This window comes from Notechis scutatus, chromosome 12 (assembly GCF_049901735.1).
Source record: "Notechis scutatus isolate UNSWTSFEM ecotype Mainland chromosome 12, rNotScu1.2, whole genome shotgun sequence".
Taxonomy (NCBI): domain Eukaryota; kingdom Metazoa; phylum Chordata; class Lepidosauria; order Squamata; family Elapidae; genus Notechis; species Notechis scutatus.
Window position 1 is genome coordinate 1,320,966 of NC_142020.1, and position 69,186 is coordinate 1,390,151.

General features: G+C 50.6%; 1 protein-coding gene across 1 annotated transcript; it reads right to left on the minus strand.

Moving 5' to 3' along the window:
- Positions 1–23,394: 23,394 nt before the first annotated feature.
- USP31 (ubiquitin specific peptidase 31) lies at positions 23,395–58,177 on the minus strand. The gene is given in 21 exon segments (XM_087973087.1): positions 23,395–23,620; positions 23,623–25,011; positions 25,182–25,205; positions 25,208–25,333; positions 25,515–25,673; positions 25,971–26,196; positions 26,321–26,440; positions 27,248–27,377; positions 28,307–28,384; positions 28,790–28,884; positions 29,851–29,962; positions 32,740–32,923; positions 34,394–34,538; positions 36,636–36,771; positions 37,314–37,406; positions 38,228–38,316; positions 38,624–38,764; positions 57,477–57,593; positions 57,595–57,762; positions 57,765–57,955; positions 57,958–58,177. Coding segments are annotated over 21 exon segments (3,969 nt in total). The 5' UTR covers positions 58,100–58,177; the 3' UTR covers positions 23,395–23,516.
- Between the last annotated feature and the right edge of the window lie 11,009 nt (positions 58,178–69,186).

Below are 69,186 nucleotides of genomic sequence, written 5' to 3' on the forward strand. Positions count from 1 at the left end.
GCAACTCCAGCACTGCTGCTACCTTCTGTTCCGACCAAGGCTTCCTGAGACCAAAATTAAGCTCATGCTTAGTCCAAACAACTCTTGTTTTATTTCAACACTGGGAATCATGTTCATTCCCAGCCTGTAATGAGTCCCAACAGTCCCTTGAGATAAGCACCCACCTTTCTCTCATTTGAATGGCTGCCAACAACTAAAGTGCCAAATGAACTATAAAAAACTGACCAAAGTATAAAGTCCACATAGAGCTTCAAGGTTTAATCCAAACAGAGAGAATGACTTTGCTTCCTGCAAAGGTTTCTCTACCTTTGCACTTCCTTCATACCTTATGGGAAGGGCAATCACCTCCAAACCTTAACTCCAGAGTCGCCCCTTTTGTTTCAGCTGCTTTCATCTTCTGGCAGTTCTGCACATACATGCACACTGGGAACAGGCTCCCCTTGTTCCTCTGCCTCACTGCTGCCAGATTCCGGAGTCAGCACCCCACTCCCAGACGGTCCTGGCCCCATCTCTGCATCGGACGCAAGACCCTCATCCGAGTCCTCTCCAGACTCCCGGACTGGTCGCTGTTCTTCCCCACTGTCCGATTCCGCTGCCGTCTGCACAGGCTGCTGGCGAACCACAACACTTTCAGCCCCCAGCCCCCACCCCATCCCCTGCCTGGCCCTGCACCATTTCCAGGCGGAAGGAGAAGCCCCCTTCCTGACTTTATGTCTACTTCCTGGGGACAGTTGGCTCAAGGGCCGCCCCTCCCCACCCCCCACCCCCACCCCACCGAAGAGTCCCATTTTCTCTAGGGCAGGCCTGGCAGAAGAAGCCCCAGGTGTCTGCAGAGGTGGCAGAGGAGTCCTGCCCCATAGATGGACTTTGAGACCGGCTTCATTCTGGAGCTAGGAAAGGCAACGGGAGGGTGGGGGGAGTTTCACCCTGCCAGCATTTGGGGGAGCAGTTTATTACGCCACAAATACATAGAAGTGAAAGTTTATGGCAATGTAAGCAAAAATATGTAAAAAAACCAGAATAGATTCCCTCCCAATGTCATTGACCTTTGCTTCTCGACATAATGCTGCCTCCCCCCACCCTCGTCAGCCCTCTGTTCTTTGGCAGAGAAGAAGCTGCTGCCTGGCGTGAGTCACCCTGTCCCAAGGCAAAAAAGCACAGCCTGTAATTGCTTTTTAACTTCCTGGAATGTCAGAGCCAGCATTGAAATTTTACATATGACTCCTCCCCCACTCATCCACCCCCGTTGGCACCACCATCGTCACATAAATCCAGCAGCGGCTTCAATAATAACATTGCCGGAAAAGAGGTAGATTTACAGCTCCGGAAAAATGTAATCAAATTTCGAGCTTGGAAAGCAATAAGTCCAAGCGCTGGTTTTCATTTGGAAGCCAGTTAGATCAATGTGGCTTCACCTGCACCGCCTCCATCTCCTGCTCAGGAGGGGCCCAAAAGGTGTCATTGCCAGGATTGTGGGGGGGGCAGTGGGGGGGGGCAAAGGAAGGGAGCATCATCTGAGCGAGCCTCTGCAGCCCCAGGGCACCTGTGTGGCTTCTCCAGAGGGGTCTGTTTATTGATCCAAAGGATTTGGCCATTCGCCTCAATGAGCGGCTCTGGACAATGAGCAGAATGAAAAGGCCTCCCCTTTAGACAGAACTTGGGAGGTCTGTTCTTCATGTGGGGCAGCCCACCCCAAAATAAGACTAGAACCAGAAACTGGGTCCCCCTGCCCCCCACCACACACACACACACACACACACACACACACAGTACCTTCAGAATAGAAATGGTGCGGCTATGAGTCATTTCAAGGGTTGGCAGCGGAGAGGGCTTGTGGGTGGCACCAGACTTGAAGCAACCCCTGGGTCTACTGGGCCTACAAGTCATTGGACCCCAAAATAAGAAGTCTTCCATACATCCCCATGGAATTCACCTGCTCTGCTTGGTCAAACTATGGTTTATTCTTGATAGATGAGCAGGCCATGAAAACCAGGACCTGCAGCTGCTCTGGGGTGGTTACAAGACAGGAATCCCCTTTTGCTGTTTGTTCAGTTCTTCCTCCTTTTCTTCTGGTGGCAATTTGGGTCATCCAATCCAGATGCTTGTTCCATTTTCTGATTTGTTTCCATGACTCATCAACATCCACCTCACTAACCTGCTTTCCAGCTCCGTTCTCCTGGGCAGGGCAACCAAAGAAGACCCAGCCAATCAGTGGGACTCGATGGGAGGCAGAGCATAGATGGGGTGGGGCCAAGTCAGAGGTGGGATTGGCTGGTTCTCCAAACTACTCACAATTTCCGCTAATCAGTTCTCCAGGACTGGTCAGAACTGGCTGAATACCACCTCTGGTGCAGAAGCAGTCCACCTGCTGCTCAACCCTTCCTTTTGTGCTGCTCTCAAGCCCCTCAAAGCAGGCACCTATGGACTCCCCCCAAAAACCCGTGCCCGAGAATGTGCAGAGAATGTGGAAACTTTCTGGCAGGCTCTCATCTCTTGGGCTGATCTTTAGCTGAACTAGCCCCCAACCTCCATTGCTGACAGAAGCCCCCTTCAGCTGCTGGCTATGCCAGCATTTTGGAGGCACTAACTTCTCCCATTAAGCATAATTAAATCTGTTTCTTGCAATAAGTCCTTTGTGAATGCTTCTCCCAGGACTGCCATTAACAGATAATCCATATGCTTCAAGAAGAGTTTATCATCAGCTCATTACCAAAGAGAAATCTCGGGAGGAAATATTCCAAGGCTTTTTTACTGGCTTCAGCGAGCAGGCGCTTTGCCAAAAGCCTTTAACCCCTCTCGGTTTTATGATGTGTGGCTTTAACATTACAGAGGCTCTTAATGTTCCTGGGGGGGGGGAAATGACACCAACCAGCACAATACGTAAATAAATAAATATTAGAACGCTAGAAAATGCTCCTGAGCTCTGACAAATGGATTTCAGGCAGGGGTGGGATTCTACCGGTTCGGACCGGTTCTATAGAACCGGTTGCTATGATTCTGCGCAATTCGGAGAACCGGCAAATCATGCCCCTGGCTGGCCCTACCCCTCTCCACCTGCCCTGCCCCTCCCTGCCCAGTCAGTCCTTATTGCGCATGTGCAACATCGCATACTGGCCCTTAGGGAAGCTTCCTGCGAGCAAAAATGCCCCCCGGAGGCTTCTCTGTGGCCCAGGAGGCCAAAAAATGGAGTGCACGGGAGGGGGGGGGGCGTGCAAGAAAAAAAGCCATGCTTACCTAGTCACATGGCTGCACCCACCTAGCCATGCCCACCTAGCCACACTCACAGAACCAGTTGTTAAAAAATTTGAATCCCACTCCTGATTTCAGGTGGCCTTTGGGTTTCTCCGTGGGAGAAGCTGAGCAAAAGGGCCTCTTTGCATACACACACACACACAAACCCCAGGAAGTGGGGAGGGAGGGAGGGAGGGGGCATTTAAGGTCCACAGGGGTTAATCTGGCCCCAGAGGTCCCTGTTCTTTCCAGAGCTGGTTTCTATCCTGGTCTAGTTCCTGCTTCTCTGAGGCCTTCCATTCTCCGGGCCGAGAAGCTCGAGAAAAGAACCGAAAGGCCAGCCTCGTGGGCTCTAACCATCCCGTCTGCTGCAGGCCCTTCTGCAGGATGGGGTCACCTTATGGCAAGGGTGGGATTCAAAAAAATTTACTACTAGTTCTGTGGGCGTGGCTTGATGGGCATGGCGGGAGAAGGATACTGCAAAATCTCCACTCCCTCCCTGCTCCTGAGGGAAGGTTACCACTGGTTCTCCAAACTACTCAAAATTTCTGCTACCGATTCTCCAGAACTGGTCAGAACCTGCTGAATACCACCTCTGCCTTATGGGACCCAGGAGATAAATGTGTATTTATTTATTCAATGTCTGCAGCTGTCCATTTTAACCAGTGACTTTGGGTGGCTTACAGTTTTAAAAATATAAAAACATTAAAAATAAAAATAAAAACACCCAAACTAAATATGTGCAACAAGACAATTAGCAAATTTTTCTGTGGCAGCTCCTCCGTCCTGAGGTCCAGCTGGTCATGGCTCCACTGGCCGCACAGAAGGCACGAAAGACTTGGTCCTGGCCTCAGGTCCTAGGGCCAGGGTGCGAGTGAGAAGTTGTGCACTTTGCTGGCCATGAATTGAAAGTTGATTGGTTTCATCTGGCATCTTTATTCTTTCAAAATCTTGTTAGCCACCCAGAGTTCTCTGATTAAGACAGCAGCCATCTAAATTTGCTATATAAATAAACTAGCTTGATACCCGTTCTTCACTACGAAACTATGTGGTTGGGCTTAGTTTTGGGGGAGGAAAATAAGGGGGGGGATTCTGCCTCTGCCTACTAGCATCCATTGGTATTCATCTGGGTAGCATCCTGTCAGTGTGTGAGAGAGTTGAGGGCTTGTTATATGAGCAAGAAGGAGACAGCAAGGAGCCTGGGCATGGCTTAGCCCAACTGTTCTGTACTAAAGCTGCTTGGTGTTGTGAAACTGAGACTAAAACTGAAACTCTTCTCTTCTGCTTGTGTTTTGCCTTTGGAAGAAATATCTTTTCAGGTGGGGAGGGGGAGTAGGACTCCTTAGCATCAGAACATGTTAATAATAATAATAATAATAATAATATAGGAAATACTAATGCTCTGATGTCCATTTTGAAAAATCCTTTCTTAGTGAACACCTAGAAGTCAAGAGGAACATGTGCCAAATTTCAAGTTTGTAGGCTTTACAGTTCTGGAGATTCTGTGATGATGTGTAAGTGGTCTTTCGGTTTTATATATATAATTAAAAAGGAACCATCTGGATACCCATGTTTTTGAGGTCATTTTTTTTAAAGAACCAAATTCCTCCTGAGAAGGAACAGCCTGTTTGGCCTTTGGAAAGAAGCCAGCGGCAGCATGGAGATTTTGATATCCAAGGCATCACCTACCACCTTGGAACTTAAAAGCCCTGGTGGACACATTGGTTAGAATGCAGCGATGCAGACTGACTCTGCCCACAGCCTGGCATTCGATCCCAACCGGCTCAAGGTTGACTCAGCGTTTCATCCCTCCAAGGTCGGTAAAATGAGGACCCAGATTGTTGGAGGCAATATGCTGACAGTGTAAAGCAGGGGTCCCCAAACATGGCAACTTTAAGACTTATGGACCCACTCCCAGAGTTGAAGTCCACAAGTTTTAAAGTTGCCAAGTTTGAAGACCTCTGGTATAAAGCACTGTGGAGCCAGGGGAGGAATTCAGCAGGTTCTGACTAGTTCTGGAAAACCATTAGTGGCAAGTTTGAGTAGATCAGAGAACCGGTAAATACTACCTCTGACTGGCCCTGCCCCATCTATTCTCTGCCTACCATTGAGTCCCAGCTGATCGGCTGGCTCTTCTTTGGTTGACCTGCACAGGAGAAGGGAGCTGGAAAGCAGGTTAGTGGGGTGGGGAGGGAATTGGATGTTGCAGTATCCTTCCCCTGCCACGCCCTCCAAGCCACGCCCATAGAACCATTAGTAAAAAACCCTTAATCCCACCACTGTGTGGAGCGGTATATAAATCTAAGCGTTATTGCTATCGTCGTTACTGCCAGGCCCAGAGGGAGAACAAAGGCCCCTTTCCCTGGGCTGCCCAAGGTCAGTTCCAGCTGTGGGTCCTTCTGGTGAAAAAAGCTCTCCGCTTGCATGGAGCACGACTGGACTTCCTTGGCTCTGGCAGCAGCTGACCGGTCACCCTACCGGTCTTGCCTGCAGAGCACCCAACATGCAGCACTAGCATGCCCAGGGGGAAAGCGAGGATGGGGCCAGGCTGCCCCCAGAGAAGGCCTCAGCCAGCTGCCTCCTGCCCAGGCGCTTGCCGTGTTTGATCCAGAAGAGAGCGGCATCAATATTCCACAAGACTGCAACGCATTAAAAAATGATGAGGCCGGCTTTGAAGCCGCAGCACCTGGGCCTCCCTCCTTCAGCCGCTCACAGGAGGAATTAGGTTTTTAAAATGGAGCCCTTGACAGCTGCATTTGTTGTGCAGCCGATAAACAGGCTGAAGAATATTCCGGCGCTCCAATCTTCCCATCAGCCACCGAAGCTGCTCTGGGCAGCCTAAAAAACAGGACGGGGAGCTCCATCTTTTTCCTACAAGCCAGCGGAGATGTTCACACAAGTAGAGGAGCTCCAAAGCAGGCCCAGGCTCACCAGAATCCCCATCACACACACACACACACACACACACACACACACACACACACACACACACACACACGTCTGAATGCCAAGTCCATATAGCTCATCCACTGGGTTTGTTTTTTTTATTTATGTTTTTATTTTTACAACAACATCCACTGTTGTTGCTCTCTGCAGGGGCTCATATTTCAGGCCCCTCAGGCTGGTGCCCCAGGGCAGTACAGACCAGGGGTCTCCAACCTTAGCAAGTCTTAAAGTTGCCAAGGTTGGAGACCCCCGGTCCAGACAGTAGTCCAGCAGCCATGGGGGAGGGGTTTGGGCTTTATCAAGGTGGTTTAAGATTCAGAGTATGGGAGGGGAGGGCAGTAAAGAGAAGAGGAGCTGACCCTTGCTTCCACTTCTGCAGATCCGTCACCTCTTTCATCCGGTCGCCATCCTGGCCCTTTCCCTCCAAACTGAACCTGGCCGCCTGCCGCATCTGCCACTGGCTCCGCTGTCCAGAAGGAGTTCTGCTCCCTGGGCCGAAATGCACCCATCCGGGCTCAAGCTGGCTTTCCTCCACCTTCGGATTTCAGGCCGGGCTTAAGCCAGGCGCTCTGCGGTGGCAGGCTTGAAGCAGCCAGGAGGGCGCCGGGTGGGAGCTGCTCCACCCAGCCTCCGCAACTGAGGCCCATAGGGTTGCATCTTCCCCACCCAACCGCCAGCAACCTATTGGGAAGATGGGAAACTTTTCCAAAGTAGCAGCAGCGCAAAAGCCTCTCTCTCTCCCTCCCTCCCACACACACACACACACACACAGTCTCAGCCCCTTCTGCTGCCTGCGAGCAGCATCCCTGCATGGAAGTGTGAGAAAAGGGGGCGGCAGAAAAGGGGGAAAGGAAGAGCAGCAGAGGAGGGTGACATAAGGCAGAAAGCCAGAGACGGAAGAGCCGACGCCACTCCGGGGCCGAGAAGCGCAGCCTTTGCGGGGCTGCCGCCGCTGCCGCCTGATTCACACCCCACACCCCCACCTCCAAGGGGCATCGGGCTCAGGTTGGGGGCTCCCTGCGTGTCAGTGGGGCAGCGCTGAGGGAAGCTCCAAGTCATCTCCGAATACAGAAAGCCAGGTGGAACCCAAAGACCCCCACGGCCCTCCCCCCGGGGACTCAGCCGGGGCTCTTCTGTCGGGGGTGCCACGGCGGCTTGGGAGGAACCTCACAGGCTTCCTCAGTTGGCCCTGCCAGGCATCCCCCGGTCTCGAGTCCCCCCAGGAACAGCGGAGCCGAAGGAAGGGGGCCGTCCCGGGATCCTCTGGGAAAGGGCCACAGGAAGGCGAGGGTGATCCCTCGGGGACCCCACCACTTCTCTCTCTTGCCCTCCATTGCAGGAGCCGGGCAGGGTGGCGAGCACCAGCATAACTTCGCCCTTTGTTGCCTGAAGGCCACGGGGGCAGGACCGGGAGCTCATGGGGGGGGGCCGACAGCTCCACCACCCTGACTCTCGTGCCCTGAGGCCACCCCACAGGGCCTCCGCCACCCCATCAGAGGGGAGGGGGTGCGGTGGCCGCTGGCCAACCTGGCCAACAGTGCAGCTGAAGCTCCCGCCCCGAGGCGGGAGGAGGCGCGGGGGTGGCCCAAAGGTTCGGCATACAGAATCGGTGGGGTGGGGGGCAGCAGCCAAGTCCCGCCGGTCTTAGCTGGACTGAGCACCGGCTGCTCCTCTGCCCGAAGCTTCAGTGCAGACGGCTGCCTCCCGGCGCAACCCCGGCCCGCCATAGAAAGGCAATGGCCGGGAGAGGTCGGGATGGTCAGTTGTGCCAGTTGCACAGCCATGAGGCGGGGAAGGAGATTGGAAGATGCAGAGCTACAGGTTCTCTCCCCCTTCCACCCTACCTTGCCTCCTTGGGTAGGACCAGGGCGTGCGTGGGATGAGTGGAGTTTGCTGACCAACTTCAAACCGACTTGGGTCTGTTTGTGGCTAAATTGTGGCTAAAAATAAAACAGATGCAAGGGAACTTAGAGGTAATCTAGTCCAACCCCTTCCCAAGGCAAGGAGTCCTTACACCCATGATGACGAACCTATGGCCCGCGTGCCACAGGCACGCAAGCTGCAGGCAAACTTACCTTACTGCGCATGTGCGCGCCTCACTGCTGATTTTCGGCAGGTTTGAGGCCTTTTTCGGCCTCCCAAAGGCTTGAGGAAGGCTTCTGCAGGCTTCTGCAGGCCGAAAACTAGCCCTGTTTCGTCACTTCCTGTTTTTTCAAAAATACCGAAAGTGACGAAACAGGACTAGTTTTTGGCCTGCAGAAGCCTGCAGAAGCCTTCCTCAAGCCTTTGGGAGTCCGAAAAGGGCCTCCAACCCACCAAAAATCAGCTGTGAGGTGCAGTGCAGGTAAGGGGGCTAGGGATGGGGGGTGGGGTTGCACACGCATGCATAGGGGGCGTGGGGGGCACGCATTGCCGTCTGGGTGCTGGCACGTGAGCGCGAGCATGCAAGCGTGCACACAATTTTTGGCACAGGAGCCCAAAAAAGTTAGCCACCACTGCCTTACACCATTGCAGACAAATGGCTGTCCAAACTTTTCATGAAATCCTCCAGCTATGGAGCACCCAGAACTTTGGGAACTTTTTCTGATTAATAGTTCTCACTGTCAGGAAATTCCTCCTTATTTCCAGGTTGAACCTCCCTCTGACAAGCTCCAGGTTGTTGCATCTTGTCCTGCTCTCAGGGGCTTTGGAGAATCAGTTGACCCCCCTCTTCTCTGTGACAGCCCCTCAAATATTGGAAGATGCGATCAGGTCACCCCCCCCCCCCAGACCAGGGGTCTCCAACTTTAGCAACTTTAAGCCTGGAGGACTTCAACTCCCAGAAATCCCTAGCAAGTAACTGAACCAAGTCAGACAAGTTACTTGCAGTTGCATTATTGGTCCATGGCTGGACAGCTTTTCCCATTAGAACTGCTCTTCTGAGCTTCATTTAGCGACATCTAGATTGTTATGAGTGCGAAGGAAAGTGGGAATCAAAGGTTGGTAGAGCAGCACAGTATGTTCTAGTGACTGTTGGAAGATCAATTTTGAGGTGGAAGAAATTTGCAGTGTTCTAACACAATCCAGGGGAAAATTATTCTTCTAGGGGACATGAATCAGTGGGTGAGGACAAAATGACAGAGTAGAGAAGTTACTAGCCCCAGAAACCCAACTTTGGATGAGAATGGGAACTGGCAAGTGGCTTGAAAGCATCAGTCCATTCATGTATTTGTGTATGTACACAAAGACACACACGGCAAAGGAGTGAAGAGTAGCGCAAAAGCACAATTGAAAGATACAAGGCCATAAAATTACAGGAAGAAAATGTATGTGAACACAGATTAATCTCCCAGAGGTCGACCATAAGTAGAAACTGGACACTATTTGGAACAGTAACAGGCTGAGGTCTGTTAATGGGAGGTATAAGATGGATGGGAAAAGAAGTAAGGCAACTGTTTTTGGCGCTGAGTGCAAAAGCCACCAAGCAGCCTCCTGCAGAGTAAGTGGGAATAAAAATGAAAGCAGTGAAATTATTTGGGATAAAACCGGAAGGAGGGAATGCAAGCATTCCCAAAAGATGACAGAGACGAAATCTTAAGCTCTCTACACAAACCCTGCTCACAACCAGACATCAACAATGGGAGGGAGGAGGGAAGGCATTGGAATGGCGGGGGGGGGGGGTATAGGTTTGCTGGCTTGAAGCCTGAGACAAATCCTGCACCCCAAGATCATTGGCTGGGAAAGTCCAAGGTGGAGAGACTGTTCCTAAAACAACGCGAATGTGCCTGATTGGCTAGAAGACAAAAAGACAAGGGGAGGACTGGGGTGGGGGGAGGGCTGTTTCTTATGCTGTTGGTGTGCCAATTTTTTAGAATTGGCTTTTCCACTTCTGTACCCACATGGAATTTTCAGTAAAGTTGTACTCTAACTCAATTTCATTGAGGGCCGCATCAGGGTTGTGCTTGACCTTGGGGGCCTGGGGTGGGCATGGCCAGCTTGACATCACTCGTGTCGGGGGCACCTGTGGTGGCATGAGCTCTCTGCCAGCAAAAATGGGCTCCATTTTCAGCTGCCACGGCCTCCTGAAACTCTCCGCCAGTGAAAATGGAGCTCTGTTTTCACTGGCAGCGGGTTGCAGGAAGCCATGGCAGCAGAAAACGGAGTTTGGGAGCCCGTTTTCACTGGCAGAGGCACCGCAGGCCGGTCCTTCACTTCTTTCCAGGGCAGCCCCATGGGCCAAATCTAAGTACCCTGTGGGCTGGATCCAGCCCGCAGCTTGACACCCCTGCTCTAGATAAAAAAAGATATCCCAGTAGTCTCTTTTGTTGTCTTAACCAATGGAATGGTTAACATTACTGGAATTTTGTTGCAAACAGTTTGTGCCTGCAGCCAGGAATTAACACGGTGTTCAGCTTTGTGCTTGTCAAGAAAAGGGCAGACTGGATAATTTTTTCCTCTTCTGCAATTCATTGATGAATGTAGGAAAGTTTGACCAATCAACATTTTGAAGTAGTTGGGTGGAGTTGAAACTTGATTGCCGAATGCAATAAAAATCCTGTACAGTGTGATGGAGTTATATCGTGTTTGTGTCAGAAGCCTCCAGGCCTTTCCAGGTTAAAAAGATTAGCCAGTGATATCATTGTTGCCCAGGGGATGGACACTCAGTTGGGGTCTCCTTTCATGGCCCTGCCAAGAGCTCATCCTGCACCACTGCAGTACTCAGGTCTCAAACACGGGCTGGCCAATCTCCAACTCAGCATCCTAACCACATGGGCCACCATGCTCCTATGAAGTTACATGGATGAAAATGAATGCTTAGCAAATGCAACGTTGAGCAGGGAATAGGACAAGGGTGTGTATTTGTAGCTAAGCACAAAACAAACACTTTATACAGTAAAAGTGCATGTTTTTATATGCTGACAATGCCGTGTGGCTTCCCAGCTGCAGCAGAAGACACAGCACAACACAAGAAACAGCAAAACATGAATGTCTTAAGGACTAAGGCATTTGTGTTGAATAGGAGAAAAAAGACAGTTGCAAATTCTATGTAAGGGACAAAAAACCCTCAGCAGACTGATGGAACATGCAGACCTTGATAAAATCTTTACTAAAGATGGAAAAAAAAGGGGTTGATAAATTTCAAGATCTGCAAATTGAGTGGCTTGGGTCCAGGTTATCTGAGGAAACATCTCTTGCCAGTGACATCTACCTGACCCATTAGAGCGAGGAGGCCGGGAATGTTGCGGGTCCCACCACTGAGGGAGATACACCTGGTGGGACCTAGAAGAAGGGCCTTCTCTGTGGTGGCTCCATCTCTCTGGAACATCATTCCCCCAGAGATTAGAGATTAGCTGGTTGGAAGAAGGCGGAGCCTCCTCGCTGATGGACTGTAGATCGCGACTCTCTGTGGCTATGGTCCGTGCTCTTTCGTTGGAGTGCCCCGATCATTACGATCAGGGGCTGAAGCTACCTTGGAGGGGCGGTGGAGTAAGGGGAAGCCGCAAGCCAGGTTGAGGGGAGCCGCATCTCCCCCCCTGGGCTTGGTCTTTTTCCCCCCAAAGATGACTGCAGCGGTGGTTTAAAATGGCCACCCCGAACAGGAGGACTCAGCTGGATTAAGATTTGTGCAGGAGGGAAGAAAGAGGTGGATAACATCTGAACCGGGACAACTGGGCAATACAACTAAACAAAAGTACCCCAGGATAAAGGTAACATGGAATTTTTAAGAAAAGAAAAGTGAGCGGCAAAATTACAAAGGGACAGGGGAAAAAATAAGAAAATATTTTTGACAGCTGTGGGGCTTCGAACTGGGAAAGGAAGAAGCTGGAACTAAAGATTTAACTAAATTGGACAAAAATATTTTGGGAATAAACAGGCATAAAATAAAGCTGGACTTAAGATTGTCAAAAAATAATAATAATAAAGTTTACAAATTGGAGACTGGACTGTGCTGGAATATTGAGGTTCGAAAAACCCTAAATAAAAAAATAGGGGGAAAAGGTGAAGACTTTGTATAATGGAGAGTGCCACCTTTTGACAAAAACTTGATCTCAAACAAAAGGGAAAGCATCCTGTTTCTGAATGAACTTGTGTGGATATAACATTAAAGAAATATTGAAACAAAGTAAGAAACTTAGAAAGTGAAAGCAGAACCAGAATAAAGAAAAAAGCAAGGAAAGACTGACTGTGGGATTGAGTGATGTTTTTGGTATAGAGCCTGGGCTGGAATAATTGAGAACTTTAGAAAATTGAAAGAAGAAAGAAGGAAAGCAAAAGTGGGTTTTTTGTAGACTTTAATGATCATAAAATACAAGAGTGTGTAATGATGATATCTCTTCGGGAATTAAAAATGGAACTTAAAAATATGAGAGAATTACTACAGGAAAGAGGCAAATCACTTTGCTCTGTGTTAGAAAAAATGGAAATGGCGATTGAAGAACAAGAAGAAAGAGCTTCAGAGGAGGAGGAGTCGACTCAAGGAGAAGACATTTTAAATAGACAATTAACACAAAGAACACTACAAAGAAGTGGGGAAAGAAGGAAGGTTAAAAAGTTGAGATTTAAGAAGGCAATCAAAAGGGGGAATACCTGTGAAGTTGGGAAAGGCAGAAAGAACCAGCAGAAAAGGGGAAAGGAAGATATTAAGAAAGAGAGGGATATAAATTGGAATGAGAAAAGATATGGGAAAAAGTGCGGGAGGAGAAGCAGTAAGAAACAGGTGCATGAAATAAAGAAATATGGAAATAGTAAAATGTTGAAAAGAAATTGTTTTTTCAGAGATAATTGTTGATGAATTAAAAAGGGGATTCTGCAGGGTGACAAGGGGTAATAAGAATATTTCTGCAATTAAAAATATTTAGAAAATAGGATAATATAGATACTGATAACTCTTATTAAAAATCAAGGGGGGAAAATATGCTGCAGAATCCAAATGAAAAGATGTAATAATTATTATTGTAACTTCTTAAAAATAATGGTTTATTGGGAATCAAGATGAGGGAATAAAGGTATATTTTAATCATTGAGGTGTCACACTCAAAACAGTAAAAGGGGGGAAACCTATACTTAGTTTTTTTTTTTTTAGTGTTAAAATTTGTATTAATCTAGAATTTATAAAAAGAATGTGTAATGGAAAGGGAATATGACAGACTAAAGAACCAACTAAATTAATAAGTTAATATAGACTATTAAAAGCAAGGAGAGACATTGGTAACTTATTATTATTATTATTATTATTATTATTATTATTATTATTATTATTATTATTATTATTATTATTATTATTATTATGCAAACACATATTATCTTTATTTTTAAAATAAATATTAAAGGATTATATTTGAAATAATTGAAATGAAACAAAAAGATGTTTCGACTGAGATTAATGAAAGAAGCTACCGTGTTTCTCATATAATAAGGCTGGGTGTTATTTTTTTTTTGAGCCCCGAAAAAACGACTAGGCCATCTTTTCGGGGGTGACTTAATTCCCCCCCCCTTGCATCTTAGGGCAGGCGGCGACAGCTTGGATGTTGACCTCGGCGTTTGTATCAGGCCTTTGTATCAGGGTCAACGCAGGCAGCACCATATCCGGGTGTGCAACAAAAGTACTTCCTAACAGCAAGCCCCTCCGCCATTTCCCCCCATTTCGCATGTTTTAATATAGGCCTTAATTTGGGGGTTGGGGCTTAATTTCATTTCATGCCTATAAAACATGCTGGGACTTCCTATTGGGGGAGGCCATATTGTTGGAGAAACAGGGTAGAATTAATGTGGTTGTTTCTCTCCTTACTGAAAATTTGGAATGGAAAAGGTAATAATAGAATTAAGTATGCATATATGAATGTATAATTGCTGTCATATTTGTATGTAAAGGTGATGACCTGGAAATATGTTGTCCACTAAAAAGAGATTTTTGTTTTTAATGTGAAAAACTGAATAAAATTTGTTTTTAAAAAAATGGCCCCCTCGTTAATCCTATTCTGAAAGGCACTGAAGACCCGGTTTTGCCAGCAGGCCTGGGGAACCCAGAGAGGGATGGAACCCATCAAATGGCTAGTGTGGTCCACTGTCATCGGGGTGGGGGATGGGAGTTGGTTTTTTGTTTTTTTGTTTTTGTTTTTTGTTTTCCCAAATTTTGTTCTATTGTACTTTACTAATTTATTTGATTCTTTTTGTTAGTTCTTTTTGTTTTTGTTTTTATTTTTTGTTTTAAATATGATTTTACATTGTATAAGCCGCCTCGAGTCGCCATGGGCGAATAGGCGGCAATATAAATCAAATGAATGAATGAATGAATGAATGAATGAATGAATGAATGTGGATATAAAGATCTATGGAAGCAAAGGCTGGATGAGTCAAGAGAAAGCCAGAAGGTGGAACAGGTAGTTTCAGTGTGCAGTGGAAAAAGAAGAGGGTAAAGGAACATGGGGGCTGGATGAAAGGGGGCTGAACAGGCCCACATATAAAAGAGGGGGCCTGGGGCAAACCCAGAATAGCTGCTTCCAGAGGAGAGAAGGCAATCCTGATCCCCAGCAGGGAACTGACAGCCACCTGCTAAAAGCAGTGCTGGAATCAAGTCCTATTTTAGGAGTTCCCAACCTTGGCAACTTTAAGACTTGTGGACTTCAGCTCCCAGAATTCCCCAGCCAGCCATGTCCACATGTCTTAAAGTTACCAAGGTTGGGACACTCTGTCCTATTTGCAAGAAGCTTCACTGTTGCAGCTGCACAGCTGTTCCATTGCAATCAATGCTCAGCCTTCCGCGTGACCTATTTGTTCTTGTCAACCCCAACGCCCCCTTCATGAAACGACATCTGTCAGATCCGGATTGCAACTCAAAGGCCCGCAGGGCCTCTTTGGGGTCCTCTCATTCCACCCGCGGTTTTCAATCCAATAAGCGGGCAGGAAAGTGTTCCAAAATGGGGAAAATATTGACCTCTGCGACAAATAACAATGCACGTCATCTAATCTGGCATAGCCTAAGGCAAGATTAAGAGAGTGGTAATCCAATTGCCCATGAATGAGTGATGACCCTGCAATTTAACAGCACAGCTGTGGTGACTATTTCCATGCAGAAATAATAATAAGGGCGGTCAAACCAGGGGTCTCCAACCTTGGCAACTTTAAGACTTGTGGACTTCAATTCCCAGAATTCCTCAGCCAGCAAATTCTGGGAGTTGAAGTCCACAAGTCTTAAAGTTGGAGACCCCTGTCCTACCTCATCCTGTCCTTGAAGCAGAGATAGCAATAGCAATAGCACTTAGACTTATATATCGCTTTATAGTGCTTTACAGCCCTCTCTAAGCGGTTTGGGTCCTCATTTTACCCACCTTGGAAGGCTGAGTCAACCTTGAGCCTAGTGTGATTTGAACTGCCAAATTGTAGGCAGCTGGCTGCAGAAGTAGCTTGCAATACTGCACTCTCACCACTGTGCCACAGAGGCTCCTGGAATGAGATTCTGGAAAGAAGTGAACAATAACTCAGCAAGGCGCTTTCCCAGGTGACTTAACTGCCATGGGTGCCTCGGCTGCTGTCTAGATCAAACTTTAAACTGTCAGAATGAAGCCACCCACTTGGCTTGGTCGTTGGCCAAAAATAAGTCCTTATCAGTACATGTTTCTGGTAATAGTCGACATACCAGTGGATGGGCTGGGCTCTGCGCCTCGCCACATTCACCCAGCGTGTTGTTATCCGCTAAGAGCTTCCACTTCAGAATTAGGGAATCAGAATAGAGCTGGAAGGGACCTTGGAGGTCTTCTAGTCCAGCCCTCTGCTTAAGCAGGAGATCCTACATCATTTCAGACAAGTGACTGTCCAGTCTCTGGTTTCACATTTAGGGACTCCTGCTCTCAAGCTATTCAGGATCCACCAAGTAGTGTATCAGGGAGGTCAAATCGTTCAGCCATATCCTTTCATATTATTCCTTGCTTGATGGTCTCCTTCCTCCATCTTTTAATTCGATTTTGTCCTTATGTACCCTCAAGAATGTTTGTTCTTACCACAAAGCTATTCCTAGGGCTGAGCCAGTGGGCTCATTGGATGTTGAGGATCATTCTCTTGCTTAGTTCTCTTGGCATCTGCTGCTTACTTCTCTCCCAAGGGTAGGTGGGGCAATGCCAGTGAGAGGATGTATTTCTACCCTATGCAGAGTTAATAACACAGGTCTAAAGGAAAAAAGCAGGCAGTCAGCAGAATAAGCCTGCAATGCTGCATTATAACCACTGTGCCACCACGGCTCTTTATCGTTTTAGGATGATTGGTGTTGGCTTCTGAAAGTTTTACGTGGATTAAGGGCTTAGCTGGACTTGATTTAAGACTTTGAAGTTAATTGAAAGTATTCTTTCCATGGAAAATGTCTGTGCTTATATTTGGAAACAACTGATAAGATGACTTTGAAAGTTGGGCGCTAGAGGGCACTAGAAGGAAATAAATACCTTAAGGGTGATTGTACGATGAATCTGCTCGGGAAATTATCAAGTTATTACTACACTAAAACAATGTAGGTGTTAGCCCCACTGAATAAAACTCAAACTGGTTTGAATGTGATAGCCTGTAAGAAATAGGTGGAAATAATGGATTTACAAATGAAACTGATGATTTAGTACTTTAAAAAGACATACAAATATTAAGAGTGATGTGGTTAATTTCTCTACATTGGATTTACAGGAGAGACTTGTTAAATTGGTCATTTTTTTTGAGAAAAGACAGCAAAAATATTAAGTCACATGGGTAACTTTTTTTCTATTGGAAATTATACAAGGAACTTGATAAAGACCCCAAGGATTCTGAGAAGAGACAAAGAGTACATGACAAAGATGTTAGAAGTTTCAGAGATCTTAAGATTGCTGAAGAAGACTATAAAATCAGTTGATTTGATCAATATTAAAACGGTTACGATTTCTGGAAATGTTTAATGGTTTGTTGATTGGGACTGTATGCTTTAAAGATTTTGAAGGAACTGGGAGGCTACATTTAAATAGAAAGGGAGGTATAAATATAAAAAGGAAGAATTCAAATTGGGTTTAGTAGATATAGTTTGTACTTTATTTCTTATAACCCTTAATGGATTTGTACGGATTAATATGACAAGCTAAAGTTTTAGAGATTGGTTAAATAGAATGGAGTGATGAAAAGTTGCTTGATTTTACTTTAAGAGATAGTGATAAGTTGTTAAGATTGATTATACTTGCTGGTGAGGGAGTTTTCCCCTTTGAACAATTTTTCTTTTTAACAATTTCTCTTTTATACTCTCTAGATCAGGGGTTTCCAACCTTGGCAACTTTAAGACTTGTGGACTTCAATTCCCAGAATTCCTCAGCCAGCAAGGCTGAGAGTTGAAGTCCACAAGTCTTAAAGTTGCCAAGGTTGGAAACCCCTGATCTAGATAGCATTAGTTTTATCTGTATAATATTCAATACATTATTAAAAAGGTAAGCAAACCCTGGTACTTCCTTATAGAGGAAAGGCCTTCGACTGAGAGATGGACAATAAAATGTGGAAGAAAATTCACTCTTAGAAGCAAGAAACTGCCCTTAGAAATTCCGAGAGAAAAACTTTGTTGTATTCCATACAGACTTGTTGCAATATAAAAGAAAGGAAGATCCTGTGCGCTGCATGAGTCTATTTTAATACCAAGAGGTTTAAAAAAAAGGGTGTGTGTGTGTGTGTGGTTTTACAATCCTGGAAAATGTCACAGGAAATTAAGTGCTTTCCCAGGCCTAATCTAAGCTTGAAGACAGGATCTTCTCCAGAATTCTGGAATCTGCTTGTGCATCAGACACTTAAAAAGAGTTGACAACTGCAGAGCATTGGAGAAACTCCACCAGTCCAGAGGCAGAAACTCCTTGTGCGCACACAGCAGTTGCCTCCAGAGTCTGGCAGCAGCGAGATAGAGGAACAGGGGGAGCCTGTTCCCAGTGTGTGTGTGTGTGCACAGAGCTGCCAGAAGGCAAGAGCAACTAAGACAAAAGGGGCAACTCGGGAGTAAGGCTTGGCGGTGATTGCCCCTCCCATAAGGGATAAAAGACAGGCAAAGATGAATAAACCTTTGCAGGAAGCAAAGTCGTTCATTTGGATTAATCCTTGAAGCTGTGTGCGGACTTTGTACTTTGGCTGTTTTTTTATAGTTAATTTGGCACTTTAGTTGTTGGCAGCAATTCGAGAAAGGTGGGTGCTTATTTTGAGGGACTGTTTGGGACTCATTACAGGCTGGGAATGAACATAATTCCCAGCATTGAAATGTTACTTTGACTAAGCGTGTGCTTAATTATGGTCTCAGGAAGCCTTGGTCAGAACACAATCCTTGACCAACCTGCTTCTGAAATCCCCCCTGAATCTCCCCAGATTTTGCTTTGGCTGAAAGACACTCTGGGCTTCATTTCTTCAAGTGACTCAGCAGAGCTTGGTGATTGGACAGCCACTGTGTCTGGAATGGTACAGCAGGGGGCTGGACTAGAAGGCCTCCAAGGTCCCTTCCCGCTCTAATTATTCTGTTAACTTCCATGATGCACTGGTTGCAGGTTCTTTGTCCTGAGCAATCTTCTGGGAGCAAAGGCAGCAGGACACAGCAGAGAGAGACAGAGGGAGGGAGGGAGGGAGAGAGAGACAGAGAGAGAACTTCTCATCTGTTTAGATATGGTAGAACCACGTTTTAGGAAAGACTCTTCAATCCATTTCTCCAGGCAGATGGATAATTCTGGGAAATCTGATGTTTTGCTCGTCATTATGAGCTATCTAGCTTGGGAACAAGAGCTACGGTAGAGAAAAATCATCACCCTTTACCCTCGGGGACTTGGGCAGCCCAGGAGAAGCCAAGTTTGATCCAGGAGGACATGGAAGTCTCAGGGCTGCACTGGGTGGGGAGCTGGATTAAACTGGGCCCCAGACTCTCCCAGTCAGACGTTCTGAGTTTGGCGATTTTGAACTGGGGAGTTGAAAGAATGCATCCAAATGAAACAGCGGTAAATTGCTTTCATGTTATTGCTAAAAACACAACTCGGATGTATCTGTGCTATGACCAAATTCTACCTCCACACAAGGGAGATTTTGTCATTACCTCTCTCTGTCTGTCTGTCTGTCTGTGTGTGTGTGTAAAGTTTGAAGAAAAACGCTTTCCCTCATGCCAGGGCTTGTACACTGTAAATTTATTGAAGTATTATTACAGTTTTTCACTGTTAATCATCCAATCCCTTGTATCCAAACTCTTCTTCAGGAAAAGAAATTATTTTTCAAAACATAAAAATATAAATTCTGCATATTAAAAGTGCATACAAATAAATAAAAGGCATTGACACACTCTCATGCACTTGCTCCCAAAATAAGTTAAAACGCCTTCTGGGAAAGGAGACACAGCCTCCCCGCCCAGTGGATTGTAGAGATTTAAAAAAAAGACGGAAACTCTGATCACGTATCAAAGTCGGCAGCGGGGAAGGGGAGGAAAGCATGCGGCTCCTCACACGCAACTCGGGTGGACTCGTCGGGTTGGCCGTCTAGTTTCAGCCCAAGGTGAGCAGGAGCTTCACGGCGATGGATTCTCCGGCTGCCCCTTCCGGAGAGGGCAGAATCAGAGGTGGGGGGGCGGCTGAGCTCAGAAATGCTTCCAGCGCCGTCAGGAATTCCCACCACTTCCCCGTGTGGAAAACTCCTTCTCCTCTGTTAAGTCTCTCCAGTTCGGCTCTTAGGTCAGCGTGTCTCCCCCACACCCCCAAGTGAAGAAAAACCCTGGCGTCGACTCACCCAAGATTAAAATTAAATGTTAGTTGCTTGTGCAGTTAATGTTGGACCCATCAGCAGATTAATTGGGAAATGAGCAAAAAAAAAAAAAGATTTTCCCCACAAATGTAATTCCAGCTGGAATTTCCAAGCGCAAGCGCCTTCTGCCCCCCGGAATGGCTAAAGCAGAAGGCACTGAACAAGTCAGACCAGGCCTGTCCTGGGCACCGGGGGCATTTCTAGGGCCCCTCCTAAGCGGCTCTGCAGGCCGTAAGCCCCACAGCCAGCTCCCCTGGCCAGGACGAAGCTCTGCCTTCCTGGGCCGTGGGGAGGTGGGTGGCATTCCCAGCGCAGGACCTGCCAGGAGCTGACAACGTTCATGAAACCGCGCAACGAAAAGTGGGTCAGGGGGGCTCTGGGGAAAAGCTGCATAGGTTCTCTTGCTTAGAGAGACAAACATAGCTGACAATAAGAACAACTGCCTGCCTTCTCTGAAGTACTTCACAGCTAAGTTTTATGTCCACAGAAGTCAACCGAGGATCACAGAAAGGAAGCTTGTGGGTGGGGGGCTACCAAGCAAGGAACAAAGGCCGGGGGCTCCTCAGATGCATCCGGTTCCAGCTTGGACAAAGACCAAAGGTGCCTGAGCGGCAGCCTCCACACGGCACTCCACCATCCCGAGGGGACACGGCCCACGGCCAGGGATGCTGGGAGCGGCAACTTAGAAACCTCAGACGGGAAGTGGGGAGCCGATCCTTGTCGTAGTGTATTCTACTGTAGCTTGCAAGAGCTGTTTGCATACTTAATATGGGCATGCATAGGGGACAGCTGAGCAGCACCATGCAAATGGAACTTTGTAGTAGGGGGAAAGGAACTGGCCATGCTCAGCATCCCAGACGTGACTGCTAAGCACAAAACTGCCTGCAGGATGAAGTCCCTGCTGGAGCATGGAGGTTCCCTGTCCCAACAACTTCTCTGAGCTGGTCCGAGCCTCATCTGTGTGTAAAGACACTGACTTAAAGCGAGAGCTGCAAAGGCTTCATGTGGCGTATTGAGGACAAGTTAATGTGAAGGGTTCAAGGTGTACCTCTTCTGAACAGAACAAGGTACAACTTAACACCAACCTAATCAGACAAAAAGAAAAGAAAAAGGAGAAGGAAGAAGGAGAAGAAGAAGAGAAAAGAAAAAAGAAGAAGAAGAGAAGAAGAAGAAGAAGAAGAAGGAAGAAGAAGAAGAAGAAGAGAAGAAGAAGAGAAGAAGGAGAAGAAGAAGAAGGAGGAGGAGGAAGAAGAAGAGGAGAAGAAGAAGAAAGAAGAAGAAGAAGAAGAAGAAGAAGAAGAAGAAGAAGAAGAAGAAGAAGAAGAAGAAGAAGAAGAAGAAGAAGAAGAAGAAGAAGAAGAAGAAGAAGAAGAAAGCCTTCTGGGATGAGGAATTGGGACTCTTCTGCACTGGAAGGATGACCACACAAGGAAGAAATATGCTTGCGGAGGAGGAACGTGGTTCCTATCCTCTTTGAAGGATGCCAGAATTAGTTGCTACCAATCCCCACCCCCCACCTACCCAACCCCAAGAACTCAAGAAGCTTTCTAGATAGGATATTCCGGTGTCACACAATCAACACAACACCTTGATTCTTTGGCCAACTTGTTCAGATGCCCCGTGAGTCCTCGATGACAACGTTGGCAATGGAGGACCTCAAGAACGGGGCCTTCCTCTCAAGGAAAGGAGGTCCATGGGAGAACCAAGAGGAAGCCCCAACCATAAGAGACTCCAAACAGCAGCCACGAAGAGCTTTAGAACAAGGGTCTCCAACCTTGGCAACTCTAAGACTTGTGGACTTCAACTCCCAAAGTTGAAGGAGTTGAAGTCCACAAGTCTTAAAGCGGCCAAGGTTGGAGACCCCTGCTTTAGAAGGTTGCTCCAAGCAAGCTGGTGTTACTCCACAAAAAAGGACAGACACCTCAAGGGTCAGGTGGACTCCTACATCCACAGGCTCTCCTCCTCCTTGCTGCACCTCTATAATATGCCACTACAGCAAATACATGTGTGCACACACACACACCCCACAGACAACATAGACAAGAGACCAGCCTGCAACTCTTTGCCCCCACCCAGGAGCCAGCTGCTCTTCTCCAACCTGAAGCATTGAAGTTCATCCTCATTTCTACAGAAGCAGCCGGCATGGGACTAGGAATTCTGGGGTTTCTGGGATTTGGGAATTCAGCATGGGGGCTGGGAATTCTGGGAATTTGATCCCAATGTTCTTGGACGGAGCTAGTTGCATAAGATTGTTCCAAAGGGGCCAAGCCCTGCAGAGTAGGAGAGGCCTTCCTGGAAGCTCCTCTAACATGGGAAGGGAGCTCCCTCTTGCTTTCCACGGGGGAGCAGCAAGCGAGCGGCTCCTTAACCACTCTTGCTTAGAGATCTAGCCCGAGACGGAGGAGGGGGCACGAAGCCCAGGTCAAAAGCCTCCTGCGAGAGCTGCCCAGGCCAAGGCCGACCCCCCTGCAGAGCAGCCAAAGAGGAGCTCAGAGGGTCAGCCACGGAGGGGATGGGGGCTCCGTTCCTCTGGGGGGGGGAACCTGCAAAGCAGAGGCAGCAAGAAAGCAGCAGCTCCGGCTGCTACGTTGCACGGGGAGGGGGCTGCCATCCGGAAGAGGAGAGGATCTAAGGCATCCTTCCTTTCTGCACGTCCGTACCCAGCCAGCGGACACGGAGGGTGTTTGGGAATAGCTGAGCAAGAAGGAACAAGACGGGGGTCGGAAGTCCAGAGCGCTCAGGACTGCCGCCAGGGAAAACAAGACGAAAAATGTGGGGAGGAAGATCCGGTCCTGGTTCCAGAGAGAGAGAGAGCTGGGGCAAGAATGGGGACTTGGGAGGCTGAAGAAGAAGCAAGAACACGAACCGCCTTGGGCCCCCCCAAAGCAGAGCACCCCTCCTGCCAGAAGCCCTGGGCCCCACTTCCAGGGACAGCACGAACCCCCTGCCTTCCCGGCCCCCTCCCCTTGGACAGCCCCCCTCCTGCCCTCGGCTCCCCCTTCCCTCTCTCCTGAAGGGCAGGGAGGGACAAAGGGGGCCCTGGGCGGGACAGGCCGTAACAACAGCAACACCCCACCCCACCCCCCACCAAACAGAGACCTTTCAGGATGAAAAGAATGTGAAAAGAGAAGAGGGGGAGAGAGGGAGGGAGGAGAGAGAGAGAGAGAGAGAGAGAAGGCACCTTTCTCAGAGTCTTCGGTTCCTCCTAGTTCTGGCTGAGCATTTACCTGAGAAATAATGTAAGCGCTGAGATATTGCCCTTGGCGAAGCTTGCAACGGGGGGAGGCAGGGAAGCACAGCAGAACCAGGGAGCCGCCGTGCCCCGGGCTCCTTCGGGGCCTTCTCAGCTCACAGAGCTGGGCCACCAGCTGCCCTGGCCGGCCCCCAGAGAGCCCGCCTGGCAAGACCACCCGGCGGGTAGTCCTGCACTCCAGGAGGGCAGGCTGTGGGGGGCTAGCAGGGGGTCTGGCCAGCCCTGCCAGTGCCCACGGCCACCTGGCATGCGGACAGAACCGGGAGGGGCCTGAGCAGCGAGGTTCCCCCTCCATGGGAAACGAGGAGGCGGCTGCCCCTCTGGGGCAGCTGAGGAGCAGCAGCCGAGCAGCAGCGGATCACGGCGACACGGAAGATGTGCAGGTGGAGGAGGAGACGCCCGGGGGCAGCTTGGGCAGAGCCTTGTTGATGGCCGGCCTGCCCCCCCGGGGGACTTGAGGCTGCCGTCCGGCTGGGAAGACTGCGATTTGCAAGCGGTCAGCAGGGAGCGTTTGGCGGGCACAAAGGGGTCTTTGGCAGCCACGCTGGCATTGGGGAGGGTCGCCTTCTCCAGAAGCTTCTCCTCCGAGAGGGTCTTCCCCACAGCCTTGCAGGAGCCGCCCGCCACCTTTTTGGCCAGCAGGGTGGTCTTGCCCAGGTCGGCTGATCGGCGGGTCTCCTTCTGGCGGAGGGCGGACTTGAAGAAGGACAAGCCTTTCTCCTCCGACTTGCTGTCCCTCTTCAGGCTGGGCCGGGGCCCGGGGCCGGGAGAGCGCAGGCTGGCCAGGGAGGTGCTGCGCACGTGCTTGCTCTCGGGCGCCCTGCCCTCCCCACGCACCTGGCCCAGCCGAGGAGAGTTGGTGCGCGGGCTCGTAGCCCCGCCCATCTTCTCCAAGCCCATGCTCAGCTTGGAGGCCTCCCTGCTGAGGCCGCGCTCCGAAGTCCTGCCCTTGCCCGAGGGGGGGTGTCCCCGCCCAGAGCCCCCGGAGGAGCTCCTTCTGCCCGCCGAGGAGGAAGACGGCGAGGAAACCGGCCGGTGCTTCGGCTGCGCAGAGGGGGCCGAGGCAGCCTCGGGACCCTTCCCACCAGAGTCTTTCTTGCCCGGCCTGGCTGCAGGAGAACCGGGCCGCCCACTGGCCCTGCACGAGTCCAGCTTGCTCCGGGAATGGGGCGCCTTCGGCAAGGCTTTGGAGGAAGGGGGGGATGCGGCCGACCGGTGAGATGTCAGGGAATCCTGGCTGGACAAGGCTGCCCGGCCCAACTTCAAGCCGCTGCCCGGCCCAAGGCTCTCTTGGGAGGGAGGGGCCTGGAGGGGGCTGCCAGCATCCGGCTTGGCCGGCCAGCCAAAGTTCTGACCATCCTTGACCGGAGAGCTTTCCACAGAGTCGCTCTGGTCAACGAAGGCGATCTGGTTGTTGTTGTCAAAGGGGCCCAGAGGAGCGTTTCTGTCCACCTGCAGGGCTGTCTTGCCGGGCGCTTTCCACGCTGGGGCATCATCTCTGAGGACCCCTTCCATGACCGCCAGGGGGGCCCTGCCGAGTGTCCGAGAGTCCTGCTGACCACGGTGGCTGCTTCCCACTGCCCTGGGCTCCACCGGGCTGCCGGAGAGACTCCGCCGGCTGCCAAAGCAGGAAGTGGCCACGCGGTCATCGGCCGACTCTCCGATTCTCTCCAGGGTGGCAGAGGAGCCGTGGACGGGAGAAGCCGAGTTGGAGCGCATCTGCAGCTTGGCGGAGAGGGACCACGATGGGCGGATCCCGTTTTCGTTGGTGGCCAACGGGCTGGTCACTGAGGATCTGGAAGACAAGTTCTGGCGCTGGACGCTCCTCACGAAGGGCCGGGTTGAAAACCCCCCTGCGAGGCACAAAGACAGGATTCAACCGCGTCGCCTTGGCCTCCCCCACGCAGGGAGCCGGGCGCCCTCCTCTCTCCAGGACCCCTGTGGATCCCCTCGCAGGGACTGAGCGTCAGGGGCTGGGAAGGAAGCCAGTTCCCAAGACCCCTGTCTCCCCCCATGTACGCACCGTCATCCTCACTCCGCTCCCCATCAGCTCCACCGACTCCGAGAGGGAAGCTAAGGAGGTGCGCCTAGAGGAGGCCGCCGAGGTCACGCTGGGCGGTTTGCTGCCCGGCAACCGACTCACCCAGTGCTCACACAAGGAGGAGCTGGTGGAACCTGCCGGAGGGAAAGGCCAGCCAGTCAGGCAGGGGGCAGCTTGAGGGGCCCCAACCCGGCTTTGGGCTCAGCGCAGGAGAGCAAAGGGCCAAGGAGGCTTTGCCGACAATCAGAAGGAAGAGTTCTGACCGTCTGACCTGCGAGGAAGGCGAGGAAGAGCGGCGGCAGCTCCTGCTCTTACCTGCCACGGAACTGTTGGCTGACCAGGCGGGGATGGCCGTCCGCCTCTGGTAGAAGAGGATGTAGGCAGTGGGCTTGCACACCTCGTTCTCGGCCAGCTGCTGGACCTCACTGTCATCGAAGCAGTACCAGAGGCCATCCACCGAGTTCTTGCAGTAGGCTGCAGGAGAACGCTGCGTCAGAGATAGCCAGGCCCCAAAAGGCAACGTGGCACAGCCCCCCCCCACACACACACAAAGCAGGGGGAGGAGGAAAGGAGCCGAGGAGCACCCCGCTTTGGAACCCCCCACCCAGTGGAAGGGCCCTGGAAAGGCTCTGCTGGGAGTCAAAGGGATCCGAACACGGACCCAGCTGGTGGGGGTTGACGGGAAGGTGGGGGGAAGGGGCCCTGACCACTAAAGGCCTTCCCAGGGGAAGAGTCACCCACGATGCCAAAGGGCTGCAGCAGCTCGGTCACCTGTATAATGCCCCCCCTGCATGGTGCCATGGTGGTTGCAGACGGCATACAGGTCGTAGATGAAGTCCTCGGGGTCTCTGCCCAGGCCGTAGGGGCGCCTCCAGGGGGACCAGTGGGAGGGCAGACTCCAGCTGCTCTGGCTTCGCTTGACCACGTGAGGGGTCATGTCCAGGCCAGTCAGGGGGAACCGGACCATGTTCTGGAGCTTCATGCGCCGGTCTCCTTCCTGGTGAAGAGGGAGGAAAGGGGGGGGGGGTTGGCATCACCAGGCAGCCCCGCACGAGGCAGACCTGGGGGAGGTTCCCTGACTGGCCCCGGCTGCAGAGGAGGCCCAAGGAAGCCCCACTCACCTGTCGGAAGCGCTTCAAGTGAATGATCAGCACGTCAGGCAGCGTCCAGAGGCTCAGGCTGATGCTTCCTTGCTGCAGCTGCTTGCAGTGCGGGCAGCGCCAGGCGTCATCGGGGGCCAGCTGGAAGCGTGGGTGGAGGGCAGTCAGAGGCACAGCAGGAGCCCCTCCCTGGCCCTGCAAGGCCCTTCCCTCCAAGCAAGGCAGAGTGAGCGGAGCACAGCCATGGCCAGCTTAGCAGGCAGAGAATGGCCCAGCCCCTTCTGGCAGCCCTGCTGTGATTCCGGCAGTCACCCCAATTAAATCATGAGTCTCGAGCCAAACTTCCAAAACTTCAAAAGGATTTATTGGGAGTTAACATGTCCGGCACTGCCTGGGTGCAGCCGACCCTGAGACACATCATTCATTGTCACCCTTGACCCTGGTTTCCCCACCCCCACCCCCTGGGTGTGTCATAATTCATATTCTCCAATGGGACACCTCCATAGCCCAGAGTCATCCGTCAGGCTCTCCAGTTAGAATTTTGCGCAGCAGAAACTTCAGTCGCCTAATTACAATCTCTGAAAAACTATTTATGGGATGCAGTTTCGGTTTTGCAAGCTCCTGCACTGCTCCCCCCTCCCTTTCCGTTGGCAACTCTAAAAAGAGCACAGAAATGTTTTATGAGTCGACACGGGCGTTTCTCCCAGGAGATGGGGAGATGGGGGGCTTGGAGTAAGATCCATGTGGTCCTCCTCCTCCCCCCGCATCCCCTCTGACTTTCTCCAGGCTGCAAAGCACAGATTATTTCCCCTAGCAAATCAGAGAAAGCTGAGAAGGGGAGGCAGGACTACGCGAAAAGAAAGCTTTGGGGGGAGGGGGGGCAGTGTGCTCCCTAACTTCAAACGGAGAGAGCCGGGAGACGGGCAAAGGACCCGCGAGGCCACTGACCTGCTCCTCTTTGGTGTAGAGCTGGAAACACTGGGCTAAGGTGCAGGACTGCGGCTGCTGGTGCAGCGCCCTCTGCTGGCGGACACTCTCGGCATCCGGGATGTACTCCTCCTCCGTGTTGACGAACAGGCTGCAACGGGCAGGAGGAAAAGGGGGGGCATTTGGTCTCCGGTTTGTTTCAACGGCCGCCCAGCTGAAAGAGCGACACTCCGGGCAGCCGAGAGAAAGAAAAACAGCCCAGAAGAATTCAAGGGCAGTCAGAGGCTGCGCCGAGATAGCCAGGGCAACGTGGCACAGCCCCCACACACACACAAAGCAGGGTGGGAACATCCGATTCTTTCCAATGGGGCGGCTCCGCCCAGGAACGAGCCCGTCTTGGTTGCCTTTGTCGTGAAGAGGTCGCCGAGGAGCCTGTGCCCAGGGCGCGTGTGCGCAAGGATGCTCGAAGGAAAGAGCAGCTGCAGCAGCACGAGTGACTCGGGAGTAAGGCTGCAAGGTGATGGCCCCTCCCTTAAGAGATAAAAGCCAGCTGAGAAACCGGGGTTCTTTGCAGGAAGCAAAGAAGTTTTTGCGCTCAAGCCTTGTGGACGTTCAGAGTATCTTGGTTGGTGTTTGGAGAATCTTTGTGCTTAAACTATTTCTTGGCAGCTTTATCTAGTGTTCTTGGAAGCCTTGCACCACCTTGGCAAGGCTTGTTCTTATCAGAGATAATTAATTTGTAACAGCCTTTTAACCGGGAAGGAACGGAATTCGTCAAGAATCCTTAAAAGGTTTTGCTGTTACCTTCTTTTCGTGTTTGCTTCCTTGGAACAAGGTTTGGGTCAGAACAGGGCCACCCCCGAAAAGGCAGAGGCCTCCTGGGTTCAGGGGCTCCCCTGGGCATCCTCTGGAAGGTCGGCTGATGCCTCCCAGGCTTGCCACCCGCCTCGCTGCCCCTGCCAGCAGCCGCTTCGGGGAGCAAGGGAAGCCCCGCGGAGCAGAACTGATCCGGGCCCCTGGATTGGAGTCTGCAGCAAGCCCCCCCCTCCCCCCCCAAAAAAACCCCTGGCCCTTCCTTACTAGTCTTTCGTCTCCTTGTCCCATTCGACCACCAACTTCACATGGGGGGTTCCGCCTGTCCCACAGGACTTCAAGGTTCTGCAAAGGGAACAGAATAATCTAAGGAAAGAGCCCCCCCCAATCAGGATCAGTCCCCCCTCAATGGGTGCCCCCCTCGTGGGACCGGAGGGAAGAGGGCAGGTGCCCTTTGGGGAAGCCGTTGGGCTCTTCTATGCTGCTGTTGCCGCCCCAGAGGCTCCACAGATGGGGGAGGGGCGAAGGCCTCAGCAGCCCCCCCAATTTTGCAGCCACATCCTGCATGGCTCCCCGCGGAGAAGGAGCAGCTCCTTGGCCCGAGGCAGGAGCTCACTGGAGGCTTTCCAGAAGAGACTGGATTGCCCTTGGTCAGAAATGGGGTAGAGTCTCCTGCTTGGGTGGTGGGGTTTGGGGGGGGCTGGTCTAGATGACCTACAAGATCCCAAGTTCCAACTCCGTCCTGCTCACCGTTCCACCATCAGGTGGCAGAGAGGCCGCTCTTCCTGAGGTAGGAGGTACGTGATGCCCACAGCACTGACCACTCGCAAGCTGAACGGACACACCTGCGTGGAAGGGGAGGAGAGGACGGACAGAGCACACCGCCCAAAGTTGAATGGCCAGAAGGCTGGATCTAAAGCGCCCCTCCCCAAAAAAAGATACAGGTAGTCCTCAAGTTACCACCGGTTAAAGTTACCACAGAACCCCCAAAAGCGACTCACAACACAGTTCCAGAGTTCCAACAAATGAGGACACACACACACGAACACACACACACACACACACACACACGCATACCTCGCAGCCCCATGGCCACATTTTGGGCACTCGCAACCAGCCTGAATTTATGGCTGCCTGCAACCTTCTGCAGTCATACGACCACGCCTTCCGATGTTTTTGCTAGAAACCGGCATTTTTCTTCCAGTTTCCAGCAAAAATGGCCAGGCTCAATTGCAGGGGCAAGTCGAGGCTCACCTGCACACACCTCCCCCTGTCTTGCCCTCTCGCTGTGTCATAAAGCTTCTTTCCTTTCGGGGGTCCCTACAGGACTTGTAGCCACTGAGCAAGGAGGAGAGAACTCTTAAGCTCCCCCCCCCTCCCCGTTGTGGTTTCTAACAATGCCTTACATAATCTCCAATCCAACATTTTGTTGAGGATTTTTCATTCTTTTGCATTTTGCTTGGGACACCTTTTATTGATGGTTGCTGAAAAAATGGGAGGGAGGGAAGGAAGGAAGGAGATTGGAATAGGATGGGAGGGAGGGAGGAAAGAAGGAAGGATCAAGGGAGATTGGAATGAGAAGGAAGGAGGGAGGGAGGGAAATTGTAATGCGAAAGAAGGAAGGAAGGAGGGAGATTGAAATGAGAAGGAAGGAAGGAAGGGAGGGAGGGAGGGAGGGAGGGAAGGAAGGAGGGAGGGTGATTTAGTAACGCCAACTAAAACGGTAAACATCCCGTTGGATTTAGTGGCCACAAGACCAGCTCTCCCTCCTTGCTTGAGGCACCAGGGCCGAAGGGAGGATGGCCCCCTACCTGAATGCACGCTGAGGGGCGCAGGAAATACTGCATCTTCTCCAAGATCTCCTTCTGCAGGAGGTCCCAAGGGATGGTCTTCTCCAAATGCAGCACAAAGGGCTGGCCAAACCTGAGAAAGGAGCAGATTGGAGGGGGGGGGGGGGAGAGCTGGTTAGGGAGGCCCAACCCTGGACTCCTGGTCCCTGCCAGAAGAGCAGCGGCCGCATTGCACCCGTTGCACCTGTTCCTGGACCGGAGGCTCTGCTCACCGTCACTCATGCCCCCCTTCGGACTGGAATACTGCGACCATCATATAGATGAACCAGTTGCCAGGCATCTGGATTTGGGCCACGTGACCATGGAGATGGGGCAATGGTGGTAAGTGTGAAAAATGGTCATCAGTCGTTTTCGATGCCGTAGTAAGTTCGAATTGTCAGTAAACCGATTGTTGTGAGTTGAGGACTACTGTGTAATATCTCTTGGTTGCTGTTTTTAATTTCTTTTTTGCATTGTTTTTACTGTTTAATTGTTTTTATGAGTGTTCACAACTCAGAATCACTGGCTGAGATGGTAGGATATTCAAACTGAATGAATGAAAGTGTCAGGATTCCGGCAGTTCCCCCCAATTAAATCACGAGTCTCGAGCCAAACTTCCAAAACTGCAAAAGGATTTATTGGGAGTTAACATGCTGGCACTGCCTGGGTGTAGCTGACTCTGAAGCACATCATTCATTGTCACCCTTGACCCTGGTTTTCCCCCACCTCCTGGGTGTATCATAATTCATATTCTCCAATGGGACAGCTCCATAGCCCAGAGTCATCAATCATGCTCTCCCGTTAGATATTTGTGTGGCAGAAACTTCAGTCACCTAGTTACTATCTTTGAAAAACTATTTATGGAATGCACTTTCGATTTCCAAGCTGCTGCACTGCTCTTTCAAACCCCCTTTCCCTCCCTCCCTTTCTGTTGGCAACTCTAAGACCAGAGAAATATTTTATGAGTTGACAGAATGAATGAATGAATGAATGAATGAATACATTTTTATAAAGGGTGTTTAAGCAGTGGAAAGTGGTGGCCCCACCCCCACCGGAAGCCAATCCTAAAGCCCTGGCCATAGATCTCCAGCCTCCCCGGATGAAATGGGCCTGCCCCCTCTCACCCTGGTCCCTGCCAGAACAACTGGTTGGCACCAAAAGGCTGGTTGTAAATCATGAAAGTCATAAAATGGGACATCACATGACCACCACCACCCCGATTTTATAACCTTTTTGCAGTGGTGGTTAAGCAAATGCCACAGTTGTTAAGTAAGCCTGTTGATCTGTAAGGGGCCTTTTTTGCCGGGAACCAGAAGTCAATGGCAATTTCTGGGGAAAAGTGTTGTAAATCAGAGTCATGTGGCTTTTGAGGAGCCATCAATTTGGGCCAGTTGCCAAAATGCAGCCATATGATTGCGGAAGGGAGCCGGACATCAGAAGTCTGAAACGAGGTCGGGGTCCATCGTAACTATGAATGGTTCCAATCTATGACCTGTACTGGCAGCTCCCCCCAAACCTCTGGTGTTACAGGGCAAAACAACATTATGAAATAAAGAAAATCCTTGATTTTAGATTACACCGAGGACGATTACAATATTTAGTGCTCTGGAAAAGGCTATCTTTTGTCAGAAGCTACTTGGGTGAAAAGTTGGGATATACACGCATAGATTGATTAAACAATTTCATGACAAATTCCCCAACAAGCCAAAGGGTCCCCTTGGAGGGGGGAGAGGGGGTTAAGGGGACAATGCATTAACCTCTTGTTGTGATTTGTTTATTGTATTTTTCAGGACGTGATTTTTTTCAAGGGGGGATGCCTGTCAGCTTTGGAAGCCATAGTCCACACTGCCACATTCTTGACCCTAGGGAAATGGGAGGGGGGGAATTTCTTTCTCTAATTCAAGGTCATGTTATTTTGTGCATAAGTGAGGGGACGTCTCAAGTTGGGACGGAGGGTGATTGGGGCATGTGATGCGATGATGGGTGCAGGGGGTGGATTTCTAGTTCTTTACTTATTGCAAGGAAGCCCGGAACTTTCAGATTCGGGATTCCCCAGTTGGGCCAGTTTACTATCCAATTAAAACAGAACGTTTGAGAAGATGCCTGTCTCAGAGTTATTGTTTGGAGTGGAGGTTTCCTGGAACGCTGACAGCTAAGCAACCACGGTAAGTCAAGGGCTGCCTGGCCATCCCTGGTTCAACTTGTCTGAGAACGGGCTGGTGGGACCGTGTACTTTTTTAAAAAGAGTCACCCAGAACCCTCCAGGGCCCAACCTGTTTTGACGGCTTCTATTAACACAACACACAACCATCAACTTTCGGACAGCTTCGTCCCCTGCGGCTGAGCATCTGGGCCCCATCTGGGCTCACCGCTAAATGCACAAAGGCCCTTCTGCCCGATCTGCCCCACGTGCCAAAGGAATCCAGAATCAGGACCCTTGCCCCCTCATGATGAGGACTCGCCCCAGGGACGGGCATTTTCAGCATAGTGATAACAAGGTAATTCACTGTTAATGGAGATCTCCATCACCTCCCTAAGATTCTGGGCAGTTTATAAATCGCTAAAAACATTTTAAAAAGGAAAAAAAGCCACAAAACAAAAAAAAAAAGAATAAAGATGGTAGGAATGATAAAACCAGAAAAAATAAAAAGGGGAAAACGGGGGGGCGGTGTGTCAATTAAATCTTGGGGGTGGGACTTCCCTCCAGAGGGCAGGTGCTGCAAGAAAGAAGCCGCATTTCCGGAGTCCCCACAGGTGTTGGGATAGGAGTGGCCGGGCAGGGAAGGGACTGTCAGCAACCAGGCCCCGTGCCACCTTCGACAGGTTCAGACCCAGGTAAAGGAGAGCGCACCAGGTGAGAGCCAGGCTTACCTCTTTCCCTGCTGTCCACTGCAGGCTCTGTTACACACCAAGATGACCAGCTTATCGCTCAGGGCAGCCGCTGCCGCCATTGTCCGGGCACTGCCGCTTTCCAGCCTCGCCTGGGCATAAGTGGGCGACTTGGCATGGTCGAGGCTGTATTTCAAGTGGTTCAGATTGCTGTTGGCATGGATTCCTGGAAGAGAGCAAGGAGAGTTTCTGCAGAGATGCCCAGAGCAGAAGGCCCGGCTCTGTTTCCCAAATCTGGACCGGGCAGAAAAAGCTTAAAGGATGGGATGGAAGGCCAAGACGCAGCCTTCTCTGGGACAGTAGTGACCTTCAAATTTCTAGGCTGCATCATATCACAAGACCTAAAATGGACACCTAACATCAAAAATATCATCAAAAAAGCACAACGAAGAATGTTCTGTCTGCACCAACTCAGGCAGCTCAAACTGCCCAAGGAGCTGCTGATTCAGTTCTACAGAGGAAGGATGGAGTCTGTCATCTGCACCTCTGTAACTGTCTGCTTTGGTTCTGCAACCCAACAGAACAGACACAGACTTCAACGGATAATTAGGACTGCAGATAAAACAATTACTACTAACCTCCCTGTGATGACCCAAGGTGGGATACAAAACAAAGAAAACAGTCACAGAAAACAGGTGAAGCCCCTTTTATTCCTTCACTTTGCTTCCAAGCTCCGAATATCTTTGATGGAAGACAAAAAAAAAACCTCCCACACAGGTACACGAAGAAGGAAAAAAGCAACACAAACCAGGCAAGGACGTCCACAGATAACACACACTGGGAAGGATGCCAAACTCAGAGAGGAACCATAAACTAGAGATATTTACATGATTTGTTTCCAGCGTTTGCTAGTACGCAGGTCCAAACTCTTATTCAGTTTTCACACCTGCAGCCCATGAAGAGGATCTTCTCCTCCCGAGAAGACCACGTCTCTCCCTTATCCTCTCCTTGCATGCCCTAGGATGGATAGGGGATGGGCCTGGGTCCTCCTCTGGCTGCTCAGCCGGCCTTCCCCAGCCTCCTCCCCACACTTCCACTCCCTGTTGGCTGTTCCTCCTCTCCCTCAGAGTCAATCTCCACCAGGGGCATGATACTCCCTTCCATTGAGGACCTGTATCCTGCACAGTCAAAGACAGGGCTGTGGAAATATTTACAGACCCCTCACATCCTGGACATAAATTGTTTCAACTCTTTCCCTCAAAATGACGCTATAGAGCCCTGCACACCAGAACAACTAGACACACAAGGACAGTTTTTCCCCAAACGCCATCACTCTGCTAAACAAATAATTCCCTCAACGCTGTTCAACTATTTACACTACTATCACTGTTCATCTTCTCCTCACTGCTCATCACCCATCCCCTCCCACTTGTAACTGTATGGCTGTAACTTTGCCGCTTGTATCCGTACGATGTACATTGACTGTTTCCTAGTATGATTTGATTGCTTATTGTACCCTATGAATATCATTCAGTGCTGTACCTGATGATTCTTGATGAATGTGTCTTTTCTTTTATGTACACCGAGAGCATTTGCACCAAAGACAAACTTAGTCAATAAATAATTCTACTGTATTCTAACAAACGGAAGTCCGGAGAGCCAAGGCAGGAGGGCCCAGACCCACACGTCCACCTACCTCTCTGGCTTTGGATCCCTTCTGGCCAGAAGATCTCCGGAGTCTCAAAGGCAAAGATGCAGTCGCTCTCTTGCACCGTGTCCAGGTCGTCCACGTCAGAGAAAGAGCGGTGGAAGCCATCGTAATACATCTCCGTGAGGACAATCTGCAGGAGCCCAGAGGACAGCCGTGTCTCTCTTGCAACGTGGCCCGGCCGAGCAGCCCAGGGCAAAGGAGTGCACAGGGCAGGGCCTCAGGCACGACTTCTCCAGCACCTCCCTTCCTCTCACTCGGAAACTCCATTTCATTGAGGGACGCATCAGGGTTGTCCTTGACCTCGGGGGGGGGGGAAGGGTGTGGTGGGGGGGGTTGGCCAGCTCGACATCACTCGTGTCGGGGGCACCTGTGGTGGCCCAGGCGAGGCTGGGGAGAACCACTGTCTCCAGCAGAGGAAGGTGAGACCAGGGAGAGCGCCAAACCCTTGTCCTCCAGAGGAGCCTTGCCGTCTGCTGGTGGCCAAGCGCTAAGGCAGGGCTTTCCTCCCTCCCTCTCCCTCCCTCCCTTCTCCTTCTCTCTTCATTCTTTCTTTCTTCCTCCCCCTTTCCTTCTTTTTCCTTCCTTCCTTTTTCTCTTCCCATCTTTCCTTGTTTTTCTTTCTCTTTCCTCTCTCCCTTTCTCCTTTCCTGTCCCTTCTTGCATGCTCAAATGCAAAAGGGGAAACATTCCTCCTTTTGTTTTGTTTTGCTTTCAGTTTGTTTTGCTAGCCTTCTGAAAGGGAAAACGGAACCAGGGACGGGGTGGGGGAGTGGGGGGAGGGCATGCAGCTTCTGGAGTGCCTGGGCAGAGGCACTGGGGCCAGACCTTCGACGCTTCTACGGCTGCCTCACGGGCCGGAATTAAGCACCCTGCGGGTCAGATCTGGCCTGCGGGCCTTGAGTTTGACACCCCTGCTCTGACTAGAGGCACCAAGACGCAGCGCTTGGGTTAGAACGGCCTGACCAAATGCCGAGTTAGTCCCGCCTCTCAGGAAAGACCAAAAGCTGCACGGCCTTGGCCCACTATTGCACCCGTTCTGGAGATGGCTGTGGTGCCTCTTCTAGGAATGTCTGGGGGTACCGTGGTTGAAATGCAGCATTTGCAGGCTGACTCTGCCCACAGTCAGGAGTTTGATCCTGACCGGCTCAAGGTTGACTCAGCCTTCCCTTCCCAGTCGGTAAAACCCAGACTGTGGAGGGCAATATGTAAATAATGCTTCTTCATTGTAAACTGCCCAGGGTGATAAAGAAGTGCCATTGTCTCGTTATTGCCATTGTCTCGTACCCTAATTAAGCCAACATCGTGGGTGGTCATGGACTATCCTGGATGGCTCCAGACATAAAGGCTGTAAAGGCACCATGAAGAGGGACACCTAATGTCCATGCCTGTCATGCCCCTGTCTGAATCCGAGGAGGAAGACGAACAGCTGACAGGAAGTGAGAGTGTGGCACCATTGGCTGTGGAGGAAACTGGGGAAGGGCACAGTCTGGCTGGGCAGAGCAGGGAAGAGGGAGAACAAGGGAGAGGGAGTTCAGAGGAAAGACCAGACCCACCCCCTCTTCATCCTAGGCACTCAGGGAGGAACGGAGAAAGGAGCAACGTGGCTTACAGGGAAGGAAAGGGGCCTGATTCCCTTCATTAGCCACAGCTGGGAAGAGAGTTTAAAAGAGATGAATGATGAGTGCGGCAGCTGCTGTGAGCAAACTTGAGTTTATCTTGTGTTGACTTTAGTTATATGCATTCTTGACATCCTCCCAACCTTGTTGAGTTATTGCCATGCCTTCACATCTGGAATTCCTTCTCCTGCCCTGCCGGACTAATTATCTCTTTTTTTTGCCTTGTTTGGACTTATAGTTACACTTTTTGTTTTACCACGTTTTGGACTCGATTCTCTGAAGCCAAAGGCTGTTCCTGGGAGAGTTTTTCTCCAGCCCAGAAGGTAACCAGGACATTGGGGACAAAGTTGGAGCTAATAAAGGGACTCCTACTGACTACCTGACTGTGTTGCCTTTGTGCCAGGCCCCTTTGGGCCATCACAATTCCTCTCCTAGGGAGACTTAGCATCACCTCCTGGAAAGCACTCAGAGCTGCCTTCCTCCTCCTGAGCAGGCGGAAAGGGAAGAGAGGCAGCCCTGAGCATCTGCTTGCCCACGGGAGGCTCGACAGACAGGGGAGAGCAGTCCAGTTGGGAGAGAAAGCCACCCAGACACCCTCCCCCCTCGCTTACCTGTTTGGCAGGTATTTTGGTTTCTCTGGCCACTGCTTCCCTCAGCTGGGCCACTGTTCCGGACAAAGGCACGGCTACTCCAATGCGCATGCAGTGGGAACACTTCCCTCGATAGACCACGGTCACGGAGAGCGGGCTGCAGAGAGTCAAGTGTAAGACTCATAAAATATTTCTATGGTCTTTTTAGAATTGACAACAGAAAGGGAGGGGGGAGCAGTGCGGCAGCTTGCAAACCAAAAGTGCATTCCATAAATGTTTTCAAAGATAGTTTCTAGGTGACCGAAGTTCCTGCCACTCAAATATCTAACTGGAGAGCATGATTGATGACTCTGGGCTATGGATGTGTCCGTTTGGAGAATATGAATTATGATACACCCAGGGGTGAGGGGAAAACCAGGGTCAAGGGTGACAATGAATTATTTGTCTCAGAGTCGGCTCCACCCAGGCAGTGCTGGACATCTTAACTCCCAATAAATCCTTTTCAAGTTTTGGAAGTTTGGCTCGAGACTCATGATTTAATTGGGGCAACTGCCAGAATCCTGACAACAGGCGGCTGAGAGGGTCGCATCCCTCTGACCACCCAGCTCCCTCTCCTCAGTACCCCCAGAGCTGCTCCTGCTGGGCTTCTCCCGCCTTGTTTGTAGGCACCGCCGGTTGATCTCGGCCCTGCAGACGTACCGTGTGTGAGGCAGCGGGATCGGCAGAGAAATGCAGAGGAAAGGGTCGAAGGTGTTGCTCTGCTTCTGGCAATGAGGACATGTCAAGGATGACCTGGGGACAGGAAAAGCCTCTTTTAAGGCCAGAGAGGGGATGGGGGGGGGGCTGGCCAGAACCACTCCTGCCCCACCATTACCTTTGGCCAGAAGCTCGATTTGTCAGAATATTCATGAACTGGAAGAGGCATGGCAACAAGGTCAGCCAATGAGGACTGTTTGGAAACTGAAACTGGAAGGAGCCTAAGCTCTGAGTTCTGAAGCTGTATTCTAGTCTGCAACTCTGAATCAAAACTGAAACTGTTTTCTGCGGTTCTCTCCTCTGCTTGTGTTTTTGCCTGTAACTCTCTACCATGTTGGAAGAACCTACGTTGGTATTGTAAACTTTACTTCATGTGTTATTATCTATATATAAAGAAGTTAATGAACGCTGCTGAATCAGTCACCTGATGTGTGTGCTTTCTGGATTTGAATTTCTGCTGCAAACACAATGAACCTCTGACAGTGGAAGGGAAGTAAATGCCAAACCCAAAGAATAAGGAGATCAAACCATTCAAAGGTGCACAGAGGAAGGACCAAGCCGGCGTTTTCTACCCAGGAGAATCCCATCCTGTTAGGTGCAGGGCAGGCAGAGCCAGGAGAGCCGCCCCTCTTGGCTTCCGGGGGAGTTAGCGGAGGCTGAGGAAACCAAGGCCACCCCCGCTGTGTCTCAGAGCTCGAGGGGCCTTCCAGCCTGCAAGCCCCAGGGTGGGCGAGCTGAACCAAGGACAAGGCAGGCCAGGAACAGCCCTACTTGCTGGCTCTGAGGCGCCCCGTCCCCCAACGCTCTTTCTTTGGGGCGAAGCCAGGTGAGCAGAAAGCGGGAGGGGCAACCCTTACCTGTACTGAGCTTGAAAGAGTTCCTGAACGAAAGTGCTGTTGACTGGCAAGAGGCTTCCCTCGATCAGGGAGTCTTCTTCTAACGGCGGCTGAAACAAAGGGGATCCAGGAAGGGACTCAGCAACGGGATCCCCCAGGACGGCATGAAAGCCGAGACTACGTAACCCCGGGAAAACGGGAACCCCTGAAGGCCAGCCTCCTGGCAAGCTCGTCTTGGCGTACAGGCCTTTGGTGATCACAGCAGGACACACAACAAGGAACTTTGCAAAGCACACAACGACCCAAGGCGACCCAGGGGAGGCATTCAGCTCCTGGCCCTCCCAGCGCTCTCTCTCCACGCGGGGCTCCTCTGCAGCCAAGCCAGGAGCAAATGGCTCCAGAGCCAGAGGGCCTCACCTTCAACGGTGCCCTCCCGTCACTGTTCTTCACTAAATTGTGGAGATCTTCGTGGACTCGGTCCAGCAGCCACAACAGGAACTCCTGTGCGTCATGTTGCGAGCTCCCTCGGAACTGCAAGGCGTTCTTGGAGACAATGCTCTGTGGAGGAAGAGCACAGAGGTGGAAGGAGCCCCACCCTGGAGACACAAGCCCCCACTCCTACCCCCCGCTTTCAGGACGCTTCCCACCTGACAGGCAAAGTGAGACACCCCCTCCAGACCACCAGAAACCATCCAGCGGTATTTTTGGAAAAGGTATCATTGTGCCTCCTCCTTCAGGCCAACCCACCAACCCAGTTCTCTCTTCCTGGGTTGAAACGCGGGGGAGGGGGGCATGAGGCTGGGATGGGGGAGAGCAGGCAAGGGTTTGGGGAAGGGCTCTGACCCATCCACGTGGATCCCTAAACCATCAAATGACCCTCCCGCTCTGATGACCTTCAGGGTTGATGGAAAAGCTCCCAATATCTAGGCCACCGTTAGCCTTGGAAACACCAGGAGGGACTGATGGCTGCCTAACTGTACGGTCTGTTTTCCATCGATCCGTTTTATGGATTGCCAAGTGACCAGAAGTCCTTGTGAAGTCAGGGACAAGGCAACGAAGCCCCCACCCCATCTCCCCTGCAATTCGCACAAGCCAAAGCATCCGCCCTTCTGCAGAACCTGCCCCGCTGCCCCCCACGAATGCCTTTCAGGGAAGCCCTTGGCCCTTCCCACCACCAACAGGCAGATGTGCTCCAGGGGTGGAAGAGTGACCGTAACCCTAACCCAAACCGGGGGGGGGGGAGGAGTCCAGGCCCCTCCCGAGGGCTAAAAGAAGGACAAATCCAGGTTTCCCCTTGCGGACTCCAGAGCTGCTGCCCATTTCTCTCCGCCAGCCCCGAGTGGCCAGACTGTTGCCCAGCAACTCCAGCCATGCAAGGAAGCCGGACTGGCTGCCATCAAAACCACCGCCAAGGGTCCCCTACAAAGGAGGCCTCTTTTAGGAGAATGGTCTGGCGCAACTGAACCGTTATGGAAATGGACAGGCTCCCCCCGGAGCAGCGTCTCCAACCTCGGCCACTTTAAGCCTGGGGGGCTTCAACTCCCAGCATTCCCCAGCCAGCAAAGGGAGCTCGGAGCCAGGCTGAGCGTGTTCCCAGGCTTAGCAAAGACCAGCTCACGGAGGAGGACGGGGGAGGGGAGAAAGGGCAGCCTGGGGGAGGAGTCAAAAGAGGAATCAGCCTGGAGTCTCTAGGTAGCTACAAATGGAGCAGCCCCTCCTGAATGCCGTTGCGCCAAGACAGCGCTAACCATTAGTTGAGTAGATCCTTGTGCATAGGTAGGTTGAGGAATGAATCACTTTCATTGGAACTTCATGTGTGGCCCCGATCTTTTGAGCCTGACAGTTCACCGCCTGTCCCAATGGACCGAACAAGAGGAGACGCGCAAACACACTGAACCGCTGAGAGGTGGGGCAAGGCAAGGATGGGGCTTCGGAACCAGCTTGATGCCAATGACAACTACACCCCTCCCTTCTCTCACCACCAACATGCACCCCCAGGGCAGAAAAGCTCTGCCCCCACCCACCCACCCCCGATCCCCTGGTCTGTTTCATTACTATTATAACTTATTTATAACGCATTTGCACTTGGAGAGAATGGCATGTTCATTAATTATGAATCTGTGGAGTGAATCCTTTCTAGCGCTGTGAGGCATTTGCAGCATTTCAGTAAGAGAGGTGCATTTAAAGCAGGGGTGTCCAACCTTGGCAACTTTAAGACTTGTGGACTTCAACTCCCAGAATTCCTCAGCCAGCTTTGCTGGCTGAGGAATTCTGGGAGTTGAAGTCCACAAGTCTTAAAGTTGCCAAGGTTGGACACCCTGACTTAAAGGAAAAAAACAACTGGGAGTGTTTCTCCTCTGCTCCTGCCTGGCGAGCAAAGAGTTCCTGCTCCACTGAGATGGTCACAACACTTCTGGCCATTTTCAAGAGGGAAAATAAGGGGGCAGGTCCGAGAGGGGGAAAAAAGGGATTTAAGTACACAACCAGCAACAGGAAAGGGCAGCCAGAGACAGGCGAGAGAAACCGAAACAGAGGAACATTTCTGTCCCTAAATTATTAAACTGAACTATGGCGAGTCCTCAACATATGGCAGTAATGCAACCAGCCCATTACGGTCGTACGTCACAATGGTCATAAAACAGGACAGTCACATGATTTTAGGATATTTTGGGAGCAGTCATTAAGTGAACCAATGGTTCAGTATGGGCATGGCTTCGCCAAAACTGCAACGGCCTATTTTTTTGCAAAACCATCATAAAATGTTGTCATGTGACCGCCAGATGCTGCAAACCGACAAAAAGGCAGCCGTGTTGCCAAGCGCCTGAAGTTCTGTCCGCCGAGGGGCCCGACTGTCGGAATTTCAAATCCAGGTCATGAATCGCCTTTTTTGGGTCGGTTGTAACTTCAAATAATCACTAAGTGAGCAGTCGTAAGTTAAGAACTACAGTGGAACCTCAGGTTGTGACTGTAATCTGTTCCAGGACTAAGGTCACAACCTGATTTGGTCGTGACTGGAAGCACAACTGACTGCACATGCACGGAAAAAAATTGTGTGGATTGCACATGCGCGGAAGGGGAAATCTGCCCCGAAAGGGAATCTGCCATGGCCGGGATTGTTCGCCACCCGATTTTTGAATTGTGACCCGATTCAAAAATCAGGTGGATATCAACTCATAAAATATTTCGTATACACGTTTTATGGTTGTCAACAGAAAGAAGGGGGAGAGTTTCAAAGAGCAGGCGGCAGTGTGGAATCGAAAGTACATTCCATTCATATTTTCTTCAGAGACTGATTAGATGACTGAAGCTTTTGCCAAGCAAAAATCTAATTGAAGAGCATGATTGATGACTCTTGGCTATGGACGTGTTTCGTTGGATGATACCTCCAGAGGGGTGGGGGGGGAAGCAGGGTCAAGGGTGACAGTGAATTACGTATCTCAGAGTCAGCTACGCCCAGGCTAATGCCGGCATGTTAACTTCTAATAAATCCTCTGAAGTTTGGGGTGTGTGGCTCGAGGCTCATGATTTAATTGGAGTAACTGCCAGAGTCCTGACAAGTGGATTTTTTTGGTCAGAACCCAATTTGGTCGCGAACAGAAGCGTTCGCGACCTGAGGTTCCACTGTACCTGTAAAACCTTATGAAGCTGCTTCCCTTGTTCTTATTTTCCAAATGCGAAATGGTGCTGGGGTGCCTTGTGTGTGGCTCCTGAAGGGCCTTTAAGCCTGATTCTGTGCGGGACCCAGAGTGGATCCTGGCTTGCTCAAGGGCTAGAGAGACTCTTTGTTTATATATAAGGTTTTTCAAAAATTTTAATAGTTACAATAATTCCATCTTTCATTCATACAGTGTGTTGACTGGGTATATATATCTTATGCTAACAATCATAATTAATATTTTTAACCAATATAACTTTAATCACATTTAACCTGTAAATCGTAAGCCATTTCCTCTTATATTTCTTGTCTTTATAACCATCTTAACTACTTTCTTTATATATTTATCTATACAATTTTAACTCATTTTATTTTCCAACCATTGATAAAATAAATCCCGTATCATATAGTATTCAGTTTCTACTCTTTCTTTAATTTCCAGCGTTAATCTATTCATCTCTGCACATCCGAATGTTTTTCTCAATCACTTTTCCCTCTGCAGGTATAAGGCTGGAAGGCTTCCGACTGCCTGCTTGCAACCATAGCCAAAATCACCCACCCACCCCTTTTCCAAGCCTGCCAGCCCATCAGCCGTGGGTGCTCAGCTGAGTTAGGGGTGCTGGTGTGTGTGTGTGTGTGTGTGTGTGTGTGTGATCCGAGCACCACAACCAGCCAAGTGCAAAAGAGGATGGATGTCAAGGCCCTGAACTCCAGGGTCAGCTCACGAAAGGTGGAGGGGGCAGTTGCCTCCCCCCACGGACCCCCACAGAGGGTCCCTTGCCTGGTCGTCCCTCTTCCTCTGCTGCTGACCCACATCTGTGCTGTTAAAAGTTAAGCCACAGAGGAGAAATGCACAAAACTCCCCAGGAAGCAAAGCTCAAATTGCAATTTAGGACGAAGTTTTCGTCAGACCAAACAGCAAACAAAGCCAAGGTGGGGGTGGGGCAGGTGGGGGGGGGAGGAGTCTGCAAACAGGTGACCGATGACGAAGGCCTAAGACCTGCGTGCAGCCCAGGAAGAGCCGCAAAACTGCGCACAAACTGCACCTCCCATTACAAGCAGGCGAAGGGAATAAAAGCCACCACCGGCATCTGGAGAGACCTCCTGCTTTGCCCCCTGCAGAGCAAGCAGAGAAGGGGGCTGGCATGAGACAGCCCCCTCCCAGGATGCCTTGGACAGGTAAGCTCTCCTGGGGGAGCAGCCCAGACAAGGCGCCTCTGTGAGGTGCAAACAGCCCCCGCTTCCCAAAGGAGAGGCCACAGGCAGCTTTTAAATTAAGCCCCAGAGAGGAGGAGGGGGTCAAGCTATTCTCCAAAGCCCCAGAAGGCCAGACAAGGAATCATAGATGGAAGCTGAACAAGGAGAGATTCAACCTGGAAATAAGGAGGAATTTCCTGACTGGGAGAACAATCAACCCCTGGAACAGAAGTTGCCTTCTGAAGTGGTGGGAGCTTCATCACTGGAGGCTTTCAAGAAGAGACTGGACTCCCATCTGTCAGAAAGGGTGTAGGTCTCCTGCTTGGGCGGGGGGTAGGACTAGATGACCCACAAGGTCCCTTCCAACTCTGATTATCTGTATCTACCTGTCTCTTCCTAAAAGCCTGCAGTGATGGAGCACCCACAACTTCTGAAAGCAATTTGTTCCACTGGTTAATTGATCTCCCTGTCAGGAAATTTCTCCTTAGTTCTAGGTTGGATCTAGAAGAACCTGGGGGTTCTCAGCTCTGCCTTCCCATTTAGACCAAACACGCAAGTTATTTGAAAACAAAAGGAACTTAGACCATTTTTAAGATACGCAACACTGGAGGCTGTTGGGCAAGAATAAAAGTCATCCGAAGGAGGGGAATCTTTGCTGGCTGGCAGGCAGGAGACTCACCTGCTTCCCAGAGGAAAGACAGGCCCAGCGCAGCCCCTCGGCCAGGAGGAGATGGACCCCCGGAAAGCCCAAGGAGCAACGGAAGAACACGGCTCACCTGCTCTGCGCTTGGGGGAACACGCTCAGTGGCACAAAGTGAAGCCGTGCGCATGTGTGCCCCGTGTGTGAACTCACCCCTTGAGCACATCCCTGCAACGTGCAAGTTAGCGTGATCAAAACAAATGTGACAGGGAAATTGCTTTGCGAGGTCAAACTGTAGAGAAAGGGGAGCCGCACAGCAGCTGTGCGCAAAACCCTCACGCAACCCAGCAGCAGATTGACGAGGGGCTGAGCGTGCCCCTCATCAACTCCCCAGAAATCAACGGAAGAGGCTGAAAGAGGGCAAGGGGCCTTTGGCCAGAGGCTTTTCTTTGCCCACTTCGTGGGGCACCAACTGCTCATCTAAGGGAACTCGGCCCACCCTCAAATGTCAGCCGGTGGCCATCAAACAGGCCATTCCCAGAGGTTAATTGGGGAAGGGGACACAGGAGCTGCCCAGCTGCTTATTCATCTCCCTATCATTTCACTGCCCCCACCCACCCACCCTCCGAGAAATAGCATTTCCCCCTCTTGCTCCAACTGGTGCAGCAGGATGAGAAGACGGCACTGAGAGGCAGGAAAATTAGGACAAGTTAGGATGAAGTTAGGAAAAGCCAAATACGGCATCTTGCACTTGCTGAGAACAGATTTCTGGTGTTTTAAACAAGGCTCCCAAGTTCAAGCCAAGATCTTCTGCTGGTGTGTCATGCCCCGCCAGAGTCTGAATCCTAGGAGGAAGACAAACAGCTGACAGGAAGTGGGAGTGTGGCTCCATTGGCTGTGGAGGAAACTGGGGAAGGACAAAGTCCAGCTGGGCAGAGCAGGGAAGAGGGAGAACAAGGGAGAGGGAGTTCAGAGGAAGGCCCAGGCCCACCCCCTCTTCATCCTCGAGCATGCAGGGAGGAACGGAGAAGGGAGCAACGTAGTTTACGGGGAAGGAAAGGGGCCTGATTCCCTTCATGAGCCACAGCTGGGAAGAGAGTTTAAAAGAGATGAATGATGAGTGCGGCAGCTGCTGTGAGCAAACTTGAGTTTATCTTGTGTTGACTTTAGTTATATGCATTCTTAACATCCTCCCAACCTTGTTAAGTTATTGCCATGCCTTCACATCTGGAATTCCTTCTCCTGCCCTGCCGGACTAATTACCTTATCTTGCCTTGCTTGGACTTATAGTTACACTTTTTGTTGACCATGTTTTGGACTTGAATCTCTGCAGCCAAAGGCTGTTCCTGGGAGAGTTTTTCTCCAGCCCAGAAGGTAACCAGGACATTGGGGGCAAAGTTGGAGCTAATAAAGGGACGCCTACTGATTACCTGACTGTGTTGCCTTTGTGCCACACCCCGGGTCATCACACAGTGTGATACACAACCAAGTGCAGGACCCAGCTACCACCTCCTTAAGCAGCCCTACCAGGAGACACCAGCAACAGAGAGACTCCTCTGGAGGCGTTATAGCTGCCAGCAAATGCCTTAGGACCAACTTGGCATGGAAACATCTGGCGGGGGCCACATTGCCTGGTGTTGGCCATTTCTTCTGCCAGAGAGTCCCTCTTGCACAGCAACCTCCTCACCACAAAACTCTGTGCCTTGCCAATCGCAGTCCCATCTGCTCAGGGCCCCATGGGGTGTCTGGAGAAGAGGCTGGGCTGCTCACCCGGGCCCCAAACATGGCTCTTTCCTGCTGCCAGGCCTCCCATGGAACCAGAGGGACGCTGACGAGAAGTAAAGCAAAGTGGAGACATGAAGGACTCTGAGCATCAGAAAGATGCCCCACCCATAATCCACTCCCCCATTCAGAAAATCATTACTAGAGAATCCAGAGTTCCCTCTGGTGAATCTGTCTGAAAAAAACAGTGGCAGAAGAGTGAGACGCAAACAGCACCCAACACTGAGATCCCAGTTGCCAACGAGGCCTTCCAGCACCCCAAGGCCCTTCTCACCACGCCACCTTCCCTTCAGCTTCATCCACATATGGCAGGAAAGCTGTGAGGACAAAGCCACAACTGCCTGCAACCAGAAAGTCCACTGCAATTCTGAATCGTCTTCAAAGAGCTGCCAACGAATCCAGAGTTTGGATCCGATTGGATCGGATCCTTCAGATTGGCTGAAAGATCTGGTGCCAATATCATTCCGTTTGAAGCAGCAGAGATCCAACGGAATCGCCTTCAGGTAAAAGGGAAGTTCACGCAGGCCTCCTGGCTTGTAATGGACATCTGCCAATGTTGGCATTTTTAAACATGGTTAGAGAGTTGGGGCTTTCTTGACTGCTGCTCTCAAAATGGGGCATCTCTGGAGTAATGACAGTGCTGTCATTTGGAGTGATTAGGTGGAAGGTGAAGGGGGAGGTTATTATGGGAAAGAGAAAGGCCCTGGGGGCCCCAATCTGAGCAGCCAGAGAAGGCGAGACCTTGAAACTGAGAGGAAGAGGAAGAGAAATCCACCTTTTTCTTCTGAAAACAAACCATCTTCTCCACCCTTTGTCCGCTGAGTAGAGCAACTAGTCAGTTACGGCTTTTGAACCAGGTCTCACCTTATCTGTACTTGTACCTTTGGTTTTTCCCGCCCAGGTGTCAAATCTTGCTTCCTGGAAATTTGATGAGTTCCCCTTCTATTCCCTCATCTAAGCCATTTATGAAGATACTGAAGAGTCCTGGACCCCAGATCCACTGTAGAAGTGCCTTTCTTAGCTGTTTTCTTAAGCATTAAGTCCACTAGACCAGGAGTCTCCAACCTTGGCTACTTTAAGACTTGTGGACTTCAACTCCACAAGTTTTGCTGCTTGAGGAATTCTGGGAGTTGAAGTCCACAAGTCTTAAAGCGGCCAAGGTTGGAGACTCCTGCACTAGGCTGAGATTGTCCTGGCCTTCTCTCCCCATGGTGGCTGGAGAGAGGCAGCACACACACCCTACCGAATGCAGAAGGGTTTTCTAGGGACACAAAGGCTGAGAAAGCTCCCATCCTCGATGAAGGTCTGGCTGCGTCTGCTCCAGGCTCCCGAAACCCTCCCACAGCAGCCTTCCTTCCGCACTGAGCTGCCGCATCAGGATAAATATAACCCGCCTGGTTATGAACCAGGCAGCACTTGATTTTCAAAGGGAGAAGCTGTTGACACGCCAGCCTAAACAGGGTCAGAAACTGTTAAGAATATCCAGAACCTTTTTTTAGGTTCTGGAAACAAAACGCTCTTCTCAAGCGCTGAAGAGCTTTTCTTTAGCAAGCATTGAGGATGGTCATAATGGCTGGCTTTGGCCCAGAAAGGCCTTTCAGCCGGGGGGAGGGTTGGAGGAGGGAGGATGAAGGCTTAAGAGGAGGATGCAAGGCATATGGTCTCTCCCCACCCCGTCCATGCTCCTCTCTCTCATGTTGGTTTCCCACTTTCTACCGAGCCTTTTTCCAAGAGCTCCCGGGAAACCCTCATGGACTCACTGTGGGAGGAATGGCTGAAAGACCCCAGACCCAAAGACCCCGAGGGGACATTTTACAAGACCTTAAAATGAACAGGCACAGAAGGGGAGGCTAAGAAGATAGGTGCCACTCTGCTGCTAACCAAAGCCACAGATTTACGTTTAATAAGCAGAACAAAAACGCACACAATATGCTGCTACTACCTTGGAGAGCAATGTCATAGTGCCCCCCTGCATTTTAACAGCTATATAAGTAACCTTTGGGGTTGGCACTTGGCACACAAACGGTATTGTCAGAACTTACAATGTTCTCAGGCCAGAAAAGGGATGCAAATGTCCCACCAGAGCCAGACTGTCCTGCCTAGTTCAGAGCATCACAGAATCTAAGAGTTGGGAGAGATTGTGGGAATCATCCATGTCAACCCTCTACCCACTGCAAGAACGCCCCCCACCACACATATTATACGATGGACACATGGGCACCAAGTCCATCCTTCCAGCCAAGAGAGTCCACCACTTCCTTGGGCAGCCCTGGTGGCGCAGTGGTTTGAATGCAGTATTGCAGGCTGACTCTGCTCACTGTCAGCAGTTCGATCCTCAACAGTTCAAGGTGGACTCCCATCCTTCCGAGGTGGGTAAAATGAGGACCCAGATTGTTGGGAGAAGAGGCTGACTCTGTAAACCGCTTAGAGAGGGCTGTGAAGCACTGTGGAATGATGTATGTCTTATTGCTATTGCCACCGTGGAACAGGCCTTATGTGTGGATTCGGGTTTTATGTCCAACCAAATCCGTGTCCTTGCCATTTAGACCACCATTTCATGCCCCACCTTCTAAAGCACCTCTGAACAACTCTGCGTCCATTTGGAAGCAGCTACTGTGTCACCCTGAAATATTATCTTCTGATTAAACCCAATCATTCCCCAACGGTTCCTCACTGGTTTTTCTCCTTCCAGACCTCTTACCAGTTTGCTCCAGTTGGTCAGGGTCCTTCCCAAGAGCTGAAGGTCCAGAGCTGAATCCCGTGTGTGAATTCTGATTAATGCAGGATGGAGAGGAACAAAGGCTCCTCTTAATTTTGGCATTAGATTGTTCTGTTGTTGTGGCCTAGGGTCTGGGGGTGGGTGGGGCTGTTTTTGTTTTGTTTTGTTTTTCTTGTTTGTTTTGCAGCTGCACCCCCCACCCTTGGTTCATGTTCGCCCTGAATTCCTTTCTGCATCTACTGCCACTCACGTTGGGCTCCCCCCCGCCCCCCCCGCCCCTTTCCCTTCATCTCCCCCACCCAAAGGCAAGACACCCGTCTCTGACAGAATTCGTCTTGCTGCTTTCTGCCCATTGTTCCAGCTTGTCAAGATCCCCCTGAAACTTGATTCTGCCCTCTGAGAAGTTGCCCATTAGCTTCCCCAATCTTTGTATCACCGCAAATCAAAAAGCTGTATTTTCTAACCCCTCAGACAGGTCATTTCCAACGTATGCAGAACGGAGCCTGCAATGCCTCACATTTCTCTTCAACCTGATGCCACCAGCCTACCTTTGCCAAGTGCCCACTTGATGGCAGCCCAGGGTGGCCGTTGTCTCCATCAGAATCTCAGGGGAAACAAGCCCCTTGCCGATCGTGGCCTTTTTCCCTGGTCAACTAAAATGATCCCCCGTCATAAATGTAGATTAGGTCAGTTTGACATGGCTTAATTCTGCCAAGCCTTGTCTTTAGCATTTAGCATGGCTAAATTTATTTATTTATTTGCCACATTTCTATACTGTTCATCACACTTCCATATCTCTGGACATTTTACAGGCAGAACAGTAAAATGATATAAAAGCTCTAGTTAAAAACAAAGCTAAAAGCCAGATAACAACCTAGTTAAAAGGAACAACTGCAAAGTTTAAAAGGCCCAGGGAACACCTTCAGAGAAAGGCTGCCAAGACTGATGACTCAATTATCTGTTCCAGCTTCTGCCCCAAACAAGCACCTAGGGCAGGAGTCTGCAATTACCCAGATCGGCTGATCTTCTGAGTGGACAGGAACAGCTTTCCTTCCAAAAAAGGGCCCTTCCTCCCTCTCTCCCCCCCTCCCTCCCTCTCTCCTTCTATCAGTATAGCCAAAAAGGCCTCTTGTTGCCTTTAGCTTTTCTTGCAAGCTAAGTTTGTTTTCTACTTTAGCCTTCCTGACTTCCTTCTTCCAGCTCTTATGTTCCTGGGCTTCCTTGGAGATTTCACCCATGTTCATTTCCTAGGCGTGCCCTTTTCAGCTCTCAGCTCGGGGGAACACTTGCTTCCTAGGTACTGTGGACTGTACCCGGGTTGCACCCAGGCCAAGCCCTTCTTCTCCATCCCTCCCTACATGCTGAGATGCAACACCAGAGCCAGGGATTTGCAAGGTGCAATGGGGGACGTGGGAGAGCCAGAGACCTACCGTTACTGCTAAATCTTGTGCTGCCTCCAGAAAACACCTCCAGCAAACAAAATATCTAACACCACCACCTCTTCCTCCTCCACTCTCTTTTTTACAGTTTCTGAGTGTTGGTTTACATCTTGTGACAGCAGCCAACAGCTCCCCGCCCTGCTGCTGAAGAGTGGCAAACTGACAGAAAGTCCTTCCCTCTCAAGGGCGGGAAGAAAGGAGGTCAACGTAGATGTGGAGATAAGGCCCCGGAGGCCTCCAAGGTCTGGGTTGTGTTACATTTCATTGAATTTTCAGTTTACAACAACTGAGAATGTGGACAAAGCGTGCTGCAAATGTACATTTCTCCACTTAAGCTTTGATTCACCAGTGGGAACTTCAAGATGGATTAAATTTCTGAAGGAGCAGCGATTTAGCTACTGTAATTGGCTTGAGGGGACAGAACAACTGTGTTCTTCTCTCAAACAGTTTCCTCTTCATGCTGCTTAAGGCCTCTTCCAAAGGATCACATGCAGTCCCTTCCTAGAGAATCTGCTCAGACAAGGACACGGGGAGAAGATCAGTATCCGACACTCTATGATGGACACTTAACTACTTCTTCTTCCTAGCGCCGAGATGGCGAACCTATGGCACACATGCCACAAGTGTCACGCAGAACCATTTGTGCTGGCACGCAAGCCACAAGCAAACTTGCCTCACTGCACATGTGCGCGCCTCACAGCTGATTTTTTTCAGTTGGTTTGAGGCCTTTTTCAGCCTTCCAGAGGTAAGGCTTTTCAGGACGAATGATAGGCCCATTTCATCACTTCCTGTAATACCGGAAGTGATGAAACAGACCTATAATTCAGCCTGAAAGACCTTGCAGAGGCTTTTTCCAAGCCTCTGGGAGGCCGAAAAAGGCCTCAAACCATCCAAAAAAATCAGCTGTGAGGTGCAGGGCAGGTAATGGGGTGACAGGGGGGATTGCATGCGCACTGCAGGGGATGTGGGGAGGGGGCACTCACTGCATTCTGGGTGCTGGCATGCAAGTGTGTGGGCGCTGACGCGCATGCAATTTTGGGCACAGGAGCCCAAAAAGGTTAGCCACCACTGTCCTAGCATATTCCCACAGGTGCAGGGTCCACTTTTCGGATCATTGAATGCCCACTTTGCAACAGTCAACTATATCTCTGGGGCTTAGGCCCACGGTTTGCATGTCTTTGTTGATGGTGTCTTGCCATCTCTGTCTTGGACACCCATGAGATTGCTGGCCATTGACTTCTAGTTGGTAGGCTGTCTGGGCCACGGTGGAAGGTGCTGCTCTCTGGACGTGTCCATCCCAGCGGAGTCAGCCTTCTCTCATCTTCTCTGTAAGAGGTGCCACACAGATGGACACTTAACAACTTTCTAAAAAAAAACCTGCTCTCTTTTCTACAATTGTACCCCAAGGCTGTATGATGACACACAATACCATAGAGGCACTGCAGATGAACTAAAAATAAAACCAACCAGACCGATGGGCATCATGCTTGTTCAACTTGGTAGGAAGGAGGTTCCTGCCAAACAAGTCCACTCACAGAGACACGTCCAATGCATCCCTGGTGCTGGATGGACGCACAGAGTCTCTCCTGAGGATATCGGTGGTCACTAGACCAAACCACCCTAGTGCCATTTAGGCCACCATGTCTAAATAACCCCAGGAATATCTTCCGGAATTAACTTTTCCAAGAAGGATCGGAGCCACTGCCCCAAACTAAGTTCCACTCCTTGTCCAGTCATTTCGCAAAGATATCATGCCTGACTGACATCAACAGCTTTTGAGAGGCCCAGTTCTCAACTATTGGAGCAGAAAAACAAACTGGGGAGAAACCTTCATCTTCCCACTATCACGTTTCACCCAGCTAATCGCCAGTTTCATACACCAGTTCAGCATTGGGGTGTGGTACGGTAGCCTAGAGGTGGAGGTTTTGCCTCACAATCAGGAGGCTGTGAGTTCGATCCTAGATAGAGGCAGATATTTCTCTCTGGGCACAATGAGTACATCCGCTGAACAAAACTCAGCACTGGCGACAGGAAGGGCATCCGGCCAGTGAACACTCTGATAACTCCATTCAGTTGTCCAGACTCCACCCCACAAGGGATTATGGGGTCATTAAAAGATGATGATGATGATGATGATGATGATACACCAGTTCAGCCTCATTTGACTTAAATGCAAAGTATTTGTGCCAGCTAAACATCTCTTGCGACTGGACTCAGACTGTCCCAGAGAGGGAACTGCTTCTCTGCGAAACCCATCAGTTGAGGATCCTTCTAGATCCAGTTTGGTCAATGGCACGCAAAGCGACCTCTGTGTCAGGAAGCATTTTTCATCAGATGATGTTGACTTCTTTCTTGTGGCTTCTCCGAGACACAGAAACTGAGATAACACTAGTTCTTCAGAACCAACTTTGTAAAGTTGTATACAATTTTTATATATTTGAGGAATATTTTTATTCGTTCCACTTTAAATTGCTTGTCATGTATGGTCAAGCCACATACGTGGGTTGTCTTTTTAACTTCTTCGGGTGATACGTTACACAAAATCATGAGATATGGAGAAAGTGGCAGACTGAGCAATCGTGACATTTCCGTTTTCAGGGCAAGGATGACATCCAGAGACTAATGCACCTTGAAGCTGCCAACCTGAGTTTTCTTGCTTCTTCCCAGATCTTCCTCCCACTTCTTTAGTTATTTAGTTATCTTTAATTTATTTATATTTCCAGTTTCTAAGCCATCCATCTGCTTGAATAGTTCTAGACAGATCAAAATGATGCTTCGACTTTAAGGGTATTGCTGTGACTTCTCCTTCTCCTCATTACAGCGTTTTCTCCTTTATTCTCCCTTTGTTTTACAGCCACCACTAAGCAATGACACATGGGGAAGAAATAGGACAGCACATACCATAGCATAGGAGCATGACGATGACTAATAAATGATTTTTTAAAGATTCATTTATTTCTATAAATCTCTATATTCCACCAATACTAGCCTATCACAACCTTAAAATTATTCTAAGCCTATTTCTTCAATAAGGGCAGTTATTATTCCCAGGCCTATCCTTTCATTTGTACCCCCAGATCCCTCTCCCCACTGACCTGGAAGGAAGGATCCAGTACAGGCAATCCTCAACTTACGAGAGTTTGCTTAGTGACTGTTCAAAGTTACAAAAAGCACTGAAAAAAGTGACCATTTTTCACACTTGTGACCGTTGCAGCATCCTCATTAGTCACGTGATTTACATTTGGATGCTTGACGACCGATTCATATTTATGACGGTTGCAGTGTCTCCCAGGGGAGCGGTGTCTATCTGTATCTATCTATAACTCTCGTTGGCTTTGCTCATCTCCCCCCAGAGGAACTATGTTCCAATGGGCCTATGCAGAACCAGTAAGAAAGGGAAGCGCCCAAGAGAAGAGAAGGGGGTGGGATCCCTGGCTACCACAAATGGAATGGGGAGTTAATAGAGGGTAGAAATGAGTGAAGTTCAGTTGGACATTAGCTGTTCATGGGAACTGCCTGCCTCAGTTTCTCTGCTGGAGGAGCTGACACTTCTTGGAGAGGAGGCAATGACGCCTCACCCTGTGTCTTCGGATGACCTTGCCCAGCACGTCGAAAGCTGGTTGGGGTTGAAGACCATAAGTCTGGGGGACTCCAGTGCCCACCGAGGCAGCCCAGGAGACAGCCTGGGAGGTTGTTACACAGCATTGAGGCTGGGTCAATAAAATCAATGGGGATTGTTGACTCCTAACGCCCAGCCTATAAATAGTTTCTCACAACCCGTCGCCCACAAAGCAGTGCCTGGAAATGTCCCCAAATACAGCTGCTACACCCTGCCCATCCTTGGACCTCGATGCCACATTCAAAACATTTCTGCCCAGGTCTCCCGAAGGCCTGGTAAGGGATACCAACCAAAGCCGTCCAAAGTCGCCCAATCTGAAGGATCCCCAAATTCATTGCCCAACTATTCCACCTACAGACCCTCACAACACCCTAAAAAACCGTAGCCCACTCACCCACAGCCAAACTCAGCACCCAATGACACAAAAAGAAGTGACCAACCACTAACTGAACCAATGTGAACTGTGCAAAGATAAACCATTTTCAATGACGCTGTTAAGAGTCTTTTATGAAGCAAGCAAAATAGTTCTGAATCCCTGCATAAGACCAGCCCCTGCTTTTAACAGAATAAAAGAATAACAGAGCTGGAAGGGACCTTGGAGGTCTTCTAGTCCAACCCCCTGCAGGAGGCCCTGTACCACTGCAGACAAATGGCTGTCCAGTCTCTTCTTAAAAGCCTCCAGGGATGGAGCCCCCACAACCTCTGGAGACCAGCCTTTTCACTGATGAATTGTTCCCAGTGTCAGGAAATTTCTCCTTAATTCTAGCTTGGATTTCTCTTTGATAAGCTTCCATCCGCTACTTCTTGCCCTGCCCTCAGGTGCTTTGGGGTGGCCGGGGACCACTGGTGGTCCACGAGAAAATTTTGGTGGTCCGCAGATAATTGTTATCCCCAAAGCAATTAATCCAGGCTGGCGGGAACACAAGGCTTGCGTCGCTTGCATTGCGAACAACACGAGGTAGTGAGGGGAGGGGGGAAAGGGCGGACGGGGAACTTGCCCCACGCGCCTGGCCTGGCCACTGGGCTAATTCTCTCCGCTTCTTTCCTCTTCTGCTTTTGGCTGCACGCAAGGAAAGCAGCCAAAGTCTTTTTTCTCTCTCCCAAACTCCACCAGAAACGAGTCTTTGGGACCCTGCAAGGCCTCCTGCTCCAAGAGGCTGTGCCGGCAAAGACTCATTTCTGTCGGAGTTTGGGGGAGAGAAAGAAAGACTTCTGCAGCTTCTGCTGCTTTCCTTGCATGAAGCCAAAAGTCTCTCTCTCTCTCCCCCTGAGAATGGAGCTGGAGACAGTATCCTACGATCCCAAACAAAGAACGATCGATCGGTAGGAAAACGGGGTGGGGAATTTTCCTGCAGACTTTTGGGGGGGGTTTTCCCAGGGTCTCTGGTCTGTAGGATTTAAAATTATGAGTTTGGTGGTCCCTGAGGTCCAAAAGGTTGGCAACCCGCTTTGGAGAATAGGTGCACCTCGTATCACCCCCTCAAATATTGAGAGACTTCTATTATGTCACCCCTAATCCTTCTCTTCATTAGATTAGGCATTCCCAGTTCCTGGAACTGTTCATCATATGGCTTAGCTTCCACCTAATCGTCTTTGTTGCTCTTCTCTGCACCCTTTCTAAAACCTGAACATCTGGACATATTATTCCAAATGTGGTCTTAGCAGTGCAGTACAAAGCAGCACTAACATTACTTCATGTGATCCTTATGCTATCCCTCTGTTGATGCAGCCCAGGACTGCATTAGCCTTCATGGCAGCTGTAGCACACTGCTGGCTCACACTTAACTGACTGGCCACTAGGACTCCGAGATCCTCTCGCAATTGCTACTTGAGCCAGGTCCCACCTATTACGGAATATATATATATATATATACTGGTGAATTTGGTTTTTCTCCTCTAAATGCAAACCTTCTTTTATCACCACTGAATTTGATTTTGTTGTATAGGGCCCAGTGTTCAAGTTTCTCTTGGGCCTATCTTCCAAAGTGCTAGCAGTTCCCCTCTTTTGAAACCAAAGGCCTCCAGCTGAATGCCACAACATCCCACTATCTTGCTCTACTCTATGAACTTAAGGGAAGGAGGATCATGCTGAGGACAATCTCTCCTTGGGACTCTTTCTGAAGATCAGGCAGGAGCTGCAATGGGAACAAGGAAAACCACTACTCACAGGGAGACCCATAGCGGTAGAGCTCCACTATTTCACCATTGCTGCATGAATGCCCAAGCCCAATTCAGAGTGGCACTGGGATGTGTCAGGGGCTTCTTGACCCCACAGAACTCTCTCCATCCTATCCAGACCTCTAACATAAGGCCAATTCCATAAGGCACTGCCAATTCCATAAGGCACTGCCTTTATACGGACCCCAACAGCAGGTCTGCCCCTAATCTTGCCATTGGCATAAGAAACCCAAGAAACCTGATATGTATTGCGTGAACCCCATTATATGGAGGTCTGTGGACCTGCATTCATGTTCATTCCTGTCTGCATAGCCCATAATGCTCACTCAATGCACAGCTTGGCTCACTCAATGATCTTCTAAAACGCCCGCCTTCTTCAACTAAACCACTCAACAGAGCCCACAAGTGATCCAGGAATTAAATGACAAGTGTACTAGTATACCAGAGTATACCAGAACAGATAATCAGAGTTGGAAGGGACCTTGTAGTTCATCTAGCCCAAGTGGAAGACCCTTCTCCATTTCTGACAGGTGGCAGCCCAGTCTCTTCTTGAAAGCCTCCAGTGATGAAGCTCCCACAACTTCCGAAGGCCACTTCTGTTCCCTGGGTTGATTGTTCTGTCAGAAAATTCCTCATTACAGTGTTCAGACATGGCTACACCCCTCTGTCAGGCAAGCTGGCCTGTTTCCACTTCTCCTCGGTTTGTACATCAGCCAGATGTGCTTGTTTTTCACTGGCTGCTGCCTGAAAACTCTCTTGCCAGCCAGGGAGGCACCTGCAATGCCCTACCGTTTTCCAAGCTTCAAACCTCACAGGACCTCAGGGGTCTCTTGGGAGCCTGACTGATCCCAGTAGCATCACAATCAATAGAAGCCTCATCCTTTTCTGCATGTATTGTAACCTCACACCAATGACACACCAAAGGGGCACAATTTGTGGCACAATAAGATGGCACCCCTTTTGCCAGTTCGTTACACAAAAGACTGCCAAACCTTGTGAAATTTCAGGATGCCTTGAGAAATCTCAGGGGCAAAAGACCAAAAAACCTGGTAAAAACTGAAGATTGCAGATGTGAAATTGGCTGAAATCTCTCAAAAAACATACTAATGCAAGAGCTGTCAGGAAGCTTTTTCTAAAGTTCTGTCAGAAAAATCTGTTTTCTGTATCCTGCGCTCGAAACAGAGGGGAGGGGGTGGGAGAGGCTCCCCTTATTTGGGCAGACATTCTTGGGATTGTTTTGCCTGCGATTCCCGCCCCAAAGAAGGGGTCCAACCCAGGGACCCGGATGGCCTCTCTCGATTCAAAGGCGCCCAGAGGACATCTATCTTCTCCTCCTGCGGCCTGGCAACTTGGCCCATCTTTGCACAAGGGCAGCCTCACAGAAAGTCAGAGCACCAGAACCAGACGGGGACCCCTTTCAGCCGATGGTGGGCTCCTCCATGAAAGAAACCACAGGAAGTGCAGGAAAGCCCCCTCGAAGGATGGAAGGGAGGCACAGAGCCAGGCTGTGCGAAGGACACAAGGGAGACACTTGGACCAATCCAGCCGCCACAGCGATGAGCAACACTTTGATGCTGCTACTCAGCAGAGACAATATACAAAACCTCAAAAGGCAACACCAAGACCAGGAGCCTCCTTGCCAGCTACCAACAGGCAGAGAAGCCGGGATTAACAGCCCCATGAAGGATGCAGCAAGGAGAGAAGCACCCCGAGGGCGCCAAAGGCTTTTGGGGACACCGGAGACCAAGTCCTCCTCGTGGGTCCAATCGCACTTCTAGGCTTCCACCTCCCCGCACTCCCTGCACCCATCAAGCCCTCCTAGTCCGGCAGCGAAGCGTCTCCCGCAAGCCGCCCAGCTGCTCCACGCCCAGGCTCTTCTCGGCAGCCGCAAGCCAGAGGCGGACTTTCCCCCCGCGGCGGCGAGGCGGGGCGGGAGCCGCAGAGGCGGCGGCGGCGGCGGCGGCGGCGCCTGGGAAGGGCGGGCGCCGCTCTCCGCACTGCGGGGGCCGGGCAAGCGCCGGACGGGGCTCGGCGGGCTCACCTTGAACTCGCGGCTGTGCTGCGGCGTGTACTGGAGGGTCCAGAGGGCGCGCACCAGCTCCGCCAGCTGCTCCGTCACCTCCCCGGCGCGGGGCTCCGGCTCGGCTCCGGCGGGGGCGGCGCGGGGCCGGCGGAGCTCCGCGGAAATGCTCCAGCGCCAGGAACTCGGCCAGCGGCTCCGTGTTGCTCAGGCACTGCAGCACGGCGTTCATGAAGCACGTGTTCCCGTGGTTGCGCAGCCCCGACACGCCGGGCACCAGCGCCGCCACGGCCGAGGGGCAGCAGGGCGGAGGGCCGACGGGGGCGCCGGCGACGACGGGGGCCCCGGCTGCTCCTCCGGCGGGGCCGGCGGCGGCGGCGGCGGCTGCTGCTGGGGAGCCGGCGGGGCGGCGGGGCTCCCGTGCTCGCCGCCCAGGTGCGAGAGCGTGGAGAGCGTCCGCAGCACGCGGCTCACCAGCCCGCCCAGCGAGGAGCCCCCGTGCCGCGCCCGCGGAACAGCAGCCGCTTCCCCAGCGAGCGCTTCTCCTTCTCCTTGCCCGCCGCCGCCGCCGCCGCCGGCCCCGCGCCCGCCGCCCCGGACGCCGGCAGCCCCGGGGCCGGCGCGCCGCTCACCCGGCCCGCCATGGCGCCTCTCCCGGCGGGCGGAGCGGGGAGGGGGCAGCGCCGCAACCGGGCCGGCGGGTCAGGCGGCGGAGGGCTCAGGCGGCGGCGGCAGGGGCGGGGCGCGCACGGCGCACGGCGCGTCACGCACGAAGCCGGGCGCGCCATCTCGGGGCCGGGCGCCGCGTCCCCTCTGGGCCGGGCCCGGCCGCCATCTTAGAGCCGGGCAGGCCTTAAAGAGCCCGCGCGGCCGTTCTGCCCTACTCCCCCCATCCCTATGGCCTCGGAGGACCGTACAGCCCTCCCCGCTCTCCGGACCAGCGTCTGGCTGGGGGTCGTTGCGCGGAAGGGCCCCTGGGCCCAGGGGGAGACCCCGGGGGAGAGCCCGACTCTCGGGAAGGAGCCAGGAGGAAGGCCGGCCAGGTACCCTCCTTGGTTGGATTCCACCCCCACCAGCCGCCCCTCTTTGCCCTCCCAGAATCCCCGGCCTGGACCTGAGAAAGAGATGGAGAGCCAGGCTGCCTCTCAGTGAACCCCTGAGAGGGTTTCCAGGCAAAGCAGCTGAGACACCGCTGGAGTTTCTGGAAATAAGCCTCTTAATGCTGGGGGTCGGGGGGAGAAAACTTCGAAAAAGCGTTGTTTGTTGACCAACCGTCGTCCCCCGTCCCCCCCAGTGGTGGAAGACAACCGGTCTTGATTGGGCCGCTTGAAGAAGGGCTGCCCCTTGTTCTTCACCTTTGCTTCGCTTTATTGTCATTGCACCTCATACAACGAGATTAAATGCCGTCTTCAGTGTACAAAAGTTATGACTATGAAAATAAACACAAACAAACGTCCTTCACATTCTATACAATTGAATTGAAAACCCCTGATATTGCCTTAATATTGCACTATTATACAGTAGAATTCAATAGAGTCACTGCCCTGGGATAGAAGCTGTTTTTCAGCCTATTTGTCCTTGTTTTTATTATTCTGTACCATCTGCCAGATGGTAATAGTTCAAAACAAGGGGTGCACAGGATGAGATGGATCTTTGAGAATGTTTTGAACTTTTTGAAGGCAGTGGGAGCTCTAAAGCTCTTCCAAAGAGGGGAGAGGGCAACCCATGATCCTCTGGGCAAAGACATTAACCCTCCGGAGTGCTGTCCTATCTGCCGCTGTGCAATTGGCAAACCATACAGAGGTGTTAAGATACTCTCTGTGGTGCAGCGGTAGAGGGTCACCAGCAGTTTTTCATTCCATTGTTGTTTCCTGAGAAGCCTCAGATAGTATAATCTCTGCTGGGCCCTTTTGACCAGGGCTGCAATGTGAGCCCCCCAGGTCAGGTCCTCTTTTAGGGTAACACCCAGAAACTTAATCCTGATCACTTGCTCCACTTGGTCTCCATTGATAACCAAGAGCTGGATGTCTGATCTGTTCCTTCTATAGTCCACTATAAGCTCCTTGGTCTTATTGGTGTTGAGGACCAAGTTATTGTCTCCATATCACGAAAGCAACTTCTCAAGGATAAACATTTCCAATTCCCTCCGTCTCTTGTCATCAGAGTTTCTCATCTCTGGTTTTCTTCTTTGCCCTTTCCTGGACCTCTTCCATGAAATGCATCCCTTTGGGGCCAGATCCTGGCCAGCAGGGCAGGGCAGCTGTTATCTTCTCTGGTCTGGAGACTAAGCTTCCACTATGCACCTTTAAATTCCATTAGCCTCTTCTGCACAAACATTTCCTTATTTAAATGTATTATGCCACCCATCTCATTCTATAAAACAAACATGGCTGACTCACACTCAGTTTGCAAACAACAATGATGAGAGAGCTCTGATTTAATACCATTTCTTAAAAGGAAGAACACTAGTGAAATGATAACATATACATACCTACACATATACCAGAGGTGGTATTCAGCAGGTTCTGACCAGTTCTGGAGAATTGCTAGCGGAAATTTTGAGTGGTTCAGAGAACCGGCAAATCCTACCCCCGTGGAGATTTTACAGTATCCTTCCCCTGCCACCCTCACCAAGCCACATCCACAGAACCGGTAGTAAAAAAATTTGAATCCCACCACTGGCATATACACAATTTAGGGTGCTCCTTGTATGCAGCAGGCTGGAACTTGGCATCTTTTTGAAGAAAGGACAGTCTGCATCTGCTTGCTCTCTATTTTGGTTATTATCATTCCAATCAGTATAAAACGTTATTCTCACATTGTCTTTTCAATCGATTCTATATTGATTTCCATCTGCCAAGACCTTTCGCAAAGATGGAAATAACTTTTGCACCTCCCCGGTAGCTAATAAGTGCATGTACTCAAGGCCTTAGATAGGCACATGAAATAGCAGGATTGATCACCTGCAGTCTACAAGGAAATGGATATTTTGGTCTGGCTTCTTCACCAAAATTACGGTAGGAGTGAAGTCCTCACCACTTTTACTCCCCTTCTCTTACAAGCCATTGTTCTGCCGCTGGCCTTATCTGGCTGAGATCTGAGGAACGCATCCTTTCTTGTATTAATTATGCCCCTGAACAAATCAACCCTCCCTCTCTTGTTGTCAAACTACTTCCAGAAATCATCCCTTGTTGAAACATGTCTTTGCCCGTTGGAGCTGATTAATTCCTCCCTTTTCTTTTGTTGACATTCTCCATTCACGACTTCAAAACCTGCTGCAAATTACACTAGTATTAAAGTATCCACCATTCAGTCTTCAACAAAGAACACATTTCACTTTTTCCATTAGAGTTTTTTTAATGAAGTCAGCACGCAAGTCAACACATAACATGAAAGCGGCATTCAGTCATTTAAAGAAGAATTGCCATGAATCTCAATTCAAAACTATTTTATCATTCCTGAGTTGTTGGGGTTTGTTTTTTTTAATATACCTGAAGGCAGTTCAGAATTTGCTCAACTAATTTTACTTTTCTTTTGAGTTTTTACGCATACTGTATTATAGCTACTTTTTCCTCAGAGATTTGTTCCTCAATTCTCTTTTACTGAAGAAGAAAGCGGTTGCATTATTTTCGTCCACAGACGTAACTGAAATGGGAACAGTCTGTGTGCCTCTCCAAGTGGGCATGCCGGCCTCACTGTCCTTCTCCATCCCGGTTCTTGGGATTCCCAACCATCCACTTTATGTTTCTATCATGGCAGCCTGCAGCTTTCTGGATGAACCACCTGGAGAAGCCACAGAGTTTCCCTAAAGTCTGCATACCTTCTTCCATTTAGGCCAGGGATTTCACACTCAAAGTCTGCGGGGTGCTTAGATCTGGCCCACAGAGCCACCCTGGAAAAGCAAAGGATTAGCCAGCGGTGCCTCTGCCAGTGGGTTGCAGGAGGCCGTTGTAGCCGAAAAAGGAGCTTGAGAGCCCGTTTTTGCTGGCAGAGCACTTGGGCCACCACAGCTGCCCAAGGCCCCCATGCCCCCCCCCCGAGGTCAAACACAACTGTGATGCATCCCTCAATAAACCAAGTTTGACACCCCGATCTAGGCTATAGCAATAGCACTTAGACTTATAGACCGCTTCACAGTGCTTTCCAGCCCCCTCTAAACGGTTTACAGAGTCAGCCTCTTGCCTCGAACAATCTGGGTCCTCGTTTTACCCACCTCAGAAGGAGGGAAGGCTGAGTTAACCTTGAGCCAGTGAGGTTCGAATTGCCTAATTGCTGGCAGTGGGTAGTCAGCAGAAGCAACTTGCAGTACTGCACTCTAACCACTGCACCACCGTGGCCCATTAGGAAAAACACAAAGGCAAAAACGTGGTGCTTCTTCAGATTCCAGAGGAGACGGAGCCATTGGTTGTGCATCTCCGGTTGTGCAATCAATCACTGCTAGACTACATTTTCCTCTTCAAAAAGGTTCAATCCGGTCTCCTTGTTCGGGAAGGTTGTTTTAATGGTGCAGGCAGTGCTCAACTGACAGCCACAATTGAGCCCAGAATTTCTGTTGCTAAGCGAGACATTTGTTAAATGGATTTTGCCCCATTTTATGACCTTTCTTGCCACAGTTGTTAAGCGAAGCACTGCAGTGGTCGTAAGTGAAAAACGGTCATGTCACTTTTTTAGAGCCCTTGTAAATTTGTATGATCACCAAATGAACTGTTGTTAAGCTGAAGATTACCTTGTAGTGCTTTTTCGTTTTGTTCACTTGGAAAATCCTGGCATCTTTGCCAATAACTCTTCACATCTTACAGAGGCATCTGCAAGGTACATGTCACACATGAAAACAGACAAAACGTTTTTTTACCAAAACATGCAAACATCCCTGACATCTTAAGAAATTCCTGGATTGGACTAAAATCCATACATGGCTTGAAAAAATGACAAAACAGCATACAGATTTGAAACCAGAAATATTTTTATTGGGTATCTTGCCTGAAGGATACAGTAGAGAATTGACATATTTGATTATAAATGTGTTAACAGCGGCTAGAATTGCATTTGCTAGAAATTGGAAAAGTGAAAAAATTCCAATAGAGGAAGAGGTGATTAAGAAAATGATGGAATGTGCAGAAATGAGTAAATTGACATTAGCAATCAGAGAGCAAGAAGATAAAGAATATTATAAAATGTGGCATTTATTTTATCAATGATTAGATAAGAAAATAGAGAAATTGTGTTATAAAAAGTATAATATGCAAGATAATATGATGTAATGATATTATATAATTGAACATAATGAAATGAATTCTCAGATTTGTTAAAACTCAGACTTGCTAGATAAGAACTATGTGAATTTTTAGCTGAGACTAATAATGATATAATGATAATACAATGTAATATAATATAATATGTATAGTTGACTTATGTAATCTAAATATATGTTTGGAAGGGGAAGATTGTTGATACTATGACATTGCACGAAAGAAATGTACCAACCGACATGCTGTATTTTGGAAGATGGTTTTATGTTGATGTTTGTGTTTGTAAGTGTTTGTCTTTAAAAAATAAAAACTTGTACAAAAAAAGAAAAAAGAAACTCCTCTGCCTTATATTGCTTTGCCTTAATGTCCAATACTATATAATGCATTATTTAATTTACAGAACGAGCTGAATAGTTTTCTATGTTTATTAAATATGATTCATTCTTTCACTGATCATTTTTCTTTTAGGTGTTCATCGGTTTAAGGTATAATTTTTCCAGTAAAGTTCTCTTGAGGCTTCTACTGCCTCAGACTTTTGTCCTGTTATAATTTCTCTGATTTTTCACAGAGAGAAATCCCTTTTTATCCCCCTTTTAAATGCAGATGTCTTGTACAGCTGAGGAACTGTTGAAGCATTTCAAACTGAGAGAAGGAATTTTTTTAATCCCTACCCTTGGGTGAAGCTTATTGACCTCTATCACTCCCCCACTTATATTTTTATGAATCTAAAATGAATAGAGTAAAATGAATGAGCCGGAAGGATCCTTGGAGGTCTTCGAGTCCAGCCCCCTGCTCAAGCAGAACCTGTGCTATTTCAGATAAGTGACTGTCTAGACTCTTCTAGGCAAGATCCAGTTAAATTCTTTATGTTCTGCCTACTTCCATGGAGGCTGAAGTAACTGGGTGCCAAATATTGACTTTCTTTAATCCGTGTTTTAAATCTTTCCCTGAAGAAATCAGATCTCATGTGAAAACAACCTCTTTGAATCTGTCTGAGCAATCGGATCAGTCCCCAGACAGTCCCCAGGGCTTCATGCACCTTCTATCTTGAGCTCCTTCAGCCTCCAGCTCTCCCCTTTTCTGCATTTGTGACTCACACCTGCCCCTCCCCTCGTGTTGCTCTTGTTTCTCTCCTTGGAGCGCTCCATTTGCATTCCCTCTTTTTTAATATTTTTATTTTATAAATTTGTAAATATTTGCATTCTCAAGCCACCTCTGAGCTTCCCCGTGTGGTCTTCCTTCCTCCATCCTGGCACCTTCTCCTCTGGCTACCGTGGACCTTTTTCAGGACACCTTCTGGCCAAGAGGTCTTTCTGGAGCTGCCATCTCATGCCCTGAGGCTTCTGCTGACCTTCAGCCCTGTCGCTCCCAGTACAAGCCATATCTGGCCTTTTATTCACTTTTCCTCCTTTTCAAAAGGTTTAACATGACCATCCCTGCCCAGAGCCCTTCCTTGAAGGAGCTGGGCAGTTTAGAAACATACATACATACATACATACATACATACTGTTCTGTACGGTCATTACCATTCTTGTAGAACCGCGCAGTGATTGGTCAAGACGCACGGCGAGCTGATTGGTCGAGCGAGCCGCACTGATTGGCCCGCCGCGAATCTCCCGCGATTGGTGGAAACTAATCGCGGGAGATTCAAAGTGGTGCCATTGCGCCGCCAGGCCAAAGAATAAAAGCCGCCGCTTTTCTTTCGGACCCGAGCCGATCTCGGGAATCAATAAATGAGCTGAACTAAAGTCACTGGCTCCGAGTCTCCTTCCTTGCGACGGACACAACACTGGCGACGAGGGTGGGATGCCAAACCTGATCCCCATCAAGCACGTGTCCTGAGGAAACGAGACCGACCAGATGGCCAGTATCGTACCGCCTGCACCCTTTAACCCGGCTACTGAGGATTGGGAATCGTACACCGACCGATTCCTGATGTTCCTCAAAAGTAGCAATCTAAAGGATGCAAACGGGCAAAAGAAAAGAGCTGTCTTCCTCACACACTGCGGGCCCGCAGTATTTAAGATGGCAAAAGCCCTCGCGAAACCCGAGGACGTAAAAACGATGGACTGGGCCGATCTCGAGCCGTTGCTCCGAAACCACTATGCCCCCAACGTGCCCACCCTCATCAGGCGGCACGACTTCTATCGGCGAGACCAGCGAGCGGGCGAGAGCATCGGCGACTTCGTGGCTGACCTGCGAAATCTCAGGGGCATGTGTGGGTTTACGGATATGGACGAGGCACTCCAAGACCGCGTCGTCCTGGGGCTCAGAGATCCAGTCCTCCAGAGCCGGCTGATGGCAAAAGGCGACATCGCCCTCGCCGACGTCCTTGCAGACGCCACCGCAGCCGAGGCGACCCGGAAATCGGCGGCTCGAATGCGGAGGCCCGACGCCGGGGACCACAACGCGACCACTGAGGCAGGCACGGCAACCGAGACGCGCTCCGAAGCAAGCCGCCGAGAGACCACCACACACCATGGCGACCTCCACTCCACCTCCAACACCACGGACGAGGAAGAGGACGTGCATCGGCTCCAGGCGGATCGAGACCGGCGCGATCGACGGAGTCGTAAGTTGGGGCAACCGTGCGCCGGGTGTGGAGGCGACCACCCTCGATCGGAGTGCCAATTTTTCGATGCAATATGCCGGCACTGCGATAAAAGAGGCCACATCGCCTGAGTCTGCTGACTCAAGAAAAACTACAGCCCCCGGCGGCGAGACGGCAGCGACTGGAGACGAGACGGCAACCCCCCCAGGCCCAGAGACCGCCAAGCCGAAAACCGATGGAGCCGAGACGGACGGGGCCGACGAGACAGCGGGAACCGGCGGAGAGAGGAAACCCACCAGACGGTCGTCATTGGCCACTCATCCAGCGCAGACGCCCGGAAAGTATATGTGGAAGTGGGCATCGAGGGCGAGCCATGCAAGATGGAGGTGGACCTCTCCATGGTTGCATGGCGGGAAATCAAGCACCTGGTGCCCACAATCCATAGGAGAGGACTGGAAAGCCAGAGCCTAATCCTCAAGGACTACCAGGGGAATCGCATACCGGTAGTCGGAACAGGCCAGTTTGAGGTAACTTTGAAAGGGCGCACAGCAAGGCTCCCCTTGATGATCGTGGACCGAGACCGCCCCAGCCTTTTGGGACTGCAGTGGTTCGCGCCGCTCGGAATCGAAGTAACGGGCATCGACCACATCGGGGAGGCCGACTGGGAGGAACAACTCGCAAGGGACTTCCAGGAAGTGTTCGACGGCACCCTAGGCAAGTACCGAGGGCCCCCTATTTCGTTCAGCCTAGACCCCAGCGTTTCCCCAATACGCCTGAAACCATGGCGGGTACCATTCGCACTCCGGCCAAAAATCTATGAGCAAATAGACAAGCTCATCAGACAAGGGGTCCTCGAGCCAATCGACCATGCCCGGTGGGAGACCCCCATAGTCACCCCAGTCAAGCCCGATGGGTCGGTGAGAATCTGCGGGGACTATAAGGCCACCCTAAATTGCGCATTGCAACAGAGCGCCTACCCCGTCCCAGTAGTGCAGCACCTCCTACACTCACTGGGGGGAGGCAAGGTCTTTGCGAAGCTCGACCTGGCGCAAGCCTATCAGCAGCTGCCGGTCGACGCAGAAACCGCCGAGGCGCAAACCATAGTAACCCACCGGGGGGCTTTCCGCTGTAAGAGACTCCAGTTTGGAGTCAGCGTGGCCCCAGGAATATTCCAGAGCCTCATGGAGAGACTCCTGCAAGGAATCAAGGGGGTGGTACCCTACTTCGACGACGTACTGGTGTCGGCAGCCAACCAAAAAGAACTGGAGGGTCGCCTGAGGGAGGTCCTAACAAAATTCAAAAATGCGGGGCTGAAGGTTAAAAAGAAAATGCCAATTACATACCAAGAGGGTCGAGTTCCTGGGGTACCTTTTAGATCGGCACGGAATTCACCCAACCGAGAAAAAATCAGAGCAATCAAGGAAGCCCCCAGGCCGAAGAATAAAACGGAACTACAGGCATTTCTAGGACTGCTTAATTTTTACAATGTTTTCCTGCCCCAGAAGGCGACCGCGGCGGAGCCTTTGCATAGGCTCCTGGACAAGGCGGCCCCGTGGACTTGGGGGAAACGCGAGGAAGCCGCCTTCAACAAAACCAAGGACCTGCTCACCTCGGATGCCGTCCTCATCCAATACAACGAGACCCTACCGCTAGCAGTCACATGCGACGCATCACCCTTCGGCGTTGGTGCCGTCCTCAGCCACACTCTCCCCGACGGAAAAGAAGCACCCATCGCCTTCTTCTCAAGGACCCTCACCAAACCGGAAAGAAACTACAGTCAGCTGGACAAAGAGGCCCTGGCTATCATTGCCGCCGTCAAAAGGTTCCACGAGTACATCTACGGCCGGACCTTCACCATCGTCACCGACCACAAGCCGCTGCTGGGAATCCTGGCAGGGAACAGGGCCACCCCGAACATTCTATCCCCAAGAATGACAAGGTGGTCCGAATTCCTTGCCGCCTACAGCTACCGGCTCACACACCGACCCGTAAGACAATCACCCACGTAGATGCCCTGAGCCGCACGCCGCTACCGGACTTGGACACCGACCCAGCACCCACGACGGCCACCCTTAGCATAGAGATTCTGCCCGATCTACCCATAGTCATTGCCCGTGAAACCAATAAAGACAAACATCTGGCGCAGGTATTACATTGGGTAGAGAAGGGGTGGCCCAAAAAGGACAACGACGGAACCTTCAGGACATTCCGGAACCGGCAAACAGAACTGTCATTACAAAAAGGTTGTTTACTTTGGGGGGACCGGGTTGTTATTCCGGAAAAATTACAGGGAAAGGTATTGGAATTGTTGCATGAGGGGCACCCAGGCATCGTTAGGACAAAGGCCTTGGCCAGAAGTTACGCCTGGTGGCCAGGAATGGACAAACGAATCGAGGCCTGGGTGGCAGCATGCAACAGATGCCAGGAAACCAGGCCCAGCCCTCCTGCCGCCCCAATCCTGGAATGGGAAACCCCTAGGGGACCATGGTCCAGGATTCACATAGATTTTGCCGGGCCCACGAAAGGCCACACTTTCCTCATCACGGTAGACGCTTACTCCAACTGGTTGGAGGTAAGCAACATGAGAACTACCACCACGGAGGCCGTCACCAAGGAACTCAGCAAACTATTCGCAACCCATGGCCTCCCAGACGTCATCGTATCCGACAACGGGCCCCAATTTACCTCGCTGGAATTCGAAAAATTCCTAGCGGAGCGGGGGATACGACACGCGTTGACAGCGCCGGCACATCCGGCGGCGAACGGGAGGGCGGAACGGATGGTTCAATTTACAAAAAAAACTATCCAAAAGATAGAAAACGGGGAAATCCAAGAGAAAATAAACAAAATGCTTTTCATACAACACATAACCCCGAATACAACAACCAATAAAAGCCCGGCAGAACTACTGATGGGGAGAAAATTAAGGTCCCCACTCGACAGACTGCACCCCACATACAACCCAGAAAAACCCCCAAACTCCTCAAGCAAAGACCGAATATTTAAAATAGGCGACGCAGTATACGCAAAAAACCTCACCGGAGACCCACTCTGGGTACCAGCAACCATAACCCAAGTGACAGGCCCACGCTCGGTACGCTTACAGACAACCGACGGACGAGCATGGAAACGACACATCGACCAATTAAGGTCAAGAACAGCCACGGGAAACACAACCGACACGCAAACAGAAGCAAACACAGAAGGGAACCCCCCCCAACACAACCCAAGAGGGGAGGGAAGGCCCCAAGGACCAAACCCCACGAGAAAGAAACCAGGAATACTCACCAGCAAGCAGCCAGCTCGACACCTCACCAGGGAGAAGCAGCCAGGCCAGCTCAACCAGCCCGGAAAGACCAGGCGGGAGCGGAAACCGCAGCTCAACCAGACCGGGTAGACCAGGAGGGAGCTGCGACGAAAGGCCCGGCTCAGCCTTCCAGACGGTTCCATCAACAGGGCAGAGAGCAACACAGAACCCAACCGAACCGGCCGGGAGCCAAGCACCAACTAACCTGCGCAGGTCAAGTAGACAAGTACGTAGCCCCGCCTACTTACGGGACTATGTTACGTAGGACCCTACCAAGAGGGGAGGGGTGTTCTGTACGGTCATTACCATTCTTGTAGAACCGCGCAGTGATTGGTCAAGACGCACGGCGAGCTGATTGGTCGAGCGAGCCGCACTGATTGGCCCGCGCGAATCTCCCGCGATTGGTGGAAACTAATCGCGGAGATTCAAAGCGAAGCCATTGGCGCGCCGGCCAAAGAATAAAAGCCGTCGCTTTTCTTTCGGACCCGAGCCGATCTCGGGAATCAATAAATGAGCTGAACTAAAGTCACTGGCTCCGAGTCTCCTTCCTTGCGACGGACACAACACATACATACATACATACATTATTTTTCAGCTGTTAAAAATTTCCACCACAGCATATAA